At 42.6% G+C, this 72,089-nt stretch overlaps 1 pseudogene; it reads left to right on the top strand.

Annotated features, from left to right (window-relative positions):
• Positions 1-46,327: 46,327 nt before the first annotated feature.
• Positions 46,328-46,445, top strand: LOC126426358 (5S ribosomal RNA; annotated as a pseudogene).
• Positions 46,446-72,089: the final 25,644 nt, after the last annotated feature.

Raw genomic sequence — 72,089 nt, 5'->3', positions numbered from 1 at the left:
GATCAGTACAGATTTACAGTGTAAGGGCATAGTACGTTTGAGTGAAGCTTCGAATAAAAAGTGCACAGAGCTCGATCAAATAAATCAGTGGATGCGTTGATAAAACATGCAGTGCGTGTTTTAGCCACAAACCACATCAACACCTTATTAATCTGTTTTCTATTAGAAGTTTATTGCAACATGTTACTGATTTGAATTTTGAAGTTTAATTTTAGAAAGAAATATTTTTACGTATTTTACGAAGTTAGAATCTTGAGTCAGTGCCATAATGTCAGCATACTATTCCACCGCCATCTTGGCAATAAGACATCTCCTGCCTCCATCAATAATAACTGTATCAGGTAGGATGAGAGCACGTCTTTGGAACTGTGGTCCTCAAAATAACAACACAGAAAAGCATTAACGTCAGTGTGCTGCTACGTAAACTCTGATGCATGACATACAAGAAACAACTATTTTCAGCAGCAACTAATAAACAAAAGTTATATTAGCTGACTTTTCAAACCTGTAGGAATAAATTCGTGTGGTCAGTACTTGGTATATACACAACTGTGTACAGCAGTTACTTCTCTGATATTTATTTTCCATAAAGTTTCATTACATATTCAATTAGTTATGCTGAAGTTGTGTAGTGAAGTTTTACAAGTTTTAAAAGGTTCATAACAGATTAAACAGCTGTACCTTTCTTTTAAAGAATTCGAATAGTAACGTTGATGTTTCGTGGTTCTACTAAAATCTGATCACAGACACTCTAGGCACTATCCAGCAGCCAACACTAACTAAATGATTTACTAAAATAATTTATATCATTTACTTCATCGTTCTGCATTTGTGTGCTGTTATGAGGTATGAATGTGTGTGTGAGTAGATATACTGGTTGTAATAGCAGGGGAAAACGAGAGACCGTGCAAAGGAACACTAAAGTTATTTATGAGTTCAGGTAGATATTAAGCAAACAGACTGAACATGAATAAGAAAGAGTCCTGCGTGTGTGTGTGCACGCGTCAGAGCCAGAGTAGGGACCATGTGGCATCGAATTATTCATTCACTGCAGCGAGTCAGTGTAGAGTTGACTGCTTTTTAAGCTTCGGTTTACCTTAATAAAGTAGGGAAAGCTAGTTTTTCACGCATCTCAGTGTTTACAATGTAATCTCTCCTGAACTGCGTGACGTACAATGATATAATTTTGCAGATATTTTGAGTGACTTATTTGGCTACTGTCTACAAAATGTGTTGTGCATTGTGCTAGTAACAAAGAACCAGGAAATTAAAACGTCGTGCTTAATGCTAAGGATTTACTGCTTGAATGGCGAAAATTTACTAAGGAATAAACTTTTTTCCTTTCTATGTCTATTTTTTTCTTTTGGGCGGGGGGGGGGGGGGGGCTGCGAGAAAAGGTTTCGATAAGGCTTGAAATGATTTGTAAGGCACTTTGGAAGACCTTAAGTAGCTGCATTCCCAAACACTGGACGAAAATTGTCTGGGTAATTTGCGCGCATTGAGTTACTCTGCCTCAAGACACATGCACGATTTCGAACTTTAATACTTGACTTACAGAGTTTTTACTGTAATATTATAGCTGTTGATGAGTAGATTATGACAGCATTTCAAATTTTTAAATTCGCTCAATATTTACGTGAAATACTGCGAACGAAATTTTCGTTGCCTCTAAACGCCGTTAGGTAGGCTACCTGCAACTAGCATTTGTGTTATCCGTTCAGTGACATATAGTAGATGACAAGTCAAAAACGTACATCTTTTGACCGTCAAAATTTTCCTTATTTTGCAAGGTCTTTTTGAAAATTCCACTAGTTATCTCCGTGCCTATAACGTCTGTTGAGAACTGCATTCCATCGGTTATAACGTTAGTTTAAAATCCCTTTCCTAATCTATCTACACATGTGCGAAGCCAGAAGTCACCATCAACTTTCTTTGTCTTGTACTAATTTGTACATGCTTTGTTTAAAAACTAAACATATTGCATTAGTATCAGAATTCCTAAGCTGATAGTATTAGATTGGTGCATCATTTTTGTTTTGCTTGTGGGTATTCCGGTTCCCATGGGTTTGTTTATCGACTGTCAAATGGTTCAATTGGCTCTGAGAACTATGGAACTTAACATCTGAGGTCATCAGCCCCTTGAACTTAAAACTACTTAAACCCTAACTAACCTATGGACATCACACATATCCATGCCCGAAGCAAGGTTTTAACCTGCGATCGTAGCAGTCGCGCGGTTCCAGACTGAAGCGCCTAGAACCGCTCGGCCTATCGACAGTCAGTTTTATTTCTAGTTCACTGTTGCTACTTGAGTTCACATAATGTCATTTTGTGATCTGGAGATGCTGTGTACAGCTGTGGACTCTAGCAAGTGGAGTGTCAAGTGGAGAAATCGCAGCATTCGTGACGTATTCTTCTGTCCTAGTTCAGTAGAGGTGTGACAGTAGCGGAGGCAGCCAGACCCGTTTGAGCCGTGTTGGGATGATACAATTAGACAGAGCACGGCAAGAACAGGGTGTTATCGTTTTAAAGAGGATCGTTTTAACATTAGTGACTCTCCAGGTTCAGCAAATTCTGGATTTGATGAAGATCGTTTTAACGCATTCATCCACAATGGTCGATGTCAGTGTATTCCAGAACTGGCAAGTGTGATGTACCGTGGTCATTCCACCATCGTGCGACGTTTGCATGCAATGGCGAAGATTTGAAAATCGGTACCGCAGGCCCTAAGCCAGAATCACAAAAATCAGCGGGTGGCTATATGTGCGTTTCTGCTTGCTCATCATGAACTGCCTCCTGAACAACACCTACCATTCCGATCTCGTATCGTCACTGGTGACGGGAAGCGGTGTCTTTATAAAAACATAAGGTGAGGAACGCAGTGTCGGAGCCAAAACAAAGCAGCAACTGTCTGTACAAAGGCTTGTGCGTATCCGCAAAAGATAATGTTATGCATCTGGTGGAACAGCGACCGTATTGTGTACATGGAATTACTTCCCTGAGGTGTAACCATAACTGCTGACATTTACTGTCGACAACTGAGACGTCTTGCAGACGCACTCCGAGAACAACGACCAAGAAGACTGTGTGAAGTGATGCCACTCTGAGATAACGTCCACCCACGGTCTGCTACACTGACAAATAACACCATACAGGAGTTGGTTTGGTAACTCATTCCACATACACCTTATTCCTGTGATCTTTCGCTCTCAGTTTTCACCTTCTGCGCTCTCTATCGGGCACCGTTCAAGGAACTTCCTTCCCGGACCAAAATGCACTACGAACATGTCTGGACTATTCCCTCGCCTCAAACCCAAGCGTCGCGGAATCGGAAAGCTGCTCCAGCGGTGGCAGTGGGTTGCAAATACTGAATGAGAATATATTATCGATGACTGATATCTCTGTTATGTATATGTTTTGTATTTATTAACCTTATAGAAAACGCTATGCACTTATGAACCAGTCTAATAGTTCTCATCAATATATATACTTCGGTGTACTTGTTCCGCTAGAGCAGGGGTAGTCAACCTTTTTTACCTACCACGCACTTATGTATATCTGTTAGTAGTAATATTTTGTAACCGCCCACTTATTCCACAGTAACAGTTGCTTATAATTTGGGTAAATAACTATACAAATTTTTTAAATCAAAGTTATAACAAGTTAAAACACGTGATGCCAAAATGTTATGAAAACCTAATGAAAATATTTTAAAACAGTTACCGCCTACCATGACAGCTGTTACGCATATTAGTGGGAGGTGGGGACAAGGCTAACTAGACCGGTCACGGTTCTGAGAAAATCTGCAACTGCAGAAGAAAGTATCGCCTACCATTGGCACGTCATAACTTTCCCCCTCCCTGCTCAGTCGTAATTGTTAAAACGTAGACTCTAGATGCCGTCGTAGTGGTTTCCTCGCAATGGCAGCGGGCTGGAGGCAGTTCTTGTGGGCGGTATTCCCTTTATCTTTATGGCCTGCTACTCCTCAGGGAGCAATCTGATCCAGGAGGTTGTATTTCACCGTAGCGCAGGACTGTTTATAGCCTGACACTTGTTGCTAGTCAACTGCGATAGGCTGAGCGACAACCAGTTAAGCGACAAGGGCGCCCATTCCAAGAGACGAGTTTCTTGAATGCTACCCACTGCCTGGCGACTTCCGAATGTGTCTGTTAATGGCCCACAAGGCTATCCACACTTAGTAGCGAGTGTATTACAGATACCTTGCAATAGTACCGGCCTTTACTAAACGGGCAATCTCCGATAATGTTAACTTTCTGTGAAGGCTCAGTCGACCTGTGACTGTAACTAATGACAAGGAATCGGACTATTATTTCGTAAGTAAGCGAAACAGTAGCAACAGCAAAGCAAACGGGTTTTGAGCTGACGTTCTACTAATACGAAAGTTAACTGTAACCGCGGTCGCCATCCCGATTAGGCATACGGTATCACGTTTTATGGCTAAACGGGTATAAACTTCACCTAAGAAAAGTAATCTCACTTGATTCCGTAACCAATATTTCCTAACTCACTTGCTCTCAATATTATACAGTAACTTGCCCTAGTAAACAATACTACAGCTAATCCTTACGCAGGACATACAATGGCCAATAAATACAGCAGTACAAACTCTCTCACAATAACAATTACTATACAGTATAACAAACAAATGCAGAAGGGCATGTGAAACTACTAACTAAGTCTAACTAGTGGTAACATGAACTACTATTATCTTACTTAACTATCACAAAAGACATGATTTTGAAGCAGTACAAATTACTATGGGCCTCATAAATTTGAACATAAAGGTACACTATACAGATAGCCAGTACAGTCATCCCTTCTATGAAAAGTTTTGGTGCAGAATAAATTATTGCAATTATTGCTACACTTGCCCATAATGAGCATTTACTTTCATTTATCACAAAGTTAATGTAGTTTATGGAGTCCATTAAATTGACATGCTTTGAAGAACTACGATTAGCAGTAAATAGTAACACACAATATTAAGAAAGTGGGAAGTACCTTTAGTAACAAATTTTAGTATCATGAGTAATGCGAAATTAGTTCAGAAGTTATCAAGAGGACATAGCAACTAGACTCTCACTGAACTCAGAGTCAAAGTGACTTTGCAAATGCCTGCACAACATGAAAAACTACTTTAAGACAACATAAACAAAGAAACAAACAATTACAAATTTACAAACCTGATCAAAGTGAAATAATTCTGCTGCCTTGCACAACTTTTACTTACAGACAGCTATATGCACTTTAAATATTTTTCATTGATTATTATAATGGCAGCTGCTTATTTAATGAAAAGCTTTCTTTATGAATACACTCTAGGAAACTTTAAGATGGAAACTTATATGGAATAAATCCTTGACTACTGTACAGAAAACAAGCTAAACCCCACAAAGTTCATAAAAACTGCTAAATGTTTTACTTCCAAAATTCTCTGTCTAATAAAGACAGGGAACTCGGAATTAATTCACTTGGTACGGACCCTGTCTGAAATGTGGACTGGGTATAATCACAGGTGTGCACACATATGTCAGAAATTCCTTAAAAAGTTATTATTCCATACATACTACCTGGTCCCTTAGATGTAAATATTTAGATAATAGTACTGCTGAAGGTGGTGTGACTGTGCAAAATAGAGTGGCGTTAAATTGGGAGTAAACCTACCATGGTTGTTTATGTTAGCCACACCCTGATTTAGTTCTTATTGTCTCAATTTATACCCCTAATTAACTACAATAGCTGACCAAGGCAGACCACTCAGTAACACAATCAGAACTCGAATATGTCACTCGCCACAAGGGAATAAAGCACCTTGCGCCCCAAGTCCATCTCTCCTAGTCTCGCCAAATTACTTCAGTAGCGGCGGGGCTCTGCTACTGGTTGTTTCTAATTTATGGACCATTAAAATGTACAGAGATTTTACAAATTATTTCATTCACGGAGTATTACATATAAAAACTGGGGTAGAGTTACAATACAAATTCTCAAAACTCTAAAATAATTAAGGTAATTATTAATTATTTTCATAAAGATCTTATTATGCAGATTAACTAGCGGAAAATGTCAGCAGAGAACTTCTACGCAATGTACATTAATCTATCGATTACTGGTATTACAACCTACCTGTTAAGAAGTAGGACTCATGCAAGCGAGACGGATATTCGGGAGGAGGGCTGTTCAAATTACGGTCAGAACATCCAAATCAAATACCTAAATCGCTTACGCTGAAAGCCGAGATGTTTAGTTTCTAGGGCCACGACCAATTAATTTCGACATCCTTGATGATGTACCGCTTACACTGGCCATCTGTAACTAGTTAACGTGGACATCGCGCTGTGTGGGCACTTCATGATGTGACATGTTACATAGATAGCCTGAGTGGGCAACCACTGTCCGGACAAGGGTGACATTCCGTGTGTCAATAGAAAGTGATATAGCCCGTATGTTGCAGAAAGCATAGTGTAAGTTGCGGGGTGCCGCTCCTAATGAGACGACCGGTGAACCGAGTAACTGACCGCTAGCAGCGTGCAGCCGACTGCCGGGCGGGTTTGTGGCAGCTGCCAAAGGGACCAGATTGAGATTTTTTTAAATGCTGCAAGAAGGTTATGTTCCGATCTGCAGGTCACTCTGTAAAGATCCCAGCTCCCAGACAGGCACGAATTATACTGAGTGCAAAGCGATATGTTTGTAGTCATCATGAATCTATTACAGCCACTGTTTTAAGTTACTGTAATGATTTCGAAACCACATACATTTGTGTTGAATTTAACCTGTACTGACTGTAAATTATAGTTGGTACTACAGCGGTGTTTTGATAGATGGATATGATGAGCAGCGAGTCTGTTCGAAGTCAGAATTGACTGACCGTCGTGACTGAGAGGGAGAAATATTTTACGGAAATTCCATTGTGTTTACTGTGTGTAGAAGAGGTCTTTTATTAGAGTGATGGTTTATCGTATTAATCACCATCGTCCTCGCCAAGTACTGAGCAGTGAGGCAAAGTTAATAATTAAGGACTGGATTATTATTGTGAGATAGCAGACATTACGATGATAATAATTCAGGTCACATATTAATGTGGCATAACCCCAGCCCGGTAAGTTGTCGTCAGTGCCCCTAGGTGACTACAGTCACGTTGGTTGTCAAAAAACGTTCCATCGAGACTAGTGAGTGCCTGAACGGTATAAAAGGACCGCCACACCTTCCACAATCTGATCTTGTGCTGCTGGCCGAATGACCTCCATCGATGGGATGTTAAAAACAGGTCTTTCTTAAATTCTTCCGTCTAGAAGACGGTGGTGACATGTGGTGGCATTGACTCCAAGAAACACCGGAAGTGTAACGGAGATTCCTACATGCTCGTCTGCTGCACCACCGCCCGCAACAATTGCAGGTTGATTCGGAGGTGGTGACATTTCTCTGGGTCTCGTTCCAGATGGTTTAGTAGGACTGCTGCAAGGTGGACTGCGACGAGACGAAGGTTAGATCCAGAAGAACCTAAGGCGTTCCCTTGTTAACTTTTACAAGGCACTGAATGAGGCAGACGCACACACAAATGGTTGTTTGTCTTCCACAAAGAAATATTTTGAAAAAGCTCCTGCCAAGGTAAAAGAGAACATACAAATTACGGGATTTCTTTTACCGTCTTTTCCCAGCACAGCTACTTTACATAACCGTTCTATGGCTACAACGTTTATCGTAAATAACATTCCTGTTGTGTATGGTTATTTAGATGCTTTCTCGGATAGTTAAGAAATGGTTCAAATGGCTCTGAGCACTATGGGACTTAACTGCTGTGGTCATCAGTACCCTAGAACATAGAACTACTTAAACCTAACTAACCTAAGGACTTCACACACATCCATGCCCGAGGCAGGATTCGAACCTGCGACCGTAGCGGTCGCGCGGTTCCGGACTGAAGCGCCTAGAACCACTCGGCCACTCCGGCCGGCTCTCCGATAGTTATTCAGCTATAGGTAAACTAGAATTACATTATGAAGTACAGGTCGTGTACATTCACTCCTCCATTCCAGGCATGAGGCAACTGGGAGAGTAATGTTCTGAGAATGAATCACAATGGACCGTAAAGGTATTGGATAACAGAAGTTCGAATAAATGTCAACCGAAAACCTGGTGTGGGGAACGCGACCATTTGCGAAAATATTGATTACCTTTCGATAACAAAATACATACCTCTTGTGTCTGGTGCATAATACTCGTTTTCTGTTTATTAATGTTTGCGGATTTATCGCAGATATAGTCTCATTGGAAAACATTCTGAAACATTGAATGTTAGAACTTAGTCTGAGAGAGAGAGAGAGAGAGATGGAGAGAAAGAGGGAGAGTGGCTGTAATAAGGTTCTTTGTTTAGTGATGTGATTCACCATTTTTCAATGCCTGAATATATTATTTCGAGAGGTTTCATGATTGACTAATTTATATAAGTATCTATGAACACAATAGTAAACAATAAAATCATAGAGTGCATACACTGACAATATTTGGGAAATCTGATTGCGGGTGATGTAGGGAGTGCAAGATAATATGAGAGCTACAGTCTCGAAGGAGGAGGAGGAGATAAGTGTTTAACGTCCCGTCGACAACGAGGTCATTAGAGACGTAGCGCAAGCTAGGGTGAGGGAAGGATGGGGAATGAAATCGGCCGTGCCCTTTCAAAGGAACCATCCCGGCATTTGCCTGAAGCGATTTAAGGAAATCACGGAAAACCTAAATCAGGATGGCCGGAGACGTGATTGAACCGTCGTCCTCCAGAATGCGAGTCCAGTGTGCTAACCACTGCGCCACCTCGCTCGGTAGTCTCGAAGGATACAGCGAGAACACAGGAAGAAAGTTTATCTACGAACCCTCGGTATAACAGTTGTAAATTGTCGTAGCTATGGTGGGAAAGTACCAGAGCTCCAAGCGATAGTAGAAAGCACTGGTGCTCAAATCATCATAGGCACTGAAAGCTGGCTAAAGCTGGATATAAATTCACCCGAAAGTGTTTCGAATGACCTAACGCCGCTTGGAAAGGATTGGCTAAACACAGTTGGCAGTGGCGTGTTTGTTGGTGTTAGTATAGTAGTTCATATTGTAACAAAACTGAAGTAGATATGAGTTAGTATGGGTAGAGGTCATTCTTGGCAACTGGAATAAAATAATAATTGAATCCTTTTAGCTACCTCTCAACTCAGATGATACAATTGATGAATGTCTCAAACAAAAGTTGAGTCTAATTTCAAACATGTGCCGAACTCATACAATTATAGTTAACTCTTGATATGCTGCCGGAAATACATTTTCTAATCCGGATGTAAAACATCATCTGAAAGTGTGCTAAACGCATTCTCGGAAAATTATTTCGAGCTATTAGCTCATGAGCCCACTCGAACACTAAACGGTTATGAAAACACACTTGACCTCTTAGCAACAATTAATCCTAAGCTAATAACGAGCATCGAAACGGATACAGAGCTTACAGAACACAGGGTTGTCATGAAAAGAGTGAATACCGTAGCTCTCAAATGCTTCAAAAAAAATGAAAATTTTACGCATTCGAAAAAAGCAGATAAAAATTCGGGTGACGCCTTCCTGAGAGGCAATTTCCACTCCTTCCAAATTAACATTGTAAGTGTAGACCAGATGTGGCTTCAATCCCAAGAAGAAGTATCGACAACAATGGAGATACTTATACCAAATAAATTAACAAATGATGGCGCTGATCCCACGTGGTAAACAGAACGGGTCAGAACAGTGTAGCAGAAACAACGAAAGAAGCATGCCACATTTAAATGAAAGCAAACTCTCCAAGCTTGGCGATCTCTTACAGAAGCGCGAAATTTATCGCCGACTTCAATCCGGGATGCTTATAGTAGTTTCCACAACAAAACTTTGTCTCCAAACCTGGCAAAAAATCAAGGGAGATTTTGGTCGTATGTAAAGTAAGCTAGTGGCAAGACACAATCAGTGCCTTTTCTGCTCCATAGTAACGGAAATACTATCGATGACAGAGCAGAGTTATGTAAACACTGCCTTCCAACATTCCCTCACCAAAAAAGGTGAAGTAAATATCCAGAATTCGAATCAAGAACAGGTGCCAACATTAGTAACGTAGAAGTAGATTTCCACGGGGTAGTGTAGGAACTTAAATCACTAAGACAGGCAAGTCTTCCAGTCAAAGACTGTACATCAATTAGGTTCCTTTCAGAGTATGCTGATGCAGTAGCTCCATACTTAACAGTCATATTAAGCAGTCTCACGTCGGAATATCCGTATCCAAAGACTGGAATATTGCACAGGTCACACCAAGATCCAAGAAAAGCAACAGGAGTGAGCCATTAAATTACAGGGCTTTATCATTAACGTAGATATTCAGCAGGATTGTGGAACATACACTGATTCGAACATAATTAATTACCTCGAGGAGAACGGTATACTGACACCCAATAAACACGGATTTAGAAAACATAGCTCTTACGAAACACAAGTAGCTGTTTACTCAAACAGATTGTTGAACGCTATTAACAAGGGATTTCAAATTGATACCTTATATCTCTATTTGCAGAAGGCTTCTGACACTGTACCTCAGAAGCGGCTTGTAAATAAATCGCGGACTTGTAGAATATAATCTCAGATATGCAGCTGTGTTAGTGATTTCCCGTCAGCGATGTCACAGTTCGTGGTAACTGACGGAAAGTCATGGAGTAAAACAAAAGTGATTACTGGCGTTCCCCAAGGTGGTTTCATAAGCCCTCTGCTGCTCCTTGTCTATTTAAATATTGTAGGAGACAATCTGAGCAATCGTCTTAGGTTGCTTCCATATGGTGTTGTCGCTTAAAGTGTAGTAAAATCATCAGTATATCACAACAAATTGTAAAACGTATTAGAAAAGATATCTGTATGGTGCGAAAATTGGCAGTTGACTCTAAATAATGAAGAGTGTGAGGTCATCCACATGAGTGCTGAAAGGAATCCGTTCAGCTGCGGTAACACGATAAATCAACCAAATCTAAAGTCCATAAATTAAACTAAATACCTAGGAATTATAATGACGAACAACCTAAATTCGAATGAATACATAGAAAATGTTGTGAGGAAGGCGAACCAAGGACTGAGTTTTATTGGTAGAACACTTGGAAGATGCAACATATCTACTAAAGAGACTGCCTACACTACGCTTGGCCTTCATCTTTTGGAGTACTACCGTGGGATGTGGGGAGTGGGATCCTTACCAGATAGGATTAATGGAGAACATCGAGAAAGTTCAGAGAAGGGCAGCACGTTTTGTGTTGTCGAGAAATAGGGGAGAGAATGTCACGGACTTGATACAGAATTTAGGGTGGACTTCGTTAAAACAAAGGCATTTCCCCATCTATCTCCTCTGAATGTGAGGAGGTTTTGAGACGCCGACCTACATAGGGAGAAACTATCATCAGAAAAAGTAAGGGAAATCAGAGATCACACCGAGAGATAAGGTGTTCGTTTTCTTCGGCCGCTATTCGAGAGTGGAATAACAAAGGGACGCTGAGGCCAAGCGGTTCTAGGCACTTCAGTCCGGAACCACGCTGCTGCTACGGTCGCAGGTTCGAATCCTGCCTCGGCCATGCATGTGTGTGATGTCCTTAGGTTAGTTAGTTTTAAGTACTAAGTTCTGGGGACTGATGACGTCAGATGTTAAGTCCCATAGTGCTTAGAGCCATTTGCACCATTTCTCTTAATAATAGAGAACCGTTGTGAAGGTTTTCTAATGAACTCTCTGGCCGGCACTTAAGAGTGATTTTCAGAGTATGCATGTTGATTTATTTTAAAAAATTCATCTGTGTGTTTGAACACGCTGACCCCCAAAATTGCTAGACGAATTTTCATGAGATTTTCTTGAGTACTTGGGCGTACCTTGGGACAACACACAGGCTTCATTTCATTAAGATCGGTTCGCGAAAGAAGAAGATATCTTAATATAATATTTTAGGAGCCTGGTCAGCTTAATATCTCGAATGTTCATCTCAGTATCACGATCAAGGTACGCCGAAAAACAAATACACGGCGCTTTATGTTTTACAGTCCAGCAAAAAACCATTAAATCATTTAATATTGAATGTACTTGGGTAGGGTATAAGGATTTACTGATTTCGCTTTGCGTATTAAATACTTAACGAATTTACTTTGCTTCTTTAGATAGGTTTTATTTATATTTGATTTCTTGGCGAGGAAAATCGAAATTATTGAGTTTGTTTTGTGATTAGGTGCCTCCATGTTACATTTTGATTTTGTTTTATTTACGAATAAAGTGCCTAAAAATGGCCTAGTCTTCCTCAATACACTGCAACGGCTAATTCACTAAGGGGAAACTTGCTTTGGCATTATTACGTCAGGAACCTACTTCCGAAACCCATGGCACGATGCACCCCTGATGCAGAGCATCATGCTGTTATCTCGTTCCCCAGAGGTCTTCAACCAAAGAGAAAGCCGCTGAAGATATCAGCGTACTCGCACATCTCCATACTCTCTCGAAAGCAGTGATCAACTGTTAGAGCGACTTAATGTTGATCGCGAGCGGCATTCATTATCTCGCCCCTCAGGAAAGTTTCCGCAGTGTTATAAGTGCTTGAATAATGAACGAGATCGTTACATATTAGCCAGGGCCTTACAGATGAATGAAAAATACCAGTGGTGTTTAGAATTAGCTAGAGAGTACTGCTGACGCACTAGTTAAGAGCGTGAGAATTTTAAGTCACTCAAAGGCAGAGAATAGATGACATGTTCGCACAGGAGGCAGAGACAGAATAACACACGCTGGCCTAGACGCTGATCAGCTTCCACACTCGCTAAGTAGAATATCAATTTCATCTGAAGATTCAGAAGAGTCTCAATAAGTAGTTGCGGGGCATCTTCTAATTCTTTGGATTGATAAATAAAAATTATGCCTCATTTATTCCAGTTGCTACAACGGTCGTATATTGCATATTTTGTGGGACTCTGAAATAGCGATAAGAAAAGGCTGGAAAAGTGTTGCTCGAATAGCAAAATGTATAATGAAGTTTCTCAGAATTCCCCTCACATCTTAAGAACTGTACTGAATGATGACCATCCCCAGTCGTCGTTCTTCCCGTTTAGTAAGTTTTTGATATTGGTTATAGTGAATAATAAAACTCAGAAGAGAGAAGGAACGATTAATATTTTGAGATGAATGACGAAAATCGGCAATGGCTGTTTTATGAGCCTAACTTTAAAAAGATGATGCGTGGCCGTGGAAGGATGATTAATCAGTTGTGTGCGTCAGAATCAACTATGCAATAAAACGACGCTCATAAATCGGCATCCGACTTAGTTGCCATGTAATTGAATAAATATAGGATCGTTTTGTGGAACGTGCTGTGAATACATAAAGCTGCGACTATAGCGGCCGATCCCTTGCATCATCGTATTAGGAAAATCAACATCTAAAATTTGCGGAGAAAGATTAAAAATTATTAGATTATGGCAAGGAATAAATCAATTAATAGAAAAGAATGAAGTAGAGCTCCATGTCATTGTAATTCACGTAATAGGAGTTAACGTTGTAAGACACAACCCTTTACTACATCCTTTCACTAAGATGGCTACGACAGAAGAGAGAACAAATGAGTGTATAGACACTAGCATTTGTTAGAAAACAAGATCATAGTGAAAATGAGTGGTAGAAAATATCTCTGAGATGGGGAAGCACTGGTAATACTAACTGTGGGATTGCAAAACCACTTTATGGATACTGACTGTGCGTTCAGAAATGAGTCCCGAATGACATCTTTTGGCGTGAAACAAACAACCGAACTACTATTCGCGCCTATCTATAAGATTCAGAGCTAGATTTACCACCTTACCCGTGCTTTGGAGCCTAAAAATGAGCCCAAGTTTCTTCAGATATCTTTTGCTTGTAAGTATGAAGAACAGGCAAGTTTTCGAAACGAAAACTTTGCACAGCTTGTAATACTTTTTTCTTGGTCAGCCATCATATTAGGCTCCAAGAAGCTGTTCCCAGAGCAGTGGAGATGCAAGAAGTATATAGATGACGAAATGTGGTGTGAGGTACCGTTCTCGTGAGAAAGGCCGCCTGCATAATGCTGCTGCTCTGTGATTGGCAGCTGTGTTCGGAGCAAGGGCGCCAAAACGTTAAAGTATAGTTATTATTATTAGTTAAACTACTCATTGGAATGACTTCACTTTTTAGTATAAATATCTCTCGACAGCTGACTATTAATCAGTCATTTTAGAATTATTAAAGACAATGTAAATCAAAAATTAAAGACTGACGAAATTGCAGACGAAGAACTTCGGAAGCGTTCGGGTCACGCCTTTTCTGCTATGGAGCGCGAAGTGTTTCAAGCTGTTCGTCACTCTGGATTAGGCAGTCGATATGTTCAGTTATGTTGTCTGTGGCAGGATGTGTTTGCCAGTATTCAGTATTAAAAGATTCACTCCGGTAGTCAAGACAAAGTGTAAAGACAAAGTTTCGTAAACATTGTGTTTGATCATGTACTTTTCTGTATCAGAAGGTGTTGTATTAAGATCATGTAGTCTTCTCGAGTGGCTATATTAAAACATGCGGGAGGCATCCCAAAGAAGTAATACATTATTTCAGAACAGAACCTCTCTGAAAGTCAGTTTCAGCCTCAAGATAGAGAACCTACGACCTGCGTGCTGTTTTCTGCGCTGTGGACATCAACTTGAAGACAGCAGGTTAGCGAACTATAACAGAACCTTCGCATTCCACACAGTGCAGAGGAAACAACTAGGCGCCTCACGTGTACTGCATGCACAGAACACGTGACACGTCATTTGCAATAATGCAAAAAATTTAAAGGAGGATGATCGTTATTAACACCAACAATTAATTCATTCTTCCTTTCTTGCCGTAAGCTTTACAATTATCTGACTGATTCGCTTCAGAATATGCTGCTGAGGGAGAAAGTATTGAGTAATCTCTGTTAAGAGAATTAAGGAAGAAGATGAGGCTAACAATGATCGAATCGAATTATTATACTCCTTTAGCGCACCCGGCCTTCCACTACACAAAATTATCTTAAAAATTGGCATCTCAATTACTCTGTTGTGAAATTTAAGCTCATTGAAATTGTATAATAATATGGGGCTTAAAGTTCCTCTCTCTTGCGTAACAGCTGAGAAATGGAAATTTTGACGGGAGGTGGCGTAAGTGAAAGTGTTTTTACAGCTCTAATCCCTCTTATTCCAAACAGTTTCCAATCATGGTTTAATCGGATACAATTAGCGATAAGCTTTTGAATGCCATAACTATAAACAAAGCACAAGGGCAGGCGGTGCATGTTGCTGGAATGGAAATTAGTTTCTATGGCCCCTTTCACTCGACCAGCTCTACCTGGCTCTCTCCCATGTTAGTAAAGCTATCAAGCTCGTTCGCGTCCCAAAACATACCACTTCAAACACTGAATACGAAGAAGTTTAAACAAGTCAAATATAAATTCCACATGTACCAAGTTTCGGGCACAGCTATAAATAAATACACAGGCAATGATGCGTTTCTCAGTAAGTTTCATGATACATTTTTGCACCGTTCTTCCACATTCTTCGCCACATTTCTGCACCGAAAAATCCTAGAGATACTCAGACTAGGGGACCATATAGCTATTCTGAAAGACAGCGGCAGTCGTTACTTGAGATAAGACATCCAACTTCGTATTCGTCATTTAATATAGAGCTTCGTTTATGTGCCTATTTTGTAATATACAGGATAAGTCACCTAACGTTACCGCTACATACATTTCATAAACCACATCAAATACTGACGAACCGATTCCACAGACCAAACGTGAGAAGAGGAGCTAGTGTAATTGTTTAATACAAACCATACAAAAATGCACGGAAGTACGTTTTTTAACACAAACCTACGTTTTTTTAAATGGAACCACGTTAGTTTTGTTAGCACATCTGAACATATAAACAAATACATAATCAGTGTCGTTTGTTGCTTTGTAAAATGTTAATTACATACGGAGATATTGTTACCTAAAGTTGACGCATGAAACATTGTCGTCACTTCATTGCAGGGGCCCAAACAGCTGCAACATACATCGCGTTTGTACAGAACGATCTGCCAACGGTGCTCGAAAATGTCCCACTGGAAACGCGTCGACGTATGTGGTATCAGCATGACGGTGCACCTGCACATTCCGCAATTAACACTAGGCTGACCCTTGACAGGATGTTCGACGGGCGTTTCACAGGACATGGAGGACGCATAAATTGGCCAGCCCGTTCTCCTGATCTAACACCTCTGGACTTCTTTCTGTGGGGTACGTTAAAGGAGAATGTGTACCGTGATGTGCCTACAACCCCAGAGGATATGAAACAACGTATTGTGGCAGCCTGCGGCGACATTACACCAGATGTACTGTGCTGTGTACGACATTCATTACGCCAGAGATTGCAATAGTGTGCAGCAAATGATGGCTACCACATTGAACATCTATTGGCCTGACATGTCGGGACACACTCTATTCCGCTCCGTAATTGAAAACGGAAACCACGTGTGTACGTATACCCCACCCCTTATGGTAATGTACATGTGCGTCAGTGAAAAAGGCCAATAAAAAGGTGTTAGCATGTGGACGTAATGTGCTGTCCCAGTCTCTTCTGGACCTAGGGACCATCACCGTTCCCTTTGGATCCCTACGCAATTCGGTGCTCTCCGATACACACGATCGAACAGCGGAGGAGAGGTATTCAAGCGTCAACTTTAGGTTACAATATCTCCGGATGTAATTAACATTTTACAATGCAACAAACGGCACTGATTACGTATTTGTTTATATGTTCAGATGTGCTAACAAAACTAACGGGGTTACATTTAAAAAAACGTAGGTTTGTGTTAAAAAACATACTGCCGTGCATTTTTGTATGGTTTGTATTAAACAATTACACTAGCCCCTCTCCTCACGTTTGGTCTGTGGAATCGATTCGTTAGTATTTGATGTGGTTTACGAAATATATCCAGCGGTAATGTTAGGTGACTCACCCTGTACAATGTACACCGTCAGACGGACGTTTCGTACCCATACTGTAAGATATCTGTTTAAAACATTCCGGAACTCCGTCCACAAAGTTTTCTACGCTTACCTTTTACTTATTATGCGTGGTCTCTTTCGAAATAGTCTCCTCCACATTTGATACACCGCTCCCAACGCCGTTCCCACTGTCGGAAGCAGCCTTGGTACGCCTCTTGCTGGATCGCTCGAAGCGCCGTATGAGAATTTCCTTTCGTCTCGTCTTTCGTTGCAAATCTTCGTTTTTCTAACGGGGATTTCCACTTTGAAAACAAGAATTGGTCAGCAGGGGCCACGTCTGAAGAGTACAGAGGATGAATCAGCACAGTGACTTCGTATTTTGTGTGGTGTTCACGCTCGAACAGGGATGAATATCAGCTTACCTTCCATTAGGAAAGAGGGTGCACTCAGGGACTGTGATACGATTTGTAAATTATAGAACGCAACAATTAGTCGTCCTTTTTTTTGCAGGTTTTATTTGGCGAATCCAGATTTCGGCTAGTGCGTAACCATTACGAATGCACTATTGGAAATAAATAAATCGCCAGGTCCTGACGGGACTCCAGTTCGGTTTTACAGTGAGTACTCTACTGCACTGGCTCCTTACTTAGCTTGCACTCATCGCGAATCTCTTGCCCAACGTAAAGTCCCGAGCGACTGGAAAAACACGCAGGTGACGCCTGTATATAAGAAGGGTAGAAGGACGGATCTTCAAAATAACAGACCAATATCCTTAACATCGGTTTGTTGCAGGATTCTCGTACATATTCTCAGTTCGAATATAATGAATTTCCTTGAGACAGAGAAGTTGCTGTCCATGCATCAGCACGGCTTTAGAAAGCATAGCTCCTGCGAAACGCAACTCGCCCTTTCTTCACATGATATCTTGCGAACCATGGATGAAGGGTGTCAGACGGATGCCATATCCCTTGACTTCCGGAAAGGGTTTGACTCGGTTCCCCACTGCAAACTCCTAACTAAGGTACAAGCATATGGGATTCGTTCCCAAATATGTGAGTGGCTCGAAGTAATACAACGCAGTGCGTTGTCCTCGATGGTGAATGTTCATCGGAGGTGAGGGTATCATCTGGAGTGCCCCAGTGAAGTGTGGTAGGTCCGCTGTTGTTTTCCATCTACATAAATGATCTTTTGGATAGGGTGGATAGCAATGTGAGGCTGTCTGCTGATGATGCTGTGGTGTACGGGAAGGAGTCGTCGTTGAGTGACTGTAGGAGGATACAAGATGACATGGACAGGATTTGTGATTGGTGTAAAGAATGGCAGCTAACTCTAAATATAAATAATTGTAAATTAATGCAGATGAATAGGAAAAAGAATTCCGTAATGACTGAATACTCCATTAGTAGTGTAGCGCTTGACACAGTCACGTCCATAAAAGGTTTCGGCGTAACACTGCAGAGCGATATGAAGTGGGACAGTCATATAATAGCAGTTTTGGGGAAGGCGGATAATCGTCTTCGATTCTTTGGTAGAATTTTGAGAAGATGTGGTTCATCTGTAAAGGAGACCGCTTATAAAACACTAATACGACCTATTCTTGAGTACTGCTCGAGTGTTTGGAATCCCTATCAGTTCGGATTGAGGGAGGACATAGAAGCAATTCAGAGGTGGGCTGCTAGATTTGATCATCACGCGAGTGTTACGGAAATGCTTCAGGAACTCGGGTGGGAGTTTCTCGAGGAAAGGAGGCGTTCTTTTCGTGAATCGCTTCTGTGGAAATTTAGAGAACCAGCATTTGAGGCTGACTGCAGTACAATTGTACTGCCGCCAACTTATATTTCGCGGAAAGACCACAAAGATGAGATAGATTAGGGCTCGTACAGAGGCATATAGGCAGTCATTTTTCCCACGTTCTGTTTGGGAGTGGAACAGGGAGAGAAGATGCTAGTTGTGGTACGAGGTACCCTCCGCCACGCACCGTATGGTGGATTGCGGAGTATGTATGTAGATGTAGGTGTAGATGTAGATTTTATGATCTCGATGCATGTCAGTTCCCTGTTGTTTGGGCGTCAGTCACAGCTCTTTGAATAGGTGCGCTATCTTGATCCAAGAGTCATGAATTGTCTCGCCACACTTGAGGCCGTTTCCTTCTCACGCTTTCTCTCAGGCGTTGCGACCCGTCCGATAATACCATCGATTAACAGTTTGTCCGTGTGCCACGAATTCATAGTGAACTAATCCTTCAAAGTAAAAGAAAATAATCAGCTTGGCTTTGACATTTGACCTGACCTGAAGAGTTTTTCTTGTGTTTGGAAACCTTCCCCGACCCATTGTGAAGATTAAACGTTGGTTTCAACATCATAACCGTAGAGCCACGTCTCACCACCAGTTGTGATTCTTTCAAGGAACATCTCGTTCTCCTTCGAGCGATCAAAAAGCTCTTCACAGACTGAAAGGCGAAGGTCTTTCTGGTCAGGACTAATAAGCCGTTGGACGAACATGGGGCAACACGATGCATTGGAAGATTGTTTGTTGGGATTTGATGTTATAATCCAACTGAAATGGTATATTATTCTGCAATCCCTCCAATAATCAGACTTCGACTGGCACGCCCAATTTCGTTGACTTTCCTGACATAAGCGTCGTAGCTAGACGTCGAAGGACGACGTGAACGAGTATCATCTTCAACTTCGATCCGGTCATTTATAAACCGTGTGAAGCATTCATAACTGTGAGTGCGGCGTAAGCACTCATCACAGTAGGCTTCCTGCAACATTTGGAGCGTCTTTGTATAGATTTTCTTGAGTTTAAAGCAAAATTTAATGCAGATACGTTGCCCCTCTAACTCTGTCATCTCGCAATTCGCAAACTGTGAGACACAACATCTACTCAATACAGCACTGAACAATAACTAACAGACATGCAACAAATTTCAGGGAGGTACACATTAAACGCAGGTATATGCATGGATACAAACCGCATTTCTCTCCAACACACCATTCGGGCGAATTACGAATATTTCGAAATTTTTTTAACAGACCTCGTATGCTGTTATGGTCTGTTAGCACGGATGACTTCTGTACGCAATAAGGAAGGGGTACGTCTGAAGTTTCGGCTACGCACTGGTTGCTGTTATTCAGGATTGATTTTTTGCTTTTTGTGCCGTGTAAACGCCGTTAAAATCGACACCTGTGCTCCCCACGTTGTCGTGAAGCCAAGGGCATCTGTGTCTAGTGACCGAGATATAAGTATTACTAATCAACTAACCCGGAAACCGATATCAGTTGCAGCTTGCCTCCCATTCAAATTATAGATATAACAAAATTTTGATCTTATGTTAAAGGCGTAATAGAAGGCAAGCACACGGTCCAATAAAATTGTCACCGTCGCCTATGTTCGACATCAACCTACAGTAAACACTAACAAAGGGGCAGCACTTGCAATGGAGGGTATGTAAAGCAATGTCGGTCGTGTGCCGAGGGCCTCCCGCCGTTTATAACGTTCGCCGGGTGCTACTCTTTCGATGTGACGCCACTTCGGTGGCTTGCGCGTCGATGGGGATGAAATGATGATGATTAGGACAACACAACACCCAGTCCCTGAGCGAAGAAAATCTCCGAGCCAACCGGGAATCGATGCTGGGCACTTAGGATTGACATTCTGCCGCTTTGACCTCCGGGGGCAGACAGCAATGTCGTTGGGACGCGGAAAAGAGTGAAGTCGTTGTCGTAATACGGAAACGGAGCGATTTATTTGACATCCAAAAGAGTATGATCATTGGCTTGCGGGCCAAGGGTGGAAGTATTTCTGAAACAGCTAAGTTTGTAATCAATTTTCGGGCCACATGGTTAAAGCGTATCGTGCATGTCAAAATGGCTAATCCATAACCTTCGCCGAGGCAAGTGTGGTGTACCACAGTTCATAGATGACATGGCTGAAGGATGAGATGCGTACAGGCGAACAGACGTGCAACTGCTGAGAAGCTGACAGCCCTGATGAGTCACTGGGCTACCAACAAGGCCTCCACAACGTCTGTTCAGCGGTAGTTGCCACTTATGGGCTTCTGAAGTAGGCGCCTGGTTCATGCTGCCTGCTGTGCATCGGCGCCGAATGCTGGAATTTGCACGCCAATGCCGCAACTGGACATCGACTGACAAGGGGAGGCCGCCAATTGTGAAATTCAGATTCGATTCATACTGCGCATAATAAAAGCTCATGGCCAGAGGTGTAATGTGGCAAAGCACCAAGATGCACTTCTCAGGCGTTGTCGAGAAAATCGACAGTTAAAAGAAACCGTTGCGATGAAATACTCTCTACGATTAATAATCTTCCACAGCGTCGTGGCGCAGCGGTACGCGCTCGGGTTCGTAATCCGAAAGTCGCCGGATCGAATCTCGCCCCTTACAACATTTTTTTTAATTATTAGTTGTATTGTAATTCAAATATAACATGCATATATATATATATATATATATATATATATATATATATATATATATATATATATAAACTATTAATGAATTGCTTATGCATGTTGGTAAAGGCGGATCGCTCTCCAATTGTACCGCCTCCATTTTTCCGTTTGTTTAACAGGGTGTACCAAAGCTCTCACGTCCGCACTGATTTTCGACGATGTTATAAGTTGCGCTAGGGACCGCATCTACCTTCTTTCGAAGTTAGCAGGCAACTACGCTGTTATGCGGCGGCTCGTTTCGGCCCATTCAACATCTGTCCTTCAAGTGTAACGAGCGAGTAACGGAGTTTATATTTCATACCTGCCACAGCAAATTTGTGTTCGTGGGGTTTCTATTCTAATTCGAACGTTTGACTTACGCTATTCGTATTCGTTTCGGAATATCGTTTCTACGTCTTCCGTTAACTATACGTGGTTAACATTATGAAGACAATTAATAACATTTGTGAAATACAACTTTGTTTGGGGAAAACATAATGATGTTCGTAGTCGCCAGTTTTTCCATGACAAACGACGTTCAACAACTTATTATATGCATAATTATTGCAACTGATTGCCGGGAATTATATATATATATATATATATATATATATATATATATATATATATGTGTGTGTGTGTGTGTGTGTGTGTGTGTGTGTGCTTATATATACACACATTTGAATTACAAAAAACAAATACTAAAAAAAAAAGGTTGCATGGCACGAGATTCTAACCGGCGACCTTCGGATTACGAACCCGAGCGCTTACCGCTGCGCCACGACGCTGTAGAAAAATCTTACTCGTAGAGAGTATTTCACAGCAACGGTTTATTTTTAACTGTCGATTTTCTCGAGAACGGCTGAAAAGTGCATCTTCGTGCTTTGCCACATTACACCTCTGGCCATGAGCTTTTATTATGCGCAGTGTGAATTGAATCTGAATTTCACAATTGGCGGCCTCCCCTTGTGAGTAGCGGCAGCTGGCCTATTCAGATGGGGGACAATTACGGTCTCCAGAATGTTTACGCCTAATTAACTGTGTTATCTTATCTTTATGGAAGGCACAAAGGATCAACACAAGCGGGTATCCACCGTATGGGAGCATGTGCACACCTACATGCAGTTGATTTTTCCTCGTTTCTGCGGCACCTATCAGCAGAATAATGCAACGCGTCACAAGTTCGAGGTGTACGTACATGGAAGAGTACCAGGAAGCGTTTATCATGTTCCCCTGGCGCCAAACTCCCAAGTCATGAATCTATGGGATCACTGCTATTGGTCAGTTGGTGGCATGATTCCTCAACCGAGAAACCTGGTCATAGCACGGGAGTCAACATGGCTCCACGTCCTTGTTGGTACCTTCCGGAACCTCTCTACATGCACGTCTCGCAGCTGCCCTCGCTGCGACAGGTGGTTATGTAGGCTTTGAGAGGTGATCACCTCAATGTTACTGACAATGTAAGGGTATGTTTTCCTTGAGGCAGTGTAAGTGACGCCGCGTCAATACGCGAGTAATATTTATCCAGGATGAGAGAATGGAAAGAACAGCTTCCATCAAATATCACTAATTATTCCCAACTTTCATCGAACTTTCTCTCGCTGATACCCGCTAGAAATGGTGAAACGAGAAAGTTTATTGCTTACAGAATATCACTGTCCATTCAATTAAACTTCAGCTACCGAATCTATTAAGGTACGTTTACACCTTGGCACCTTTGGGCTAGTCGCCATGGTTTTGTGTTGGGCCACACAAGTGGAGCCACATGTCTCCCCGACTGTGGGGAGGATACTGCGCCTGCGCATGGTGGCCGGTCAGAGCAGTTCAGAGGCCTGCTTAGCAACACCGTTGGCAGACAGGACCAAAGTACACCACTGAACGTGCCTGCAAAATTACACCATCGTAAAACACATAGTTCCGGAGATATCACGTCAGCACGGAAAACGTTATTTCAAATATTTCCGAAGCTTTTACTCGCTTCCATACATAATGTCAAATATATAACACATTATCTCATTTGTAGAAGAATGACATGTGTGGAGGCGCTTTATATAGAGGTGTTCTGATCAAGTGACAACATTGCTATTGCACTCCGTATCTTTATTTTTTTTCGAACTACCGGCGAGGATACTTAAAAGCTGTCTGCCATTGCAGGGGCAGAATGACGCAGACTCTCTCGAAACGATTATAAATGAGTACCGCACACCTTCAAATGTAAAGCAAAGGGTGTTTATGGTTCAGCTGCAGGCGTGTTTTTAGCCCTCCTGTGGCGTCGGCACTAACGGGTGAGGGACTGACATTTTTGTACGTGAATAGAACTGTAAGAGGTCTTTCTAAGGTCACAGTTTGGCAAAACTCTCGGTATCTCTCGCACACCTATGCTGAGCATTTTAAATACGTCCCTAGGCAGAGGAAACCGTTTACTGGTTCCTATGCGACCGCGTGAGGCAACCATTTCGACACATCTCCGTTGAGAGGTGCAACATCTCTGAACCAGTGACTCCTGGCCACATGCAAAATCTAAGGGGTGTCGAAAGGGCGGCGTGTCACGCTGGCGCCTACGAATCAATGAATGCCTCCATCTATACAGTGCAGGAACATTTTTAAACAACCCAAAAAATGTATGTGTGTGTGACACAGAGGGTGTTTCTTAATTGGGAGGGGTGGTGGAGCGGTGGAGGGGACGGGGTGAAGGACAGGGAGCTCAGCCGGACTCTACGTCACTTTATTCACGCGTGTGTCACTGTCGCAACCCCAAACTCCCCCCCCCCCCCTACTCCCTTCAACACCGCCTCCTACCTCTGGATGATGATGCTAAAGGATGACGTTAACACTCAAATTTCGTCGAACGTTTTTCGAAAGCCTCTAATGGTTCCACCTAGTAAACTACACCAAAAATTTTACTCGTGCTACACTGCGCAGGGTCTAATCAAATGCAGTTGTTGGATAAAAAAAATGGTTCAAATGGCTCTGAGCACTATGGGAATCAACTGCTGTGGTCATAAGTCCCCTAGAACTTAGAACTACTTAAACCTAACCAACCTAAGGACATCACACACATCCATGCCCGAGGCAGGATTAGAACCTGAGACCGTAGCGGTCGCGCGGTTCCAGACTGTAGCGCCTAGAACCGCTCGGACACTCCGGCCCGCAGTTGTTGGATCACTCCGATGTCCTTAGAGAATGGCTAAATCATTCTGGGGATGTCAGAAGTGTCACAAAGTCTGTCATGAAAGTCGTCTGTTACTTACCGCACTGCAAACTGTCGTTCTCGACCGAGAAACACATTGTGTGATCAAAAGTATCCGCACACCTGCCTGAAAATGACTTCCAAGTTCGTGGCGCCCTACATCGGTAATGTGGAATTCTATAAGGTGTTGGCCCACTTGATGACAGCTTCCACTCTCACAGGCATACGTTCACTCTGGTGCTGGAAGATTTCTTGGGGAATGGAAGAACATTCTTCACAGAGTGCTGCATTGAGGAGTGGTATCGATAACAGTCGGTGAGGTCTGGCACGAAGTCGGCGTTCCATAACATCCCATAGGTGTTGCATTGGATTCATATCAGGACTGTGCAGGCCAGTCCATTACAAGTATGTTACTGAAGTGTGACCACTCTGCCACAGGCCATGCATTATCGATCGTGTTGAAAGATGCAATCGCCATCCCCGAATTGCTCTTCAACAGTGGGAAGCAAGAAGGTGCTTAAAACATCAGTGTAGGCCTGTGCTGTGATAGTGCCAAGCAAAACAACAAGGGGTACAAGCCCCCTCCACGAACCACATTACCACTCCGTAACACTACCGCTTCGATATTTTACTGTTGGACTACACGCGTTGGCAGAAGACATTCTGTTGTGGTTGGCAGGATAGCCAACACCGTGTTACTAGAGGAGGCCGAAAGGCACGCGTTTTAGCTCACGCAGGCTGGCGTGAGGTCTGGAACAGGACAAGGAAATTAGAATTTAGCTGGTGGAATACTTAACTTTAATCCATTAATGATGAACGTCATTCTTGATGGTACATGATTCACAATATCAATAGTAACTGATAATGGCGCCTTGCTAGGTCGTAGCAATTGACATAGCTGAAGGCTATGCTAAACTATCGTCTCGGCAAAAGAGAGCGTATTTTGTCAGTGAACCATCGCTAGCAAAGTCGGCTGTACAACTGGGCCGAGTGCTAGGAAGTTTCTCTAGACCTGCCGTGTGGCGGCGCTCGGTCTGCAATCACTGACAGTGGCGACACGCGGGTCCGACGTATACTACCGGACCGCGGCCGATTCAAAGGCCAACACCTAGCAAGTGTGGTGTCTGGCGGTGACACCACACATTCACCGGGCATTCGCCATACCCATACCCTGCCATCGGATCACTACATTGTGTACCGTGATTCGTCTCTCCACACAACGTTTTTCCACTGTTCCATCGTCCAATGTTTACGCTCTTTACACCAAGAAAGGCGTCGTTTGGCGTTTATCGGCGTGATGTGTGCTTATGAGCAGTCGCTCGATCGTGAAATCCAAGTTTTCTCACCGCAGGCCTAGCTTTTATAGTACTTGCAGTGGATCCTGATGCGGTTTTGAATTCCTGTGTGATGCTCTGGATTGATGTCTGCCTATTGCACTTTACGACCCTGTCGGACTGTCGGCGGTCTCTATCAATCAACAGACAAGATCAGCCTGTACGCATTCGTGCTACTCGTGTCCCTTCACTTTTCCACTTCACTTATCACATCGGAAATAGTGGACCTAGAGAGGTTTAGGAGTGTGGTAATATCAAATACAGACGTATGACACAAGTGACACCCAATCACCTGACCAAGTGCGAATTCCTTGAGTTCCGAGGGGCACCCCATTCTGCTCTCGCACGATGTCTAATAACTACTGAGGTCGGTGATATGGAGTACATGGCAGTAGGTGGCAGCACAATGCATCTAATATGAAAAACGTATGTGTTTTGGGGTGTCCGCATACTTTGTTCACATAGTGTATGTGGGTATATATGCCTCAAGGCATGGGGTGATTTCATCGACATAGTTCTTGCTCCGCAGTGAGGCTTTTCGTGTCTGAAAAGTTTTTCTTTGCCGTCCTTTAGAAAACCACGTGATTTCACTGTGGGCGTCGCGGTTCTGACCTTCAGCACGGAGATGTAGAAAGGAGGGGTTTATTTTTGGGTAAGAGTGATCTTATGACCTTTCCATCGCGAGACACTTGAGCGCAACTATGGTTACATTTGGTGCCGATGGGACACCATTAATCCAACTTAACAGCTCGCGTCAACTTCCCAGCTGTGACCTATTATACGCATCAGTTAAAGCATCGTGGAACCAGAGGGTGATGTCACAAGCCTCACGCTTTTTGCATCATTGCACAGGGAGTTTGGTACCCTTGAGGCAAATTTCAATATTTTATGTCGCCATGGGAGACAATTACGGGTTTCAAAAAGAATATGGTTCAAATGGCTCTGAGCACTATGGGACTCAACTGCTGAGGTCATTAGTCCCCTAGAACTTAGAACTAGTTAAACCTAACTAACCTAAGGACATCACAAACATCCATGCCCGAGGCAGGATTCGAACCTGCGACCGTAGCGGTCTTGCGGTTCCAGACTGCAGCGCCTTTAACCGCACGGCCACTTCGGCCGGCGTTTCAAAAAGCTCACTCAGTAATTGTTTTGTACTGGATAACAAACGAAGTGACGGAAAGGGTGATCAAATATTTGGAACTTTTTGCTAGCTGACTTTGTATATGATTGGCCTGCTCGTTGTTTGCTTGCTGTCTCCAACCTTGTTTCGACGTAACAATGAAGTATAATACTAATTTCGTCTTGCTGGTCTGTGGCGTCACAGTCAGTATCAGACAAAAGCTCAACAGTGGGTTCTCTTTCAGCCCTTTCTTTTCTTCACCACGTGCACACAGCAAATTTGTGAATGGAAGTGTGATATACACCACATTATGCAACGCAAGCCATCACATAACTGTAATACGGAGCCCATAACACGAAAAACCAAAGGTTCTCCTTTTGTGTTTTGCTCCTCTTTTCTGTTGAGGGTCACGTAATAATTACTGTTCCAACATCATGTCACAATCTTATCCCAAAAAGCTCATTACTGAATACATCAGCTTCACTTTAAAAGCGGTAAAGTAACGTCACTGAGTGGCCGTAGGGGAACTGAATTTCTATTTGCTGCGATGGTTGTCAGCTTTGTCTAACTGTAGGAAACGTAAGCTAATTTAAGTGAATAGGTAGAACAATCCCGTATTTTTGTAGTATAATATTATTGATGTCACGCTCGACACACACGTGGCGAGGAAATTCCTAGGTGTAACGTTGCAAATCAATATGAAATGGAAGGATCACATAATGTCGTTAATAGGGAAGGATACATCGTTTTAATCCAAAAGTGTACTACAAAATTGGTTACCGCTAGGTATTATAAACACACCAGTATCACGGAAATGCTCCATGAACTGAACTCTGTTGTGCTGCTGCGCTAACGACGTTATTTTCGCTCAGCGCTATCAGGAAATTTCAGAGAACTGACTGCAGAACGATTCCGCTGCCTCCAAGTTACATCTAGCGAAAACAAGACAGAAGCCAGCGCTGGAACGAATGCATGTAGATAATCATTTTCTCCACGCTGCCTTTGGGAGTGGAACAGGGAAAAGGCTGACTAGTAGAGGTACCAGGCTCCCTCCGCCATTCACCGTATGATGTATTGACGGGTACGTATGTAGACGCAGATGTAAAAAGAAAACTTGTTAGCCGACTTTTTTTTTAACACTCCAAGGTAAATAATCTCTGTCGATGATATTGTGGGCCTACTTCTTAATAATGCAAACTGGACAAAGCTGGAGTAGAACTTGTAAATGAACTGGTATCCTAACTTTGTAATAGATGAAATATACACTCTTGTCCAGCAAAAAACATATTCACATGTCAGATACGCCAGTATGTTTGCAGAAATGTTTACTATTTCAGTCACCTCAGTTCAGCACGTGTCCAGTTGCCTGGTATGCACAGGGCTCACCACAGGTCCTGATAAAATTGTTCCACGCGTTACTGGTATGAATGGCGTCCTGTGGTATGGCCGTCCACGCTGCGTTCAACTGGTTCAAAAGTTCCTCTGCGGTGTTTGGCATTGGATCACAGCACTGCAACCATGCATATCCCATACATTTATGATTGGTGAAAAGTCTGGTGATCTGGCGGACCAGGGGAAAAGGCTGACATCCTGTGACAATAAGAAGGTACGTCTTCGTGCAGCAACATATGGGTCGTGCATTGTCTTGCTGGACAATGGCGTCAGGTGTGTTGTTCCGAAATGGTATGGCTGCGAGCCACAGGATCTCATTCATGTAAGCACTCCATACCATAATGCGTTGAGTTGGCGCTGTATGCCTTGTGCTAATGCAGTCACTGTGATGCCACTCCCCCTGTTTGCGGTGCTCCATAACGCGGCCTTCACTTTCAAACAAAGAGAACTGGGATTTCTCCGAAAACTCTGTCTAGTGCCATTTGTTTCCCCAGTGACGTCGTTCCATACACCTTCTCCGCCTAGCTTCTTTCCGCAGATTCGTCAAAGGTTGGCGGAGAAGTTGTCGACGGCAAGTAACCCAACCCGTAATAAAGGCCGGGGGATTGTTACCTCTGAATGTGTACGATGTGTTACACTGTTCCACTGTCACGCCAGAAACGAGGAGGACGCAGATCTGTCCTGCAAAGCCATTCGTGTGATGTCACGATCTTCTCCGGGAGGGGGGGGTCTGGGTCGTGCGACCTAACCCATCTCGTCGTATTCTGCTGCCTTCCGTGAACCATTCTCCACACAGCCGTTGCACTGCCGAAACACTTCGTCCCACATGAGCAACAATTTCCTGGATGGAAGAATCGCATTATCTCATGCCAATAACGTGCCCTCTTTCAAGCTCACTGATTTGAAGGTACGATTGGCGCATACGTCTGCGAGGAATACTGCACGTCTACCCAAGTCACACTGATCCGTTACCTTCGGTTTCTTGCGACAACGAGAGCCGCAGGCACATTTTACCGGTAGGTGGTGTTGTACCGCGATATCGACGTTGACTTTGAACCGGCGGGCCGACATGGTTGGAATGCCAATAATTTCTGCAGAACGTACTAAAGTGCATGTCCTGTGAATATGAACGTCCTATCTCTACCCTTTCAAGGTGTTCTGTTTTTTTTTTCTGAACGTGAGTGTAGTTCAATAAAATAATATTGTATCTTAATTAATCATCAGCACACAGTTTTACCTTATCGAACTATTATTGCCAGTGCTTTAAAATTATAGCACGATTGCGACCACATACAGGGTGGCGCACGAAATGTGTTACCAATTGTTTCTTTCACAATTTACGACGCACATTAGATATCCCGCTAGGACCTCTACAACAGTACCAGCAGAGCTTGGAAAAACAAATGAGTTACGAAATGACGTGTAATTCACGATACTACCGCTAGGAGAATAGTAAGCAGCAATGGCTGACAATGGCAGACTGATGACAGCAACGATCGGCAATTGTGTTACTTTTTGATGAAGCGAAAAGCCTTGTTGTGACTCAGAGGCGTTTTCGACAACAATGGGTCCCTTGCAAGAAGACCATCCACAGATTGTACTATAAATTTGTACAAGAAGGAACAGTATTGGAATCGAAGCGACCTCGGCCTAAGCCTGTTTGTTCGCCGGAGAATATTGAAGCGGTACGGGTTGCTGTACAGATAAGTCCCGGGAAATCGTGTATAAAGGCAACAGCGCTACTGGGAATATCCAGACGCTCCGTTCAACGCATTCTTAAAAGTGACCTCCATACGTACCCATATAGGATGACCTGTGCACAGAAGCTCACTGAAGAACACAAGCAGCAGAGACTACTGTTTGCTCATTGCACGGAGGATGGGGAAGAAACTCTCAACAACGTTTGGTTTTCCGACAAGGTGCATTTTCATTTAGACGGCGTGGTTAACAAAATGTACGCTTTTGGGCCACTGAAAACCCACAACTGCTTCATGAACGACAACATTATGCTCCGAGGATTACAGCGTGGGAAGCAGTTTCCACTCACGGACTTATTTAACCCTTTTTCTTTGAAGAAACTGTGAACAGCGAGCGTAATTTGAGCATGCTTCGCAATAGCTTCATTCCACAGCTTCCTGCTACTGCCTTGACCTTCAACACGCAGTGGTTCATGCAAGATGGAGCAAGGCCACATACTGCAAACACTGTGTTGGAGTTTTTACACGAGCAGTTCGACATGCGGATCATTTCACTGAGGTTTACAGGTCGTTTCAGTGACGGACAGAATTGGCCCCCGAATAGTCCAGACCTCAATCCATATGACTTTTTTCTTTGGGGGTACCTAAAAGAAAAAATTTTCCCGAAACGTCCACGTGATTTAATGGAGCTCAGAAGACTTATTCTTCAAGCTTGCAGTGAAATTACGGAAGACATGTGCCGTAGGGTAATCACTAACTTCAGTGTTCGTTCGCAGGAAGTTAGGAAACGAAATGGTGGACAAGAAGTAGCCTCTGACGCTCTGCGTCTCTAACTAAATTTCATGCACGTTTCTGTGAATATACACCAACCTGGTGGAAGAATACCGTCGTGATGTAACTGGATAACACACATATACGCCAGCACACGTATGATCGCATTCGGAGAATGAGATGCTGAGTGATTTGATCTCCATCTCCCCACCGTGTACTGCATGTGTTGCGGTTGTTAAAGTAACATGTCGGTACAGCTGAAATCACGCTGTCATACGTCTAAAAGCTATTTTTGCACGGTTTTCTTGAACCATTACTGAATGTAACATTCCAATTTTACAGTGTACTCCGGTGCATGTACGAAACGCCGATTGCGGCTGAGAGGAATTGCTCAGTTGTGTGATAAATTTTACGGAGATAGGTGTACAGGAAAACGAACTTTATGGAAAAAGTGCGGTCTCACAACAGTTAAGGATAAGAAAGCCTTACTGTCTAGACAATTTTCGTCAGCCATCATGCATAGACCAAAACATTCGTGATCCATGAGTGGAATGATCTCCTGCTGTCTTTCTGTTGATAACTGGATTGTTTTGGTACAGAAAAACATCACCTCAGTTTCAAACAAGGAAGGGAAAGAATTAAAACTCAGCCATTCTTAACTCGGTCCTCACACGCACAGTGGGCGAATCATCAGAGGTACGAGTTCCTACCGCGTAAGACGCATGCAGTAGTCGTTTCACCTTCAACAGCGCGAGCAATGACTCGGAAATATCACCGATGAAACAGAAATATGAAACACCACTGTCAGGTATTCATTGCGTTAATGTCTGAAAGCGCAGTGACACCGGTAATTGTACTGGAAGCATCTATTTGTGTAAATGTATGAGATGGCTTTCCGGTGCATTTGACTGTGCATAGTGGAACTAATACGATCAGACTCTGTATAATATCATCACAGGGATTTTCTAATCAAAATTATGACCTGACGCACTTCAATAATGGATGCACACCTCTGCCCACCTACAAAGGAATCGCCTCGTATCAATAACTTTGAACTTTAATATACAGAATGAATCCAATGTCATTAAACTCAAGGTAAGTTCAGAGAAACAAGTACGACTATAACTGTAACGATTTGAAAGACTTTTCATAGGCATCGATCTATCCCTCACCTCACTAAATTACGAATTTTTACAAAAGGAAGAGTTTAGTTTGACTAGTTCACGACAGTAATACTGAAGTAAAGGCGTTTTCAACACGTTGTGCGACGTTACTTATTTGCGTAGATGGTGACGAATTAGATCGTTTGTATAGGCATGCATGTGTGGTTTAAACTCTCGAATAGTTGCCGTGAAACAGGTTAAATATGCTCTCATTTTTCGACGATGCTAAAGAGTGACGTAAGCAAGTAGATAAGTTAGGTGAATGATTTGAAATGCATTTGATGGCGCCTCTCAGTGGTAGTAAAGGAACGAATGCCGTTACAAGACGTAAAATATGACATGCATTGGAAGGCTGCAGTCCATTAAATTTGAGTCCATTAGGATTGTTACAGTCTTGCACCGGCTGAGAGATATATCTCGCTTCGTTTCTAAGGAGGGCCTAAAAGGATTCTGAAAGCAATTCATTGTGCTCTACAAGATGAATGTCTTAAATCTGTGAATAATAGAAAAAAATCGGCGGTTCCTTTTAGCTTCTAATCCCTTGCTGTACCGTCCATGTATTCATGGCCATCTGTCCTCTACAGTCACTTTGTAAGCCGAACGTATTTTATGCAGTGCAGTTCGAGACATTAACGAAATATATAATCAGGACTTGTCAGAATACATATTTTCTTCAAAGAATTAATGTAACTTATGGGTTCGCAGTATTCTTAACTCGAAAACCGTATCAAAGGTGATTTTTTTTAAAGTACTTGTAAGTTTTCGTAGAAGATGACCACAGGTGAGAACCTCACAGACGGAAGTAACTGGGTTTGTAATGCAGAAATGTTAGAAAAATAATTTACTTTACACCTAGTGACATTTATTTACTACAGATCCACTGCTTACAGGTTCTGGCGATGAAAAAATCACTTATAATTGGGAATGATGTCCTATCCTTTACGAAAGGGGTTCGCAGAAATATGGAAGAGCGTAAAACATGGGTCATACCGTGGTAGCGAAGTTAGCTTCTTGAAATAACGAGGCATTGAAAGCAGTTAGCAACACCTGACGCAGCTCCTACTCAAGAAAGTAACCCATATCGTTATGAGTTCCTAACACGTGTATTGATTTGCAGCCGGCAGTTTACAGCTGTTAAAGTGAAGTTACTTTATTCACTATTGAGCTTTTTGGGAAAAGAATGTGATATGATATTGGAACAGTGATTATTACGTGACCGCCGGGCGGTGTGGCCGATCGGTTGTAGGCGCTTCAGTCTGGAACCGCGCAACCGCTACGGCGCAGGTTCGAATCCAGCCTCGGGCATGGATGTGTGTGATGTCTTTAGATTACTTAAGTTTAAGTAGTTCTGTTCTAGGGACTGATGACCTCAGATGTTAAGTTCCATAGTGCTCAGAGCCATTTGAACCATTTATAACGTGACCCTTAACAGTAAAGAGGAGCAAAACCCAAAAGCAGAACTTTTGGTATTTCTTGTTATGGGCTCCGTATTACAGTTATGAGATGCCTTCCGTTACATAATGTGGTGTATATCACTCTTTTGTTCACACTTTGCAATGTGAACGTGGTGAAGAAGTGAAAGGGCTGAAAGAGAAAATGCTCTTGTGCTGTTGTCTGATACTGACTGTGACGTCACACACTACCAAGACCGCCGGTTTCGTCCAAACAAGGTTTGAGACAGCAAGTAAACAACGTGCAGGGGAATAATATACAAAAGATGTTCAATGGGCAGGTCACACACGATGATGTACTTCTTCAAACCTACGCCCACTCCACCCCACTCCGAACTCTGCAAAACATCTTCCCCACACCATCTCTCAGACCTCTGCCCCCAACCCCCCTTCCCTCACATGTAAAAGCACACCACTTTACACCAATCACCAACTGTTCTCCTCCTGCTTGATGTAGAAGAACAAACATGAACCTGGGCAGTCTATTTTATTTCACATTCGTTGAGGAAGCAAAATGTAATCTTAATGTACAGGGTGATTATAATTAAAGTTAGCCTTCCAAACGCTGCAGAAATAACACCACTGTTCATAATGACGTAAAATTGCAACGGAATATTATCGGAGAATGGGGAAAACGTACGACAGAAGAAAAAAATAGTGTGAAAATTGAATAATAGATGGCGCTGTATGTGTCAGAATACGTAAATGAAAACACCTGTTCTGTGCACGACCCATTAAAGTTGGTATAAACACGCCGCATACACAGCTTTTACTCCTTTAGCGTGAATGATGCTTTTTGTGCGGTTTTTGACCTCAGGACAATTATAAACCGATTTTTCCCATCCGATGAGATATGACCTTGCCGTGGTGGATGGGCTTACGTAACTAACAGTATCATACATGTACACCCATGCACACTGAGTAGTACAGCTTGTTTAACGTCAAACGCACATCTTAGAAATGTTTGTATGATTCATTTGTCATTTGTACTCGTGCAGTAGTACTAAATTATGATGCTTACAGCGCCATCTATTGATAGATTTTGTAACGATTTATTTTTCTTCTGCCTTACGTTTTCCCCCTCCTCCTATAATATTTCGTAACAATTCGACGTGATTCTGACCAGTTTTGTCATTTCTACAGCATTTTGAAAGTTTAACTTAATTATAGTCCAACTGTATATCTATGTGCGAGATGTGTGTGGAAAGCAATGAGACTAATGTTTTTATTCACCAAAGTTTTATTTTTATTTTTATTTTTTCAAGCAACGATATTGTCTCTTTCAAAGTAATTCCCTTCAGGAGCTATACACCAGTGGAGTCGTTTCTCCCAGTCCTGGTAGCAGCCCTGAAAGGCTCCAAATGGAAGGGCCTTCAGCTGAAAGGACGATTCTTTTGAATATTTTCCAGTGTCTCAGAATAATATCCTTTAAGACACTTTTTTAAGTTCGAGAAAAGAATGACGTCACAAGGACTCAGATCAGGAAACTAGGATGGCTGTAGAACAAAAGGAATGATTTTTGAGGTCAAAATTCCATGATGGAAATGGTTGTGTGACATAAGATGTTGTCATGGTGCCACATGCAGTTGTCTTCAGTGTCTGGTCTCATTCTATGCACCGTTTACCTGAACCTTTAAAGGAAATCTTTGTAAAGTACCTGGTTGACACTTTGTGTTAGAGGAACAAATTCTTTATGCACGAGTCCTCTACTGTCAAGTAATAAAATTAACATTGTTTTGATTTTTGATTTGCTTATTCGAGCTTCCACGTGTTCTCGTCCTTCTAGCAAAAAACTTGTGCTTTTTAAAAGGAAATGTTTCCCTAGAGTATGTTTCAACTTTTCAGAGGTCGCACTCTCAAATTTCCCTAATGATGACATAACGTTGCTCCAAATTCCGCTGTTTCACTTTCGAAGCACACATCAATAACACAACTGTACTCATGGCACTCTGAAGAATAAAGTGATGCCTGTACGGAGCCGAATGTCAGACTGAGCACCTGGAAGGGATGAACACATCTGTCTACACAACAAACGGTGTTGCCAGATCGCTCGCATTCGCCTGAATATCGAAGTAAAAGTGTAAACCGTTAATGAAATGTATGTATTTAATTGCATTGTATGTTAACCAGGGGCCTAGGAACGACGGAGAGGCTCCGTCCCCGCCGCCGCCGCAGTTGTCCACAATCCCACGACGATTACCGCAGTCCACTTCTTCCCTCCGCTTCCCCACCCTGAACTAATCCTTCAGAGTTATTGTGCCGTTCGGCCCCCGGTGGAAACCCCCCCCCCCTCCTCCCCAGGGGTGTAACCCCTATGTTTGCGTGGTAGTGTAATGGTGGTGTACTCGTACGTGGAGAACTTGTTTGCGCAGCTGAGGCGAAATAAGGGGAACCAGCCAACATTCGTCGAGGGAGATTGCAAAAAGCCTAAAAACCATCCACAGACCGGCCGGCTCATCGGTCTTCGACACAAGTCCGCCGAGCGGATTCGTTCCGGGGACCAGGCGCTCCTTCCCAATCCGGAAAGCCGTGCGTGAGACTGCACGGCTAACCGGGCGGCCGATGAAAAGTATGTATTTCATGTTCTCAACTGTTGCGTTACTTAAATGGTAACGCAATATGGGACTTAACCGCAGAGTTTGTGCGCACTAAATTTTTGTTTTATAGGCACTGGACCGTAGTCCACGCCACATTTTCGTTCCTATCGTTTCTCCTCCCTATACTGGAGACACCATCAGAGGCTATAAAAACTAAGATAGTAATTCCAGATATAATGAATCTTAGTAAGCCAAAGTTTTTACAAATATCCGTGTAAAGATCCATTCTAGACGTCGTCAGACCTCTGTATAAAATCGCGCTGTCCATCAAATCTATGTGATGATGGTTGCTGTGGGCTAGAGTTGGAGCTGTATGCTTCATTTAGTACTGACACCAACTTGTCTCACTTCAGACCTTCCTCGTTCCTGTTAGAGTTATTTCCGTGCTTTTGAAAGAGTCTTTTGTGTTAAAGAATTAGTTTCTATTCTAGTTGTTCCTGTTTTTTCGAGTGGTTTAAATGAGTCATATTGTGTGGCTCGAGTCTTCATAGACTCTGAGGATGACTCCAAAATTAGAAGACTAAAGTTTGGCACAGAAACGTGCATAAGACCACTGCCTAATACCCGCAAAAAAAGAACAGAAAATTATTTCTTTTTCTACTTGCTCTTGTATGCTCAAAATGGTCAATATCATTGTAAAATGAGTATTCCATAATCTTTATTTTTTTTTTTTTTTTGCATCTTCATCTTTACTGTTGGCAATCACAGCAAAGTGTGTCACAGGGGATTACTAAGTCATGTTGTACCAATGAATGGAGCCTTTGGACAATGAGTGTTTCTACGCCTGTGCGCGGACCTCATGTCACCTACGGACTACGGGAGGACTACGTCCGAGGATGAATATTCACGATATTGTTGTTGTGGTCTTCAGTCCAGAGACTGGTTTGATGCAGCTGTCCATGCTACTCCATCCTGTGTAAACCTCTTCTTCTCCGAGTAAATACTGTAACCCACATCCTTATGATTCTGCTTAGTGTCTTCATCTCGGTTTCCTTCTACGATTTTTACCCTCCACGCTTCCCTCCAGTACTAAATTGGTGATCCATTGATGCCTCAGAATGTGTCATATGAAACTATCCCTTCTTCTACTCAAGTTGTGCTTGAAATTCCTCTTCTCCTCTATTCTATTCAGTACCTCCTCATTAGTTACGTGATCTATCCATCTAATGTTCAGCATTCTTCTGTAGCACCACATTTTGAAATATTTTACTCTGCTCTTATCTAAACTAGTTATCGTCCATGTTTCAGTTCCATACATGTCTATACTCCATAAAAACACTCTTAGAAAGTAATTCCTGATACTCAAAACTATACTCGATGTTAAAAAAAAAATTCTCTTCTTCAGAAACGCTTTCCTTACCATAGCCAGTATACATTTTACATCCTCTCTACTTCGACCATCATCAATTATTTCAGTTACCAGATAGCAAAATTCGTCTACTACTATAAGTGTCTCACTTACTTATCTAATTCCCTCAGCATCACCTAATTTAATTCGACTACATTCCAATATCTTCGTTTTGCTTTCGTTGATGTTCATCTTATATACTCCTTTCAATGCACCGTCCATTCCGTTTAACTGCTCTAACAGGTCTTTGCTGCCTCTGACAGACAAAGCTCAAAGCTTTTATTTCTTCTCCATGGATTTTAATTCCTACTCCAAATTTTTCTTTTGTTTCCTTTACTGCTTGCTCTGTACACAGACTGAAGAACAATGCGGATAGGCTGATTCACTGTCTTATTCCCTTGTCAGTCGCTGTTTCCCTTTCGTGGACCTTGACTCTTGTAACTGCCATTTGCTTTCTGAAAGAATTATAAATAGCCTTTCGCTCCTAGTATTTTACCCCTGTCACCGTCAGAATTTGAAATGCTAGAAACGTAGATTTGCCTTTCCTTAACCTATCATCAAAGATAAGTCGTAGCGTCAGTATTGCCTCACGTGCTCCAACATTTCAATGGAATCCAAACTGATCTTCGCACAGGCCGCCTTCTACCAGTTTTTCCATTCCTCTGTAAAGAATTCGTGTTAATATTTTGCAACCGTGACTTATTAAACTGATAGTTCGGTAATTTTCACACCTGTCAAGACCTGCTTGCTTTGGGATTGGAATTATAATATTCTTTTTGAAGTCCGAGGGTATTTCGCCTGTCTCATACATCTTGCTCACCAAATGGAAGAGTTTTGTCTTGGCTGGCTCACCCAAGGCCATCAGTAGTTCTAATGGAATGTTGTCTACTCCTGGGTCTTGTTGTGACTTATGGTTTGCAGTGGTCTGTCAATTTCTTGATGCAGTATCACATCTCCCGTTTCATCTTCATCTGTGTTCTCCATTTCCATAACATTGCTCTTAAGCACATCGTTCTCGTACAGACCCTCTATATACTCCGCTCACCATTCTGCTTTCCCTTCTTCGGTTGGGGTTGGTTTTGAATCTGAGATCTTGAAAGTCACACGCTTCATTGTCTTTTCTCAAAAAGTCCCTTTGATTTTCCTACAGGCAGAAATGGTTTTCCATATGAGCACTTGAAATTCATACAGGTGGTTATCCGCCCCTGGATATGTCTTACAATGCAAAACCTGGTTCCTAAATCTCTTACTATTATATAATCAATCTGAAACCTTCCAGTGTCTACAGGCCTCTTCCTCGTATACAGCCTTCTTTCATGATTCTTAAAGTAAGTGTTAGCTATGCCATCACAAGTATCTGAACACCTCAGGTACATTGTGCTGCCACCTATAGCTAAGTACTCCATATCAGAGACCTCAGTAGTCAATCCACATCGTGGGAGAGCAGAATGGGGCGTTCTGCAGAGCTCACAGACTTCGTACGTGGTCACGTGATTGGGTGACACTTGTGTCTACAGCACAAAAGCGTACAGGCCGGCTTCGTTTGTTGAATGACAGAGACCGCCGACAGTTGAAGAGGGTCGTAATGTGTAATAGACAGACATCTATCCAGACCAACACACAGGAATTCCAAACTGCATCAGAATCCACGGCAAGTACTATGACGGTTAGGCCTGATGTGAGAAAACTAGGATTTCATGGTCGAGACGCTGCTCATAAGCCACACATCATGCCGGTAAATGCAAAAAGACGCCTAACTTTGTGTAAGGAGCGTAAACATTGGACGATTAAACAGTGGATAAACGTTGTGTGGAGTGACGAATCACGGTACACAATGTGGCAATCCGATGGCAGGGTGTGGGTATGGCAAATACTTGTGTTACATTGTCCAGCCAATCAAACAACCTTTTAATATTTGCGCAACAATTACTCTCCTGGTTATTGTACTGTTAAACAGAATAACCAAGTATGACTCATTGTATTTTTAACTACTTGTAGCCTGGAGAAAGATCTGTCGGTCCTTGCAGCAGCAGTAACTTTTGTTGGATACATCAGGAGGGCTGTGCACACATCAGAGTAGCTCGACATCTCATAAGTCCTCTACACTACTTATATTTATGCTGTAAACGGAGTCCTAATCGAATTTACCAACTTAGAGAAATAAAACAAAAATATCATCATACACGTAGGTGGTTCACCCGGAATATCTTCGTCACAGGCCGTAGGTATAATAAGTGGCTGCATTGTTACACAAACGTCTGTAGCAAGCCACAGATTTGTTCTAAGGGTCAGTCAACTGAAAACAACGCAGATGAAAAAAGTAAGTAATTTGTGTAGTGTTTCAATGTAAACGCAATAAATTTTAATACATTTATGCCACTGTGAGACAAGGTGGTCAACAGCCTCATAGAAATTCAAATGATTCAAATGGCTCCAAACACTATGGGACTTAACATCTGAGGTCATCAGTCCCCTACACTTAGGACTAATTAAACCTAACCAAGGACAGCACACACATCCATGCCCGAGACACGATTCCTAACTGCGACTGTAGCAGCAGCGCGGTTCCGGACTGAAACGCCTAGAACCGCTCGGCCACAGCGTCCGGCAGCCTCGTAAAAGAATATTTGCGTTAGCCTAAGGAATAATGAGTGTATCGAGGTTTGCAACAATTCGTCCGAAGTCCGAAGCAAATCTAGGGCCACGAATGTCTTTAATCAGGTATCCAGAAACACAGAAATCGCATGTCGAGAGATCAGTACCGTATGGACTTCCCAGCGTAACTTCTGCAGCGTAGTCGCAATAACATTGGCAGCGTGTGGCCGAGCATTCCACGGTCGCAGGTTCGAATCCTGCCTCGGGCATGGCTGTGTGTGATGTCCTTAAGTTACTTAGGTTTAAGTAGTTCTGAGTTATAGGGGACTGATGACCTCAGAAGTTAAGTCCCATAGTGCTCAGAGCCATTTGAACCATTTTTTGGGCTGGACATTATCCTGAAACAGGCTGATGCCGTCCGTCAACAACAAGTGTCCACGAACCGCTGTGAGTGAATTTTGGCAATCAGCGGGTCCTTGCTGTCAAAGAAAACGTTCATCACGACTTTACCAGAGCTTGCGTGACTGTTGTTTCGACTACACTACATGTATAAGTTTCTCTAGCCAGCACTCTTATACACCCTCCATACAGTCATGATCCCTCCCCACAAGACCTCCATATTTTTGGAGTCCTGAAGAAAGACATCCGTGGCCGACGGTTTGCTTCGGACGAAGGGATGCACTACTGGGCACGGTTGTGGTTCCATAGGATACAGCTAACATTCTTCTATGAGACCATTGACCACATTGTATCACAGTGGTACAAACATATTAACAGTTATGCAGATTGCATTTTGAAAAAATAAACGGGTGACTTACTTTTTTGTCCAACTGTTTCGTTTTTATTTGACTGATCCTTATAGTTGCGTGTGTTTTCAGGCTTTCGCTAAAAGGTGCCACGTTAAATCGAGTTACGGGCTCTGTCAGACTTTTGTCCTAGCAAGGTTCAAATGGTTCAGATGGCTCTGAGCATTAGGGCACTTAACATCTGAGGTCATCAGTCCCCTAGAACTTAGAACTACTTAAACCTAACTAACCTAAGGACATCACACACATCCTTGCCCGATGCTGGATTCGAACCTGCGACCGTAGCAGTACCGTGGTTCAGGACTGAAGCGCCTAGAACCGCTCGGCCACAGCGGCCGGCTTCCTAGCAAGGTTCGCTGAAGTACTTCTCTACTGCTCTAATTCATTTGTTAGGCAATTTGCACTCAATCCCCATTTTACACATATGTTGAAAGTTTCGTCAAGCTGTTTGCCGTATTTTCCTCTAACAGCAAACGAGATGTATCTCGCAGTGGTAAGAAGACACTGGTCGCGAATTCGGCGATTCATATCCTCGACCGCCCATTCAGTTTTTGTTCTTCCGCGATTTACCTCCCAATCGCTTCAGGCAAATGTCGAGACGGTTCCTTCGATAATTTATGGCCTGTTTCCTTACCCATCGCCGTCCTACAGGAGTTTGCGATCCATCTCTAACGACCACGCAGTCGACGGGACGTTTAATCCTAATATTCCATCTTCATTCTTACAATGCCCCTCCTAAGACGTCATGTACAGCTTCAACGTCCGAACTGTCAGAGTGCAGGGCCTTGAGTGCTGCAATAATTGTTTCTGGTCGTTAGCGTTCCTTCTGGAAAGTGTCTTCAAGATCTATTGCTAAACTTCTCTCGTTACATTAATTATTCTTTCGGATTACACTTGGCAGTGCCTAAGGGACGTCAATGACTCTTTTCGTAAATGCGTACATGGTTTATCATATGGTGTCTTTAGAGCTACTTTAGAGGTACGCACGAAACAGGTTTTAAATCTTACCGTCATAGCATGCTGCGACCAAAATATTTGTACATGTCCTGGGCTCTTTCTTGATAATCCTTTTAGCCTCTATAGCTCCTTTAAGGAAAACATTTAAAATGTGCATTTATTCTTTTTTCACAGCATTGTATACGTCACTCATGAGCGATGCACTTTCAGAGACTTCGCCGAAACACTTGCCCCGATCTAGTCCCTTGTGTTCTGAACGTTCAGTTAACTGATGTTCGTATTCTAATGCTGACTGATATTTGACCTTGGTAAAGGAGGTAAATTTTCACGATTATTCCTCATCATTTCTGTTGTTTTATCTTTTCCCAGAAGCACCATATAGTCGGCGGGGCTGCTATGGTCGTCCCAACTCAGTTACGTCGCTGCAATCATCGCTGGATAGTTTTATTAATTGTGAGCAAGCAACACATATCGCAACGTGACGCATTTGTCAACAATAGGGTGGTTTCTGCAGCGCGTCATGCCGTTGCTTAGCAGCCGTTTGAGACGACACGACTGGCGAGCAATATTAGTGTGTCCGTGCACATTCAGCGAAGTCTTCAGCAAGAAGTCAGAAGGTAAGTCAGAATGTAATAAGACATATGACTTCCGACAATCCGTGGCAAAGTGACTGCGTTTTCTGCGTGCGCATGACATAAATTCCGACAGGCATGTGTATTTAATGAATATGGAGATCATCGACATTATGTTAAAGTTAATTAGGTTTTGCGAACCTGCCATCCAGACTTTTATCGAGGTTTGCCTGTGGCAGTTTTTGTTGAAGAAGCGTGAATATAAAAATTTTATACTGCCGGCAACAGGAAATTTGCAATAGACAAATTATACATTCTCGTAGGACGTCTCCGTGCCTAGTGAGTTTTGCATTCCGTCGTATAAACGTTGTCTTGCAGGTGGTGAGTGTCACCATGCTGTCTTGAAACACAGTTCCGTGCAACACACACACAAAAAAAAATGATAGACCAAGAATTTTCAGTGCTGTGAATAGTGTTTCATTGGGATTCTTGGCGTGAACATCAGTCTGTTGTCTGATGTGTGATGCGGTAATTCTATCTATAATCATTCTGGATTCAATCCCCGTTCGTAGAAAGAATTTTCGTCGGAAGAATTTCCCTAATAATGTAGGAAATTTAATGGCGTACATTTGCTGATCACATAACAATATTCTGTTATACTAATTACAATTCAAATCTCCCTGTAATTCTACGTATATTATGAAAACCTCACGCGATCTCTCGGACTCGACTACCCTGTAGTTTTTGAGGGGAACTTTTTGTCTTGAACGACTCACGCATTTGACGATCCATCCTCTGCTCTGAAGAAACTAACACTTGATTACGAGTCATCAGCCGGACGAGCACGACTTAATGTACTACAGTGGCAGAGTTGTCTAGAGAGTCCGACACGTCGGCTGTATAAATACCACATATCACTGTTCGGATCTTAAACCGCTGTCGTCGTTTGTTATAATGTAGCGTCGATGGGTTGTTGTACTCCAGTATTCTTTCCCTTTCTTCTCTTTCTATGTTTCTGTAGGCGAAGTGGGGAGGGACTATGATTACTACATCTACATCCAAGTTTATTCTCAGCAAGTGCCTTCATGTTCATGGCAGAGGTAATAATTTCTGTTTTAAAACATATTTGGGTTCCTTCCCGTAAATAGCCACCTCCATGGGTGCCTGTACAGGTTTTTCAATCAGAGAAAGCTATAACTACTCCTTCTGTCATTTGTGAACGTTCAGTACTCTCTGTTAGTCTATTTGTTATGGGTCCCACACACTTCGGCAAAAATACAATATGGGTTGCATGTGAGTATGGTAAGAGCTGCCTTCTGTCGACTGACTGCATTTCCGCAGCATCCTGATAACGGACCTAACTAGGAAATAATACAGTCACTATCCTTCGATACCTCATATTGTTTCACATTCGTTAACAAACACTGGATTGCCACTAACCATGAGCCAAATGCTCTTCGGAAATCAAAGAATACAATGTCAAACTGATCACCCAGACAAATAGCTCTAAGATTCTCACACGGGCGACGTTTTTGGAATGTATGCCGATGGTCATCATGTTCTGCTTATCTGATTATATTAGAGTCCAGTACACGTTCTAGGGTCTTACAACAGATGAATGCCAACAGTTTTGTGGATCACATTCCTTGGCAGATTGTGAGACGTGATTTTATTCAACCAGCGGGACAGTGTTGCTAGCTTTTTGGAATCCACGGTGTATTATGGTTAGGAAATGGAATTATTCAGCCATAAATTCCGTACTAAATCTGAGAGAGATTATATCGGACCCTGTGAACGAGTTCAACTACAAGGATTTCAACAGCTTTTTAGCGCCACTTGCACTAATGACAATATTAATCATCTCCTCAACAGTACGAAAAATAAACTGAGGCTGTATTCTTGGATATTACTTTATAAGAAACACATAAAAACAAAGTTGAGTGTTCTTTTGATACAGTAAGTTTCTTTACTCCGTTCTTCATGTGTAGACTGGACACTAACTTCCGTTTCACAGGTTGTGAAAGCCTTTGCAAATGATATTCATTTGGGTTATGTGAGATATCTTAGTATATGAATCCGATAGGTTGGTCGAAGGTATCGCGTCCTACCCATCTGACAAGAGAACAACTTTCATTTACAGTCTATTTTCTGTCCTACACGTTGTTTAAGTTATCGTACTGTAGTCACTGTTGCTTTATGTGTTTCCTTAGTGTACGCTGTGTACCAGAGAGCGCTCCATCTATAATGAACTTCTCTATTAGGCACATATCTGCCTGTTGCTTGGTCAGTTACTCTTCTAAATATGAGCCATAGTTCCTTTAAATGCTCCTGTACAGAGTTAAAAGTGTAGTGTTCTTCCTTATAATATATCACTACTCTCTCCTTATTCAGTTTACTTAAAATATAAATCTATCTACTTGTTGTAGTTGCCTTTGTACACTACCACTCAAAAGTTTTCGATCATCCTTGAGGAAATCTGTAAACGTTATTTCAATGTACAAACACGTCATAGGCCAATAAAATAAATATTTCTCCCTCTGTCCTTAAATGCGATACAATATGGTTTATATTTTATCCTCTTCGATGGATCCACCCTTTACCTTAAGAACAGCTACACAAATGCTTGGCATCTGAAATAAGATTTTTCATTGTTTACGCGGGTATTGAAGTCCAACACGTCTGTAAATTTCTACATAGATCTTCGACGTAAGATAACCTCATTTCCTGACCTCCCTGTCAGTTTCAATTCACACGAGTTCAGTGGAATTTAAGTCTGGTGACCGACTGGGCCAAATCATGTTCCTCAGTTACCCACATTTCTCTTTTATATTGACATACCATCTGCACAATGTAGAAGCAAGTCTAGGATCGCTGTTTCCCTACAGAACAAACTTACGACCAAAAAGACTTTTGCCAGATGCAACTGCTTATGGATGAGCATCCTGTGATAAACTCCCTTCTTTAATGTTCCATTAATTCACACTAGACAACCGACCTTATCACCTGCTAAACACCCTGCAGGACACGCCCACACCAAACCAACCCTCCACCATGCTTGGCTGTTGGCGTCAGACACTGACTCTTCATACATTGTGCATGAAGTCAACGATGGCTTCCACATACTTCAAACTTTGATTCGTCAATGAATAACACAATGAACCATTGTTGCAGTCACCAATTTTTTCGTTGCTGTACCCATTGCAAATTTTTCACCTTATGTTGTTTGCGAAGTAAAGTTTTCTTCGCCTCATTGCGCCCCTCTAAACCTTGTTTACGAGCGCGGCTTTCCACTGTTGAGACAGAGATTGGAACTGCTCTCATACTATTTACTTCCTCGCTAATTTCAGGAGCAGTACGAGTTCTCTGACGCTTCCTCTATACACATATGAACTGGTCTTCCTTGTATGATGTTATTTGGAGTCTTGCAGATCGCGCAACACTTGAATTAACACAAGTTTGCTTGAACCACTGCAATGTATACACTAATGTAAAGGGCTGCACAAGTTTTTGTTGCTATTGTAGTACCAAAGAAGTAGTACTCATGCAGAACTACAGTTACAGCACGTTCTTCAATTCACACCTCCTTCTTCTCTCCCAATGCGACGAAAACAGTATGAACCTGATGAGGTGAAGAAACACACTGCTAGATGCACACGATATACAGACACCAAAGCAGACTGATTGCATAACAAACAGCTGAAGGAATTAGGACTTTTTGAATGGAACTGTATTAGGTATAGGCACGTCAGTGGATACTCATCAGCGACCCTCTACACGAACATCCAGTCGAATACAAAACAGAGGCGCCTACAATTAGTATTTGTTTTAATATAAGAATGGGCGATGGCCTTACCGTAGTGGATACACCGGTTCCCGTGAGATCACCGAAGTTAAGCGTTGTCGGGCGTGGTCGTCACTTGGATGGGTGACCATCCTGGCCACCATGCGCTGTTGCCATTTTTCGGGGTGCACTCAGCCTCATGATGCCAATTGAGGAGCTACTCAACCGAATAGTAGCGGCTTCTGTCAAGAATACCATCATCACTATCGGAAGAGCGGTGTGCTGACCCCACGCCCCTCTTATCCGCATCCTCCACTGAGGATGATACGGCGGTCGGATGGTCCTAGTAGGCCACTCGTGGCCTGAAAACGGAGTGCTTTTAATATAAGAATGGTGTATGATAGAATTTTCAAAGTGAAATTCCAGTTTAAACCACGAATCCTTATTTGTGACAGATGATTGGAATCGTTTCACTGGTAATGTATATTCTAATACTATCAGGCTGTGTCCCCTTCAGCATAGAGCACAACCACGCTCTGCTAGTAGTGGGACTAAGTTTGTACAGCCCCACTTTCCTCCGTTGCCAGATGTATCCAAGATGGCGGCGATGACGTCCTCCAAATGGTGACCAGCTGGCCACAGTGGCTGAGTGGTTCTAGGCGCTTCAGTCTGGAACCACGTGACTGTTATGGTTGGAGGTTCGAGTCCTGCCTCAGGCATGGATGTGTGTGAGGTCCTTAGGTTAGTTAGGTTTAAGTAGTTCAAAGTTATAGGGGACTGATGACCTCAGATGTTAAGTCCCATAGTTCTCAGAGCCATTTGAACAATTTTTGAAATGGCAGCCTGTAGACATGGAAACAGCGCAGGATGTCATCCAAGGTGGTGGCTGTGACATCATTTAAGATGGCGGATATTTTGGTGGAGTTTGAATTTTGATTGGAAGATAGGTCAATTGAGCTACCTCCAATGATCTTACCCTGCTTCCCAGCCCCAGAAAATGGTGGGAAGTTCAAATTCCATTACGACAATGCAACTCACCGCCACTAACCTAAGAAAATTGTGGGAAAATATGGCACATGGGCCACCTTCACTAACCTAAGTCATCTGACCGCCACCTCTTCCTAAGGATTGATGGGAAATTTGAATTTTGGTGGTAAAGAAAGGTCACTTGGGCTATCTCTACTAACCTAAGAAATGGGTGGGAAAGAAAGAGCAGTTCAACTACCTCCACTAACCTAAGTCATCCGATGTCCACCTCATCCTAGGAAACGGTGGGGAGAGGACTCGACCTGTTTTGGATATAAGCCTTTATTTTGCATGCACTGTTTATTTAAACATTTAGAGCCAGTACCACCATCAGGTTTAGTGCCATGGGGTCTGGAGTCCAACTGACCTAGTACACAGTACCTTTTGTGTTAGCATAAGAGCCAACACCGTGTTACGAGTGGAGGCTGAAATGCACGCGTTATAGCTCAAGCAGGCTGGCGTGACGAGGGAAGAACTATACTGACGTGAGGTCTGGAACATGACAAGGTATGAGAATTCAGAAAGCGGACGTAATTAGTTTGATACTTAACTTTAATTCATTACTGATGAACGTCGCTCTTGACAGTACATGATTCACAATATTATCTGTTCAGAACACATTCTTGTAACTGAATATGGCGCCTTGCTAGGTCGTAGCAAATGACGTAGGTGAAGGCTAGGCTAAACTGTCGTCTCTGCAAATGAGAGCGTATGTACACAGCGAACCATCGCTAGCAAAATCGGCTGTACAACTGGGGATTGTGCTAGTCTCTCTACCACCACCACCGGAGGGTGCTGTCACCCATTTTGTGACACAACCCAAGTTGGCTGCCTGGAGAGAGGAAGAAGTGTACTTTATTTATTTTCGAGCAAATTACTTAGGGACGGATTTCACATAGTCTATTTATTGCACTGATACCAAACACTTGCTCTCAAATGCTTGGGATCATGCCACACACGCTACACACCTCTAAACTCTTCGTAAATTGCCAAAATACGCACTACAGACACACAAACAACTATTAAATTACCGAAATAACTTACACACCACACAGACCTGATAACTCCTCCTAAATAATGCAGTACATTCATGTGCAGACACAAAATCAACTCGTAAAATGTCCCAATAACGCATTGCACACCCTACAGACCTGCTCACAAAATAATTCAACAGATACGAAACAACGTATGGAGGCACTGCCCACCGCATCCTGTCCACTGGACCACACAGGATTTTAACGCACATGCTCCCTGAAATCGGGATGCACTTGCAAGCCCGCCACGAGGTGAAGCGGCCGTCAGCTGCCATGCCATGCATAGGAGCCCGTTCGGGTCCCTCAAGCTTTAGGGTCAATGACAGTGTGAAGAGGTCTTTCAGTCTCTAATTTTACCCTAAGGCTGCGAGAATGTTCTGTGACTCCCATCAGCATAGAGACAGATCGTAAATTAAGCACTGTGCTTGAGATGTTAGAAATATGTAGAGTGCTATCTGATATACTTTGATGATGTATGTGTTTGAGAATTAACAATGAATGGACGTACTGAATAGTCATCTATCCACATTTGTAATGGTTCTCGCAAAGAGGAGAAGGGGAAGTTTAGCTACGATACTGAAATAGGGAAACACGCTCTCACATCATTGGTAGGTTTAGAAATTAGCGTAAAATTGCTAAAATTGTTCACAGTATCAACTTATTATTTCAGTACATCAGTGGTGTCTTTTCCATCCCATCCATCCACTGGCACACTGTTGGTTATGACATAATGATTCACGGACAATGCTTGTTTGAGTTCGAGAGTGAGTTTTTTTGGGGGGGGGGGGGAGGGGGAGGTTGATACCTTCTGGGGATGGCTAGGATCAAGACAGTAATTACGTACATGACTACAGTATGAGGAATCAGTCGAAACGGAATGCAGAGCCGTCAGCTATTCAGTCAATGTGACAGATGAGTTTAAACGTAGTTAGGAAATCCACAGCAGCGCCGTTCAACTCTTCCAATTTCCTTATGTTGTAAATGACTTATATCTGAAATCATCCAGTGTGTGTGGTGTGTTATGGTAACAACAGTAAAAATATGATTTACGCTGTGGGACATCTAGAGGTAGCCCAATGGACCTATCTTCCCTCCAAACTTCATACTTTCCACCAGGAGTGCTTGGCAAGGGGTGTGTGGCACATTCAAGCTATCTTGGGCACCAGTACTCGCGTACCAGTACTCGCGTCATCAGCTGATATGACAGAAGCCATCTTGAGTGACGTCACTCGCATCACAGTGTGATGTCTTTGATAATCGTACTTTGGGGTTATGTCCTTGTTGTCTGCGAGAGGCAGCGTATCATAACTTCTTAATGTCAGCTTAGATCCTGACACAGAACTCGAAGTCGTGTCAGAAAAACAAAATGTTTGGCTGTGTACAAAACGTGTTAGAGCAGAAGAAAAAAACAAAGATAATGTTTCAAAACAACGATACAGGGCCACAAGGGGCGTCTCTTACGACATACAGTATTGATTGCAGGATACAATCATCCTCCTAGAGTACAGGTGATGCAACTTTAAAGTGGTATGTGCAGTTGATCAGTACCTGTCTATATAATGCGATCGTCACGTGTGCTCAATGCCCGCATGCATGCGGTATTTGTTTCGATATATAGGAGGAGGTAAATGCAGTAAAAATCTAATCTAGTTCTCTATCAGATGAGGTTATTTGAGTTTTTATAGTTCGTATTTTTTCTTTGATGGATGGTACAGAATAACGAAGATAGTATGTTTGGGAGATAGATGTGAATGGACGTGGATGTGTGGTACTTGTATGTAGTTTGGGGCTGCACCACAGAGCATTAGCAAAAACCCTTCCTCCTTCTCTCAATTCCTGTTTCCATCGAAAGGTCAAAGCACAGTCCTGTTGCTGCTTAGCCTGTTTCTATACGGTATGCCGAAGGTGGTAGATGTAGTTTCCTCTGACTTCTACTTAATTCTGACTTACATTGGAACGCTCACATGTCAAAGCTGCAGGGGTGGTAGTGCAGAGTTTCAGAGGGCTGCGGCAGGATGCATAGGGACTACTTAAAATGAGGCTGGAACTTTACTGTAGCAGATGGGTTTGAGAGAGGTGACTCGTTTCGAGATATGAGAGTGCCACAAATATGAGTCACTAGTGGCTGTAATCATTAAACAACTTCTTCATAGGATCAAATGCAGGTGTATGCTTGAATGGAGGGACTTGATTCCAAATCACAGACAGCATTTCTAGCGGATAACGTAGCATTAGAGATCTGAAAAGTTAGTCTACATTTCTTACGACCTCAATCAGCACAGCATTTACTGTTTGAGATTCTTCTCAATCAACCATCGCCTATAGCCCTGTGCATATATCACAGATCCCTCTGACATGGCATCATGGCAGAATACGTTACAAATGCTGTACAAATATCTAGCTGCAGTGGCGTGAAGGAGTCGCAAATACTAATGTCATACCACTTCCCTTAGCCGAAACGCTTTCTTAATTGGGTAATTTTATTACAAGGTTGCACCATCTGTGACGTGTAAGCACACTGTTGCTCTGATACTATATAATCCAGCGATCACCATCACTGTATTTGTCTGGACAAAAAAACTACCTCTTTCACAGGTAATGTCGTACCTTGATTTATAAAGCCAAAATAGCTTTCAACATGGATACTTGTGTACTTGTGTAAAGCCAAGACTGCTTCTGACAGTAGCATACAGTAGTTGTTGCGATCTGGTTTCTTAACATCTGGCGGTTTGTAAGACAATTACATCTCTCTTTCTAAGACATAGAGATACCAGACACAAGAAAAACTTATGAGACATGTCCATCCATCGCTGATTTTCACTCAGTATTATTTTGTATCGTCTGCAACTATTTATTGGCAAAGTATTAGACTTAGTATTAGGGGGTGCGTGATAGTTTCGCCTTGAGCATCAGTCTAATAAACTATGTGTTTGTGTTCTGATATGTGCAAAGGAATTGGCTATGTCCACTTTGTAAGGAAGGTATGGATTTGAGGTGGAGTACTGTGATAGCAAAGGGAAGAGTACGTCACGTCATAAGAATGGTACTGATATTTCTATTTCCAGACCTGCAGCCATCAGCGTGGTGTACTTCTGATACCTCGCTAATTGTTGAGTGTTATTCAACAGAGATCACATACGTAACATTTAGTTTTAAGTACAAGGATAAAATATATATGAGGCCAGTTCTTTCGTAGGACGAATCTGTCTATGCGTGCTTGGCTTGCAGCGCTGGTGACCTGTTCGGGGGCCGGCCGAAGTGGCCGTGCGGTTCTAGGCGCTGCAGTCTGGAACCGAGCGACCGCTATGGTCGCAAGTTCGAATCCTGCCTCGGGAATGGATGTGTGTGATGTCCTTAGGTTAGTTAGGTTTAATTAGTTCTAAGTTCTAGGCGACTGATGACCTCAGAAGTTAAGTCGCATAGTTCTCAGAGCCATTTGAACCATTTGAACCTGTTCGGGGATGATTCATATTTCCCATTAACAGTAGGATCTGTCAGAATAGAGAGGTCTGTTGGAGTGTAGGAATGTAGATGACTTAACTGTGTTGTCTTTAAGACGGCCGAATAGCTAACTGACACTTAGTATGTATTGGATAGCTTTCGTGATCGCGTGGAAATTTGAGAAGATTGAATATGGATGTGTGTTTGCGCTGGACCGATATTCCCTAGCCTGTAAGTTGTTCAGTTAACTGCTTCTGCACATTTCGTGCCTTTATTTAGTTGAGATAACATAGATTGTGGTGTGTGGATCTAGCTGGTGAAAGCCACGTTTGCTGGCTCTCTGGCCAGCCAGGATGGCCGAGCGGTTCTGGGCACTACAGTCTGGGACCGCCCGACCGGTACGGTCGCAGGTTCGAATCCTGCCTCGGGCATGGATGTGTATGACGTCCTTAGATTGGTTATGTTTAAGTAGTTCTAAGTTCTAGGGGACTGATGACCTCAGCAGTTAAGTCCCATAGTGCTCAGTGCCATTTGAGCCATTTTGCTAATTATCTATACATGGGAAACACCTTAGCTGGTTTTGTAAATTATAGGGATGGTTGGGAATCTGTTACATCACCGACATCGGTATTCCGCAAGTAGAAATATCACCCTCTAATTGTTTCGAGTTCCCACGTAATGGTCTTTGCAGATGGGTTAAGTTTCTAGTTGCTCAGTTGTCTAGAGCACGCTCCAACTCGCTAAGGTTTGGGGTTTGTAGAGAAATAATTTCCAGTCCATATCTTTGTAATTATGTTTCACGAGTGATCAACAGGATACAGCTGTGTGCTTGAAATCGAGAAGTAGCACTAAAACGGAATAATATTATGGCAAACCTTGCGAAAATACACGTGTTCTTGCAATCCCAGAGTCTGGAGATGGGTGTAGAAAAGCCAGCAAGCAAGCAGGCCCAGACCAGAAACAGTTACTCGTTTGTGCCGAGGGGGAACGAATTTGTAGAACAGTTGTGAGAGTGATTTCAGTCTACTGAGGGTACTACGGTCACCTGTCTGGGGTGGACTCCCGCCGACCTTGTAGGGAAATATATAGTGCTGTGAGGAGTGTATACGGTGCTGTCTGTCTTCCCAGTATTTGTACAAATGGTGTAAAATGGCTGATTTTGTATGGTGCAGGATACGAATTGTATGTTTACTACATCGAAATGGTACATGGTGATATATTGCTGTGCTGGAGGTCGGTTTCACACTCTAATATTCAAGCTACTGTCTTTGGTGAGAGAACAGTGTAATTGAGTAAGGGTCTTTCCATATTTGACGATATGTAGGGGCATTTTGCAGGGTTTAATTGTCGATGCAATGTGGCTATCTGTGTAAAATAGTTTTTTGCTGCTGAAATTCTGCTCAGCTGAAAAGAAATAAAAGGCAGACAGTGCTTCCACACCGGCGACATCAGTTATTCAGCAGGTACCTTTAGTATAACATTGTGAACATTGCTAGATGTGATGGCAAATGTATGTAGCTATGTGGAGTGATGCGTCAGCCCCATATCCCCCATGTCCAGTTAGAATCACAAGCGACTGAACAAATTTCTATTGACTGATCTGTGACGTCAGTATGTGTGTCACATATGTCCTGTTAGGATTGCAAGGAACAGAGCACCCTGTGCTATTCTGGAATGGATTTCTGCAGCATCTGCGAGGGTGAGTTGCTAGGCAATTAGGTCTTTGCTGAATTGCAGTTACAGAAGAGGATCACACCAACAGCGGTGAACACACACGCACGTGGCCTAGAGGATGACTTTGTGCTTATTTAGGTAGACATTTGACGTCAGTATGGCACGCGAAGAACTTTAATTGTGGGGATGACTTTGACATGCCGTCGGTAGCAGCGTGAAAGTGGTAGCTCGTGTTAACTTTCGACCGGGATCGTGGCTGCGTCGAAATGCACTCGCCCTTGGAGACTCTTAGCTCTGCAAATAGGTTTTCACTTCCATCCAGTCACGTCAGCAATGGTGCATAGGTCATCACGTATTTCGAGAGGAATTCCTCAGGTGTCAAGTATCAAAGGAATGCCGCCGCCTCATCCTTGAGGGGCCCAAACAACCACTAATGCGTGGCTTGGCAGCTGACGGCCACATCACTTCACTGGGTTTCTGCTGGTGCATCCCAAATTCTGGGAGAGTGTGTGGTAGCCGTGGACCAGCGGACAGGGGGCTGTGTGCAGTGCCTGTGCACATTGTGTGTGTGTATGTTGCAGTATTTTGCGAGCAGGTCTGTGGGCTATGATATGCGTTATTAGGACAGTGTATGAGTTGATTTCGTGTCTGCACATCTGTGTACTGCATTCTTTAGGAGGAGTTTGCAGGTCTCTGTGCTGTGTAGTTCATTATTTCGGTAATTTAGGAGTTGCTTGTGTGACGGTAGTGTGTTGTTTTGGTAATTTATGAGTTGTTTACAGGTCTGTACGCTGTGTGGTGTGACCTAAAGCTTATGAGACCATGTTTTTTGTATCACTGTATTAAATAAACTATGTGAAATCCGTCCCTAAACAAATTGCTCAAAAATAGGTAAAGTACACTCCTTCCTCTCACCAGACAGCCATCTTGGGTTATTTCATGGACTGGACAACTACATTCTCCAGGCCCCATGGTAACCAAACTGTTTCACACCATTGCCTCCCACCCCAGACCGTCATCTTCGATTACATCATGGAACAGACGACAGTGCCCTCTGGCTGCGATACTGTGTACTAGGTCAGCTGGACTCCAGACCCCATGGTGACTACACTTGATGGCAGTACTGCCCCTAATTGTTTAAATAAATAATGCATGCAAAATAAAGATGTATGTCCAGCACAGGTCGAGTCCTCTCCCCACCATTTCCTAGGACGATGTAGATGTTGGATGACTTAGGGTAGTGGTGGTAGTCCGAGTAACCTTTCTTTCCCGCCATTCTCTTAGGTTTGTAGAGATAGTTCAAGTAACCTTTCTTTACCACCAAAGTTCAAATTTTCCACCAATCCCTAGAAAGAGGATGAGTTCAGATGACTTAGGTTAGTGGAGGTGGCCCAACTGACCTATATTACTGCAATCTTCTTAGGTTGGTAGACGTGTGTTGCAATGTCCTCATGGAATTTTAACTTACCGCCATTTTCCGGGGTAGGGGAGGGATGTTAGGTTAGTGGAGGTAGCTCAATTGACCTATCTTCCAGCCAAAATTCAGACTTCTCCCCAAAATCCACCATCTTGGATAACGTCTCGGCCACCATCTTGGATGACGTACTACACTGTTGCCAAGTCCACAGGCTGTCATCTTGGACGACGACATCACCGCTGTCTTGGATACATCTGGCAACAATGGAGAGTCTAGCCGTGTTAACCTAGTTCTACTACATTTGCTACCACATGCAGAGTGTGGTTTGAACTGGGGTTTGTGCAGGTGGACAGATAAAGCTAATAATTAGTTTATAAAACATTGAAGCAATTCTGATAATACAATATTAATGCAATTTCAATAAAACACTACATGCTTCTAAGGCCCGCTGGGCTCAAAACAGTCCATACAATTAATTGTCATCCATACAATGAACTAAAGTAAGATCCAATGTTTCCCATAAGAAACATAAAGGTGCTACAATATTAGCTATTTACGATGCATGACTGTCGGCCAATAACCACGATAATAACTGAGACAACTTCTGCAATTAAAAGTTAGTCCAGATAACTTAGACTTGAATGTTATTAGCTGCAGCAGCACCTTAGTACAGTCCTTGTTCAGAATTTAGTCTGATCACCGCAGTTATCTGTTCTGCATCCACCAGTACATTGATAGGTGCATGAGCTCCGCATCAAATAGTCAGCCCAATAGCCACTCTATCGTTGAGTTAGAAACTCGCGTACGATTTCAGAACGTCAGGAGCATCAATAGGGCACTTTCTCAAACCATTCAAGTAATTCTGGGATCTAGCAGGTTCACTTGGTGTAATTTTAAGTTAGTACTTTCTGATAGCCAGTACCTTTTAACTGAATAAATTAATATTTTCATACAAAAGGGAGCAGACATACAGCCATGTTGGCACCACGGAGCTTTATTTTGATATCCTATCTTCTTTGTAGAGAGGCTTCCACACTTCAGCCATGCATTAAAATTCCATATACGCTCACTGTGAAGTGTAGAATCGGAAATTTAATTATAACAGCAACGCCATCAAAACACAAAACGTAATGTTTTTAGCAGAGTATGAAAACAGTAGTGGCCTCACAAAGGCTGTAGGGCAGTGCGGTCAGCTTTGTAGGCACACAGCCGCTACTTCAAATAATAGTTTTATGTTGTAGTACGCTCACTGAACCTGTTTTGAGAACCTCTCCTATTCTATGAAATACAAATCGTTCCCTCTCTGAGTTGCATGGTTAACATTTACCTTAGGAAATCTCTACGAACGGCCTAGTTCGTGTTACTTTCTACATCTACATGGATCCTCTGAAAATCACACTTAATTGCCTGGCAGAGGGTTCATCGAATCACCTTCAAAATAATTCTCTGTTATTCAACCCTCGAACAGCACGAGGTCTGATTTCCCTTATTTTATTATGATGATCGTTTGTCCCTGTGTAGTTCGGCGTACTCAAAATATTTTCACATTAGGAGGCGAAAGTTAGTGTTTGAAATTTTGTGAGAAGGCTCCGCCGCAACGGGAGACGCCTTTTTTTAAATGTTATCCTGTAACACGTCTGTGACACTTTATCCCCTATTTCGCGATTATATAAAAAGAGCTGCCCTTCGTTGTACTTTGTCGATGTACTCCGCTAATCCTATGTGGTAAAGATCCGAGATCGCGCAGCAGTTCTCCAAAAGAGGACGGACAGGTGTAGCGTAGGCAGTCTCTTTAGTAGATCTCGTACAGTTTCTAAGTGTTCTGCCAATAAAACGCAGTCTCTGGTTTGCCTTCCCCACATCATTTTATTTCCAATTTAAATTATCCGTAATTGTAATTCCTGGGTATTTAGTTGAATTTATGACACTTAGATTAGACTGATTTATCGTGTAACCGAAGTTTAACGGATTCCTTTTACCATTCATGCGAATGAGTTCATATTTTTCATTATTTAGCGTCAACTCCACTTTTCGTACCAAACAAATATCTTTTCGAAATCTGTTTTGCAATTTGTTTTGATTTTCTGATGAATTTACTAGACGGTAAATATCCATCTTTTTGATTTGCAGCTCGTTGTATTGGCCGTTTTTTCAGTTAATATTTTTTGAATGTGAGGTCCGCCAGTTATGCAAAACACCGTTTTTTCAGTACCCAAACATCTTTCGGCACCACTGTGCCATCATCAGTGGGTTTTCGTTTTTATTTATTCTGCAATGTGAACACTTTTGTTAAATGATTATAAAATTATGTGCATTTTTATTTCAAACAACAGATCGTTTCTTTTTGTAAATACCTTTACATTTGCTGTACATGAATTTTCTGGATCATTTGTGTGTTAATTACTACAGGTAGCTTGTCATCTGGAACCAAACGATGTTCATCAAAAAATTATTATTTTTATTTTTTTCTGGTAGTTAACCTATTTCCAGAATGTAATTTACTTTTTCGCGATGTTTTCGCGCCTATTTTTGAATTTACTTACGTTTTCGTGTGGCAAAAACTTCCATTCTCTGCATAACGCTGAGATATTGTGATACTACGTTACTTATGGAAAATACTTGTTATAGTTACGTATGTATCACAATATCTCATCATGATTAGGAGAATGGAAGTGCTTGCCACACGAAAACGTAAGTAAATACACAAATAGGCACGAAAACATCGCGAAAAACTAAATTACATTCTAGAAGATATGTTAACTCCCAGCAAAATCTTCTCATCAACATCCTTTGGTTGCAGATGACAAACTACCTTTAGTAATTAACAAACACGTGATCCAGAAAATTCATGCATACCAAATGTAAAGGTATTTACAAAAAGAAGCGGTCTGTTGTCGGAACTAAAAATGCACATAATTTTATAATCATTTAACAAAAATGTTCACGTTACAGAATAAATAAAAACGAAAACCCACTGATGATGGCACAGTAGTGCCGAAACATATTTGGGTACTGAGAAAAACGGTGTTTTGCGTAACTGGCGGTCCTAAAATCCAAAAAAATTTAGACGGTAAACGTGAGCATCATCTGCAAACCACCTAAGACGGATGCTCTTATTTTCTCCCAAAACGTTTATATAGATAAGTAACAGCAGAGGACCTATAACACTACTTTGGGGAACGCCAGAAATCACTTCTGTTTTACTCCATAACTTTCCGTCAGTTACTGTGGACAGTGACCTCTCTGACGGGAACTCACGAATCCAGTCATATAATTGAGACGATATTCCACATGCACGCAATTTCATTACAAGCCGCTTCCGTGATGCAGCGTCAAAAGCCGTTTGGAAATTAGAAATAAGGAACCAATTCGAAATCCCTTCTCAGTAGCACTCAACACTACGTGTAACAGTTTTAACTACCCACGTCGCAGTCTCTTGTTCATGCTAACTACTGACGAAATGTTGAGTAACAGTGCTCGACCAATTTGGCTGACAGATTCTTTCATCAGTGAAATAAAAATTCTAACTCACGTGTTGATATTTGAAAAATGTAAATGGTTATTGACGTTTAATGTTGAGCTGGGGAGCCTGAACAGATTTTCTGTTGTTTATGTAATTACTGTTCATAAATTACCTAGATGTAGGTGGGATATTGTAAAAATACGTGGCGACTTCCACACTTGACTATTAATAACTGTAATTGCGCATACACCTTTGAAACTAACGATATGCGTTGTTTCATAAATTTCACGTGTGTAAATAATCGAAGAGCACGATAATCACTAACAAATCCAAGAATGTCGAGCAAATTAAATATAAACTATTTTAAAATATTTAACAATTTAAAGTGTGAACTATACACTTTCAACAGATCAACAAAAGACAAAAATGACTAGATGTAGAGAGACGTAGTACAAATTATGTCCCATACTTGTCGAAACCGTTTCAGTGGGTGCTGGAGCGTTTAATACGTTCTTTGTTACTGAATAATTTTAGTACTGACCTTGATAATTCCATACTTTGTATCCACCCGAATAAGTATGTCTCCGGTCTACTTTACGAAAAATTCAGCTCATGACATTGAAACTAAATTCGTCGTAACTATTGTGTCTGTTTTGCAGAAAGCAGGTGACTTCCCATAACCATTAGTACGACTAAGATCAATCAAAGACTTAGATGGACCAATCGTGCTCGAGAAAGACTCTCATTTCTCAGAAACACGCTGCACTAGTAACAACATACCTGCAGGAATTGCAGAACAAAACATTTACGTTCAATTATCAGCAGTTCAAATGAATCTACTGCCGATGAAGTACGTCTGCTTTAAGCTATAATTCGTTCATTGTTTTAATAACGTGATGATGAACGTTTTATTAGTAACATAATCACTGTGTATTCTATGTTCGACTTTTGCGCAGATCCTGTACATGAAAATGAACTATGTAAGAAACGTTGTACATTCGTGCATTTGACACGAAGCTCATCCTGTAACTATTTGGAATCCGTATAATGACTGAAGACTTCTTAGCTTAAACAAAACCCAGTCCATTAATTGTAATGAGAAGTTATCGTCAGAAACTAAAATAGTCCTCATTTGTGATGGAAAGCTATAGTCAGAAACTAAAATGTGTTTTTCAGTTAAGTGTGATAGTACAACATGTGCAAGTGACATGTCTTCCAATAAATACGTCATCTGTTTGGATGCTCGCAGACTGCGCAGAGGTCACGTGGATAGAAAATTGTTGGATACGACCAGTGCGTGATGCACACACTGGCAACAAAGCCGACAGCGGTGAATTCGCGTAAATAAGCATGGAGACTTTGAATATACTCTGTCGACTACAGTATTAATCAAAGGAATCAGAGCATGCATCAGGCATCAAATATATCTCTCCAGAGTGATTTAAAGTGGCTCAGTTACATACAGGTCAGTTCCTGGGAGGCTTATCAGAGGAGAGCTTAGAAAATGTAGCACACCGTAATAGCGGATCATCCATAAAATATCATTCCGTTGTATTCTTGATTATTATCTGTCTGTTCGGTAATCTAGCCAACTTTGAATGAGTAATAAGACAGAACAGATGTAAAGAAAGACAGCACACTGTAGTTAGTTATAGATCTCTAGCAACTTCATGGGACACAGTACAGTATCGGTACACTGCATAGTGTGAGGCGCCACCCACAAAATTCCCAGTGTGCATCTTTTAGTACAAGCCAAGAACCGAATTACATTCATGCTTATACAGTTACTAATAGTATTTTTTTCTTGTGTACAGTCCATGAATACTGTAGGAAAGGGAGAAAAGATTTAGGTAAACAATGAACCCTGCAAAGCATACAAGGTTGGTTTCAGATCATTTTACACTCACTAAAGGCGTGTCGATTAAGATCGGTAAAATAAACATTAAACGTAAGCATTTAAATTTTGGTCTAAAATGTGTGTTGATAATATCCTGACGAGTTCCATATCACTGATGACGTCTTCCCTGTAGTATATAGAAGTACCAGTGTATCTATCGTTTATCTAACAAGGGAACCTTCCCATCGCACCCCCCTCAGATTTAGTTATAAAATGGCACAGTGGATAGGCTTTGAAAAACTGAACACAGATCAATCGAGAAAACAGGAAGAAGTTGTGTGGCACTATGAAAAAAATAAGCCAAATATACAAACTGAGTAGTCCATGCGCAAGATAGACAACATCAAGGGAAGTTTGAGCTCACGAGCGCCGTGGTCCCGTGGTTAGCGTGAGCAACTGCGGGGCGAGAGATTCTTGGTTCTAGTCTTCCCTCGAGTGAAAAGTTTACATTCTTTATTTCCGCAAAGTTATGGTCTGTCCGTTCGTTCATTGACGTCTCTGTTCACTGTAATAAGTTTAGTGTCTATGTTTTGCGACCGCACCGCAAAACCCTGCGGTTAGTAGACGAAAGGACGTGCCTCTCCAATGGGAACCGAAAACATTTGATCGCAAGGTCATAGGCCAACCGATTCCTCCACAGGAAAACGCTAACTACGGGACCACGGCGCTCTCGAGCTCACACTCTCCTTGATGTTGCCTATCTTGCGCGTGGACTACTCAGTTTGTATATTTGGCATATTTTTCTTCATAGTGCCACAAAACTTCTTCCTATTTTCTCAATTGATCTGTGTTCAGTTTTTCAAGGCCTATCCACTGTGCCAACTTATAACTAAATCTGAGGGGGGTGCGATGGGGAGGTTCCCTTGTAAGGAAGTGACGGACGGTATGGGGCAAGGGAGAAACGTTATCTTTGCATGGAAACCAAGAAAAGTGTGTGCCTGTGCACATAGATATAAAACTTACTGGCAGATTAAAACGGTGTGCCCGACCGAGACTCGATCTCGGGACCTTTGCCTTTCTCGGGCAAGTGCTCTACCAACTGAGCTACCGAAGCACGACTCTCGCGCGGTACTCACAGCTTTATTTCTGCCAGTACCTCGTCTCCTACCTTCCAAAAAAAAATCTCATTCTGGGCACATAGATATAGTCTGACATGATGTGACCTATCAGGCCTTCCCGACGGATCTGTTTGCAAATATTCTTCTCGACTTTGCCATCGGATCATATTGTGCAAATCCCATAATGTTTCCTCCATACAAGTTTTCAACATCTTCCTGTGGTCGCAGCTGCTGTTGTTGTCGCTACGAGGCGCGATCGATGATAGACACGCGGCGGCGTCAAAATGTCTCTCTCCAGTAGCAGGCAATACGAGTGCGCGGGAAGACGCTCACAGTTGGCGGAAAGCTCATAGTGACCCCTGCCGGGAACGGTAGAAAGGCCTTCCGCGGGTGCGTAGTGGGCAAAGACTGTGCTGCGACCGCTCATTCGGTTAACAGCTGAATTAAATCTCTGCACTGAGCTGCGTAGATTCATGAACGGTTCTTGTTTCTTTTGTTCTGATTTAATGGCCATTGTTGGATTCCAGGCTGCGCTTAGTTGAAAACCTTCATGCCTGTTGATAAGATTGCCCATCATACGGATTTCTACGGCCTCTTTAAAATCACAGTCCCAGAAAGGTGACTCTGATAATAAAACTTTGCTGTGTCCAGGCAATGCTCTGCTACCGCTGATTTATCAGGTTGGCCCAGGTGTGCATGACAATGGTGTTCAGCACAACGTTCTTATGCGGTTCAGCCTGTCTGCCCAATACAAGATTCGCCACACTGACTCCACGTTTCCTAACGCCAAGATCGTTTTTGACAGAGCTCTATAAATTTCTCAAATTTGCTTGTAGCCAGAAAACACACTTTATGTCGTGTCTCTTGAGGACTTTCTCTTTTTTCCTCTCGAAAATATTCTACCAAAACACGGTAAGAACACCGTTGCAATGGGTGCCACCGCGTCTTCATTTACGTCCCTGCTTAGAACTTGCCTGGAACGAAATGCATGGCGTATCCACCAGAATAGTGGTTCTCTTTGAACACCGTTCTCAGGTGTTATAGCTCACTAGACAGGTATCTGAGACCACATGTTCACTAAGCACCAAAGAGCGTAAGACACTACCTGTTTTGATCCGCAAATATAACTCTGTGTGTGTTGATTTACGGTAGACACTATGTGCCAGTCTTCCGTCACTTTTCTTCTAGCCATGACAACCAGGAATGGTAAGGTGCAATCTTCTTTCACTTCCATGGTGAATAGTGTATTAGGATGGAGGTAATTCAGATGCTGGAGAAGCATGGATGATGTGTCTCTTCCTTGGGGCCACACCGTCAGGACTTTTTCCTCAAAGTCTTCCATAAAATAATTGGCCACCTTCGGAGACAGGGCTTCCGATGGCGAAACGGTCTGCTTGTTCAAAATACTGGTTACTGAATAAGAAATAACCTGAGGTCAGCATATGTTTGAACAGTGCCACCGTGAGTCTCTCTTACCGGTTGCTGCTAGGCTCTAACGACTCCTGCTGAGGCACTTTCGTGAATAAATATAAAAACGTCAAAGCTTCGTTGTAGCTTAACCGTCTTCACGCTTACTTTAAAGTCCTCTGAACTACTGATGTGCCCCTTCAAATGTTTCGTAAAGATGTCTACCTATGTGAGACAATAGTGGAATATACTCCGTGCACCAGTGCAAGTCCCATCTGGCTTTATATCGTTCGATCGAAGATATCTGCAGACTGCAGATGTAAATTTCATACAGAGACAGATGTAAAAGACACAAGTATCATCCGTAGAAAACAGCGTTGCAGCACTGCAGCTACCACCTGAAAAGATAAAACCAAAATTGCTAGCTCCTTATAACAAGGAACTGTCCTAAGAACCCTGCTTCTAACCATTTTTTACAGTAACTGTGAGATTAACGAGACTACCGCTATAAACAACAGGAAGGAAAATTTTTCGGTGACATTCTTAAGTCTTACCGATTCACCTACCAGCTTGCGTTGAAATTGTGGTACACAGATGCCATTATGACGCTGTGAGAAAGGTGTTTACTGGAAAGGCCTGTGCAAGCAGATGCGGCTTGTAAATATTCTGTCTGAGAAAAAGGTTATTTATATTTTCCCCATAACACAGCGTCCTTGCATATGTATTGCCACCATCATGAAAGAGGCTTAACATACGTTATCAGTTAATACCAGTAAAGCAGTTCAGTAATTCCCTCGCCAAGATAAACACAATGATAAAAAACTCCTCCCCAACAGGCCATGACCGGCCGCCGTGTCACCCTCAGACCATAGGTGTCTTTGGATCCGGATATGTAGGGGCATGTGGTCAGTACACCGCTCCCCCGGCCGTATGTCAGTTTCCGAGACCGGAGTCGCTACTTCTCAATCAAACAGCTCCTCACTTTGCCTCACAAGGGCTGAGTGCACCCCCCTTGCCAACAGCGCTCAGCAGACCGGATGGTCACCCATCCATGTGCTAGCCCAGCCCGACAGGGCCTAACTTCGGTGTTCTGACGGGAATCGGTGTTACCAGTGCGACAAGGCCGTTGGCCAAACAGATTGAAAGTACTGATAAATGTCATCTGCAGATTTAATAACTGCTTCTTACCAACCTATTTATACGTAACGCAGTGCACTGGCCGTTCTTTCTAGGTCGTTAATTGAAACGAGGAAACATAGTAACTTCAAGTAATTTACCAATTCTTCTAAGTATATATTTTCTGTAACATGATGCATAAATACGGTGTATCATCCAATTCGTGTCTCCGATACGATTATTGGAAGTGTTTTCTGTACCACTACATGATCTCGATATGTCGAGGTCTCTTTTGTAATCCGACATGTAGAGATGCCAACAACATTCTCGGCAATCTGGTCTTGTTCCGTGTTCAAGATTATAGCAATTAAGTAACTAAAATTCGGCGAGCCACGCTGGAAGCGAAGGGATACAGCTTTGACTGTTGATGTAGCCTACAGGAAACGTAACACGTTAAGAGATCTAACGATATAAGCTGTAGAAAGTGTTGTCTACTAAACACCTGTGGCTAACCGTGCACTAGAAAGGGGACAGGTTTTCATGGCGGAAAATAAATGCTGTTTCATTTTTATTTCTATTCCACATAGAGATATTTTTAGCATTCCATTTTAATTGCTATCGATTTCGCAACCAGAACCCATCGTCACATACACAATGTGGGAATCGATGTGCAGCACAACAGCATGGATACCGCATGAAGACCGCCATCCATCACTCAAGGTATGGCAACATTAAGTGGGTGTGCAGAGATGCTGTGAGTAGACGAGCGGTTCTGTAACTTGTATTAGTTTGTTGAAACTATCGTTAGTGATACAAAATTACCAGCATATCAGTCTGTACTTGACCATTCTGCACTGATTAACATTAAAATGAAAAGTAAGCCAATATACCCACAAACTGTCAAAGTGTACAAAGCATTCAATTAAATGGTGAATACCAAATTATTAAAGACTGGTACCACTATTTTTGGAAACAAAGGCACCGGGTGCGGTATTACGAAACTTCCCTCTGCCGCATGCAATCTCAATTTAAGTTCATTAGATGACAGGGCGTAAGTTAGATTTCCTGAACATGCCTTCATAGAAACAACTACCTCCAATCTCTCTTAACTTTCAGCGAGTTCATCATACTTCTCACAATAACAATTATACATACAGTTGGGGACGGCATGTAGAATACATCATCTATATTAGTGAATACATAAAATCTTACATGTACTGTTGTGTAATTTAAGTTCCCAAGTGTCTTGAGATCAACAAAATATTTTTTGTAACTGATTATAGGCAATCGAGAGGTACTAGTCCTACTGAAAGGTAAGAGACTTTACTGCCTCTTGTACTGATTTAGGGTCTATTATTATTGTAATTGCTTCAGAGAAATGCGCCACCCTCTTGTAAGTACTTTCTTCGGATACAATTTCGCATAGTAGCAACTATCCTAAATTTATATGTCTGATATTATTCTACGTATGCTAGTTGTTACAAATAGACTTTTTGTCTAACGACTATTATAGTGACTAATTTTGAGAAGGAATCTTGAACAGAATACGTACATTTTTCTGTCGTTGCCCCATCCCTATTGTAAACTGGGTGGTGGACTGCAGTCTGCAAGCCTAGTTGTAACAAGTAGATGCTACTGGAATAAGATGTACATTTTTGCCCTACGTCTGTGATGCATGACATCTAATATCAGCGGTTCCTACTGACAGAAGAGAGAACTGAGGAACTCAAGCCGGTACAACAACTGTACGTGAGAGCAACGCTACGGTGAGAGCAAAGCCGCAACCCTTATTCCGGAACGATGTTTCCCCCTCGATCTGCAAAGTGAGTTCCTCTGTTACGACTCCGTTTACGGCAGCACTTGAAACTGACATTGAGGGTGTCAGACGATTAAGCCCGGGGCTGGCTGACTCAGTGCTTCTCGTAGGGAGACAGAGGTGCGGGAACAGTTCCCTGGCAATGCCACCAGCCTCCTCCCCCTCCCTCCCAACCTCCCACCGCGGCGGTGGTGACCCAGTTCCGCTAACGCGGGGGGAAATTCAGTGGAAGGCCCAGGCTGTGTACTCAGCTGCCGAGGGCCGCTTCGGCAGCCGCTATCGATGCTACGCAGCTGCGCCGAGCTTCAAGCCGAGATACTAGAAGCGGGACGACCCTACCCACCACACAGCGGCAGTCCACTTGTATTCAAGGCAGGGTCTCCCGTTGGCTACACCAACAGACGTCATATCAAAGAGACGGTCGAAATCACGTCGATATTTGGGCTGTTAAAATGTTACGCTTCTGAGAGACATTACAAACTAAGTTCTACAGTAAAGTTTCTTAATATCACGTTGCATTCCGAATCGCACATTGCATCTCTGCTTTTGCTTAAATAATTTCGGCAGTACTCGAAATTGCTCGAAAACTCATGTGTTACTCATACTCTACTGGCCATTAAAATTGCTACACCACGAAGATGACGTGCTACAGACGCGAAATTTAACCGACAGGAATAAGATGCTGTGATATACAAAAGATTAGCTTTTCAGAGCATTCACAGAAGGTTGGCGCCGGTGGCGACACCTACAACGTACTGACATGAGGAAAGTTCCCAACCGATTTCTCATATACAAACGGCAGTTAACCGGCATTGCCTGGTGAAACGTTGCTGTGATGCCTCGTGTAAGGAGGAGAAATGCATTCCATCACGTTCCCGACCTTGAAAAAGGTCGGTTTGTAGCCTATCGCGATTGCGGTTTATCGTATCGCGACATTGCTGGTCGCGTTGGTCGAGATCCAATGACTGTTGGCAGAATATGGAATCGTTGGGTTCAGGGGGGTAATACGGAACGCCGTGCTGGATCCCAACGGCCTCGTATCACTAGCAGTCGAGATGACAGGCATCTTATCCGTATGGCTGTAACGGATCGTGCAGCCCCGTCTCGATCCCTGAATCAACAGACAGGGGCGTTTCCAAGACAATAACCATCTGCACAAACAGTTCAACGACGTGGATTATCAGCTCGGAGACCATGGTTGCGGTTATCCTTGACGCTGCATCACAGACACTAGCGCCGGCGATGGTGTACTCAACGGCGAACCTGGGAGCACGAATTGCAAAACGTCATTTTTTCGGATGAATCCAGGTTCTGTTTACAGCATCATGATGGTTGCATTCGTGTGTGGCGACATCGAGGTGAACGCACATTGGAAGCGTGTATTCGTCATCGCCGTACTGGCGTATCACCCGGCGTGATGGTATCGGGTGCCATTGGTTACACCTCTCGGTCACCTCTTGTTCGCATAGACGGCACTTTGAACAGTGGATGTTACATTTCAGATGTGTTACGACCCGTCGCTCTACCCTTCATTCGATCTCAGCGAAACCCTACGTTTCAGCAGTATAATGCACGACCGTATGTTGCAAGTCCAGTACGGGCCTTTCTGGATGCAGAAAATATTCGACTGCTGCCCTGGCCAGCACATTCTCCAAATCTCTCAGCATCTGAAAATGTCTGGTCAATGGTGGAAAGCAACTGGCTCGTCACAGTACGCCAGTTACTACCCTTGATGAACTGTGGTATCGTGTTGAAGCTGCGTGGGCAGCTGTATCTGTACACGCCATCCAAGCTCTGTTTGACTCAATGCCCAGGCGTATCTAGGCCGTTATTACGGCCAGAGGTGGTTGTTCTGGGTACTGATTTCTCAGGATCTATGCACTCAAATTTCGCGAAAATGTAATCACATGTCCGTTCTAGTTTAATATATTTGTCCAATGATTACATGTTTATCGTCTGCATTTCTTCTTGGTGTAGCAATTTTAATGGGCAGCAGTGAATTTCAGAACTTCGACCTTAGCGTTGTTCGGAGCTCTTCAAGGTGTACCTCCTTAATGGCAGAAAGCCGTCAGCCTCTGAACTGCATAGTTTATATTAAGATTTAACTACTTGCTAGCTAAAGGGCTACGTCTCAGGCAACTGCTAATACCGACTGTGGCGGGCCTGGTTGGTCTCTCTCAGTACCCTTCACACAATCAGTCCGTATACCTGGATAGGTTTCAGGCTGTCTGCCCGTTCACAATGCGATGTTAGATACTGTTTTAGCCTATAAAAGCGGCTTTGACGAAAATTCGACTAAATACCTACCACTCAAAATCCCAATAACTGCAGTCCGTGGGCAGTAGCTGAAAGTTAGTTGAACTATCGAACATTCGGGATTCTTGCATGACTCGTTTAAAAAAGTGCCTAAAATGTCCTTTAGGTTGGTTTATTGTCTTAAAACACGGAAAAGTTGCTTTGAGGTCCGATTTAATATCCGGACACCAATTATGCAATGTTACGAACTGTCTCTGTAACAAGTTCACATTCAAAAGCAGCCAAAAGATATCTAGTCCGACCCGATATTTTAAACGTCCTAAACAGTCACAGGTCCAGGGAAACTTGCGAGTTAACACATTCAGTTGTTCAGTTTAAAAGTGCTCGCCATGATGTCTCGTAATCGTCACGAAACACACCACGCGGAGTTCAAGCACCACCTGAAATACTCACACGCGTGTATCTCATAAAATAAACCCCTCACGAAGCTCAAACTTTCACAAAATACTCACTTCTGTAGTCGCTTTTCGTCAACGCCACAATAACCCATCAAACGCGTGAGTTCCTTACTTTGCTACAAATCTGATGAATTCTATTTAACATGGGTGTTTACCAGAAGACGGCTCTCGAGCGACTGTCTCAACTCATGGATCTGAGGTACAAGGCCGTATTCAAAAGGGTGGGAAATGCGGAATTCCCATTGGCTAGTGTGTTAAGCAGCCAATCACATCATCTCGAGTACTTCTCGCGTATAGTAAAGCGCCAGCACGGCGGTTGGGAACAATAGAGTAACGTTGGCTGTGAAGAAGGTGCCAGCCAATTTCTCACTGACCGACCCTTTTCCAGGACGACTGCACGACAGCACCGGCCTCTAAGCGAAGAGAACGTAAGCACCGCACCCGACTGGCCGCGGCCAGTTCTACGAGAAGCTTCAAGACCAGCGACCTGAATAGAATCCAAGCTTATTACTTTACTCATACATTTTATGTAGCTCAAACATGGAATTATTATACTGAAGAGATTGCTTATTTCGGCTGTCGCCCTTTGCTTGCGACACATCTGTTTGACACGAAGTTAAGTAGTGTGCTTTTTTCTTTCGTAATAAAACTCTTTAATACGATTTGTTTAAATGTTGTCTATCGATCCGAGAAACCGGGTTTCCCAGACACCACATGTTCACGACTATGCAGGATTAAACACAGCCAATGAGATTACCACAAGTAATTTAAATTAGAAATCTCGTAATTCCGAAAGTAAATAAATTTAAATGAAACAAAATACGATTCCTTTCCACAAAATAAATTACTAATAAATTTTATACTCAACGCCCCTTCTGGCTGATTTTCACAAATTCAACCTCGCTTGGGCATACGTTACAAATTCCCCTATTGCACAATAACTTTCTCACACTTACATCTGCATAGCATTAATACAATATCACCTTCTCACTCTACGTATGTCCTCTATTCTATCTCAGTCTCTCCAAAGCACTCACACAATCAAAACACAATGAAATAATAAAATTACGTCAGATATCCGTGGCAGAGAAAGTAAAGGAAATTCCAGATAATTAGATTATAGGAAACTGTTCCCTTGATTGTAGTTTCAATTGATACTGTAGATGAATACATTGCAGTCCCTAAATCAGATTCACAATGCCAGCATAGTTAATATGTATTTTAGCTAAAAATTTATGTCCCCAAAACTTATATCTCTTGATTTGAAATTTTAACATTATGGTTCGAATGGCTCTGAGCATTATGGGACTTATCATCTGAGGTCATCAGACCCCTAGAACTTAGAACTACTTAACATTGTGGTTGTGTTATCCATAGAATTTGGTATTCAAAGTATGGAAAAGATCGATTAATATTTAATAGCAATTGGCCGGCCGATGTGTCCAAGCGGTTCTAGGCACTTCAGTCTGGTATCGCGTGACCGCTCCGGTCGCAGGTTCGAATCCTGCCTCGGGCATGGATGCATGGATGTGTGTGATGTCCTTAGGTTTAATTAGTTCTAATCTCTAGGGGACTGATGACCTCAGATGTTAAGTCCCATATTTCTCAGAGCCATTTGAACCATTTTTACAGCAATTCTTCAGACTGACAGAGACTACGTGTAACGTATTGCACGCAGCGTTGAGCAAGTACAAATCTCGCTCTGCCCAGTAGCCGGCGTCAGCTGTGACAGCGTGAGAAACAAAATGTGCTGTCCTCCTGGCTCAGCGGCAAGCTACGCTTTCAAATCAAGACGACAACTCGTAATAATTTGCTACGTTACATTATTCTGAAGTGGCTTAGAATACAGGCGAATTACTGTTGCCGTGACTGACATATACTACGATAGCGTCTCTTTTAGAGTAGTGGCTAATTACTTCTGATGTGAGTCACATGTACTAGATATTCCCCGGTTTAGAAGATCATATTTCGCATACTTAGGAGCTATATCGTGAACAGACATAGTCTTTTCCATTTTGCTCGCAGAAACTACGAGTTATAGTAGTTTAGTTTATCAATCAACAGCTGCGGTGTCCATTCTTAAAATTTCTCAGTTCAATAACTTTGAATTGTGCAACAATATATGGAAGCTGAGAATCGCCTCTGAAAATCTAGAATTCATTTTCGTTCTTGTTCATTCAAAGGGTCAGTTTCACTTGAACTCTACACCATTCTGATTTAGGAAGAAAGGACAACCATCATAACATTACATGGCGAAACTGCCATCCTGTGCGAAGGTAGAAAGGAGTTACATGAACTGTTCAATGGAGTGAACACCATATGGACCACGATATGGACTGATGCTTAACCATAAAGAGACGGAAGTGTTAAGGAGTAACGCAGAAAAGATTAACGAAGTAGACGAACTAAAGGAATTTTGTTTCCTTGGAAGAAAAATAGCCCACGACGGACGAAGCTAGGATGGCATTATACTAGAACATCAGTCTTCCGTTGAGGACGCTGCTTATGTTGATGAACCTTGTACGCGAGAGAATAGTGGACTTCGTGAATACAGGACAAGAACAGAATCCAAGCGTTTAAACTATGGTGGTGGATGAGGATAGAGATACTTAAGTGGACAGATTACTTAAAGGAGAGGCTCTGCCCTGAAACTATGGTGGTGAGCAAACGTGTAGTGCGCGGAGAATTGCCGGAACATTGGACATACCCGTCAGCTCGTTGCGTAAAATCCTACAAAACCTCCTTCTTTGCTATCCATTCAAAATTACCCATGTCCACGAGTTGCATCCTGTTTACCTGCCAGAAAGGGAGACCTTTGCTTTAGAATTTCTTGCTCGCATGGAAGTGGGATATGATTGGCTGTGGAAGATTTTGAGGACGGACGAAGACCTTTTCCATTTGAGAGGATATGTCAATACACAGAATTGTCGAAAGTGGGCAAAGGAAAATCCAAACGCAAATCGACCAGTGACACTTCATCCAGAAAAGTGCACTGCGTGGTGCGGGCTTATGCCGTCATTTATCACAGGCCATTTATTTTCGTAGACAGGTGCTTCCGGTCCCGTTATCTGTACCATCACTGGTAAGAACTATGAGTGTCTTTTGCCCAACCACTTCATTCCAGCTCTCACACAGCGTGGATGTGTGGATGGGATCATTTTTATGCAAGATGGCGCACCTCCGCACATTGCAAATGCAGTTAGGTAGCTGCTGAAGCGCTACTTAGAAAGTCCTAGAAATATCAGCCGCCATTTCCATTGAGCCTGGCCATCCCGATGACCTGATCTTAATCCGTGTGACTTCTGGCTGTCGGACTGTCTGAAAGATGTTGAGTTCAGTGTTCAGATTGCAAACTTAGCTGCATTGAAAGCACGCATTGCGCAACACATTCTGAATGTGACCCCGGAAACACCTCGATCAGTTGTACAACATGCTGTTTCTCGATTTCAACTTGATGCAGAAAACGGTGGACAGCATATTGAACATGTTTTGCTCCAGTCACACGGAAATTAATAATCCGATTTCATTTTGACTGATTCTTTTTATACGATTTTTGGCCTCTGGATGTTACTGATGCTCTTCGCGGTTTTTGGCCTCGGGACCATTAAAAACCGATGTTTCCATCCTATGTGATACGACCTTGTCGTGGTGGATGGTCTTACGTAACTAACAGTATCACACCTGTAAGTGGTGGATGGGCTTACGTAACTAACGGTATCACACCTGTAAACCCATGCACACTGAGTAGTACAGTTTG

This window comes from Schistocerca serialis, chromosome 1 (assembly GCF_023864345.2).
Source record: "Schistocerca serialis cubense isolate TAMUIC-IGC-003099 chromosome 1, iqSchSeri2.2, whole genome shotgun sequence".
In the NCBI taxonomy this organism is placed as follows: domain Eukaryota; kingdom Metazoa; phylum Arthropoda; class Insecta; order Orthoptera; family Acrididae; genus Schistocerca; species Schistocerca serialis.
This window is presented reverse-complemented; position numbering and strand designations above follow the sequence as displayed.